This window comes from Phyllobates terribilis, unplaced genomic scaffold (assembly GCF_046119375.1).
Source record: "Phyllobates terribilis strain yellow unplaced genomic scaffold, ASM4611937v1 Scaffold_69__1_contigs__length_7402412, whole genome shotgun sequence".
Taxonomy (NCBI): domain Eukaryota; kingdom Metazoa; phylum Chordata; class Amphibia; order Anura; family Dendrobatidae; genus Phyllobates; species Phyllobates terribilis.
This window is the reverse complement of record NW_027362829.1, coordinates 5,879,704-5,951,792: the sequence shown is the minus strand read 5'-3', so window position 1 is coordinate 5,951,792 and position 72,089 is coordinate 5,879,704. Positions and strand designations below refer to the sequence as shown.

The window sequence follows — 72,089 nt, the reverse complement described above, 5'->3', positions numbered from 1 at the left end:
CGGGAGTGCCTGCTGGACCTCCGCTCTCCAGGGTGCCCTTCGGCAGGATGCGGGATGGGAGTTTTTAGGGGTTTGGGCTTTGATATGCTCGGTGCTGTCTTCAGCACCGGCGGCAGCCAGGAGACCTGAATCCCCGCTGTGCCCGCTGCCGACACAGAAGACACCCCACAATCGTAGACTAGTGCAGCGGAGCCCCGTGCCCGCTGTGAGTGCGGCGCAGGATCCACCGCTGCACCAGCCACCGCTTCCTGTTCCGTCGCGCGGCATTCTGGACTGGGGGGCGTGACCTGCGCTTCCTGTACATTAGCTCCTCCTCCCCCAGCATGCCTCTGCGGCCTAGTCGCGTGGCTCGCCCGCCTCCCTGCTCCGGCGCGCGACCGCCGAGAGGAAACCCCCCCCCAACCCTACGCCGGCGCGAACACACCGCCTCGCTCCGGACCCCCGCTCCCCCGCCCCGGCAAGAGCACGAAGAGGTTCCGCAGCCGATCGCCGGGGGGCGCCTGCCAAACCGCCCCACATGCTCGCTCTTCCGCGACGTCGTGCGAGACAGGGGGTGAGCCACGATGAGTGGCCTGCAGCTGTGCGTCTGCGGCGGCCGGGCGAGAATGGAGGACAGGACCAGACAGCGGCAGAACTGCAGCCACTCGTCCCAGAGGATCCGGATGCAGCACGCTGAGTGGTGAGTGAGTGGGCCCAAGGGGTGAGGGGATTGGGGGATGTGATGTACCCTTAAGGGGTTGAGGGCCAGGGGAAGGGTTATCCGGGGAATTAGAGCTGGGGCCAGGGGGATGAGCGCTGAGCCCCGAGATGAGGGCCTGTAACCAGCGCTCGCCCCCCTGTGCAAACCCAGCCTTTAGGGCCTCAGTAATCTGACCTGATCCTGAATTCTCCATGACGTTCCACTCTGGGACCAACAAAGAAAGGAAGTAACGTGGGATGTCCCGGTGTTTATGTATCCATGGGACGGCTTGTAGCATCCCCTTTCGCTTCATTGGATCCTTCCGGGGGCTTCAGGATCACTGGTCAGTAAGGGGCAGCGAAGGGGGGTCACCAATTGCCACGGCCCGGGGAGGGGCCACCACAGTCAGTGACTCCTTCCTTATTTAGTATGGAGTCTACCATTACACACAAACGAGTGGTAAAGAAATCAGTGAGACACCTGTGGGATAAGAATGTAAGAACGTCCATTACACCCTCAGATGACTTCCCTCGTGGGTACAGTGTCCGAAATGGGGTCACTTTAGGGGGTTGTATGTTCTTCACACCTCGTGGGCTTTGCTTTTGGCCGCTCCGTACACACCTGGCTCTGCTACACGCCGCTCATCTCCCGGCTGCATCGCCGCTGAGCTCCGTCCCGCAGATGAGCCGCTAACGGCCGCCATCTTTTTTCAGAAATCCCGCAGCGCTGATTGGCCACTGCCGGACCAATGAGCGACGCGAGATTTCCTGGACAGACGGACAGACACACAGACAGACAGACAGACGGGATAAGACAATTATATATATAGATAAGGTTTTTGTTCTGTTTCCTGTAATAGATACATACGACCCAACTATGGAGACAGGAAGGGAGGAAACGTATTGTTCTCATAGTACAGGACCCCTTTACTGGCCCCACAGTGTAATGCCCCCATTATGCCCCTTATGCAGGATGTATGATGCCCCCGCACAGTGTAATGCCCCCATTATGCCCCTTATGCAGTATGTATGATGCCCCCATTATGCCCCTTATGCAGGATGTATGATGCCCCCACACAGTGTAATGCCCCCATTATGCCCCTTATACAGTATGTATGATGCCTCCACACAGTGTAATGCCCCCATTATGCCCCTTATGCAGGATGTATGATGCCCCCACACAGTGTAATGCCCCCATTATGCCCCTTATGCAGGATGTATGATGCCCCCCACAGTGTAATGCCCCCATTATGCCCCTTATGCAGGATGTATGATGCCCCCCACACAGTTTAATGTTCCGGGACATACTAAAAAGAATGAAGATCAGGAATAAATAAAAAGAATGAACACAAAAACTTACAGGTCCAAACATATGTAGAGATATTATGGATTTCTTGTGTATCTTGCACATGGGATGAACATGAAATATATCAAGATTACAAGGGAATGAACACATTCCATATAAACAGGTGTATATTATATTCCTACACTACCACCATCCCCCCACACACAGTATAATGTTCCCTCAGTACCCCCTGAGGTCCTGTAGTTGGAATAATCCCTCTGGAGTTGGTTTTCCCTTTGCCTGCTCCCCTACATGTAGACCCTCGAGCATGTATACTTGCATGTAGGGGAGCAGGCCTTACTAGATATCGAGGCTTTGTACAGTAATATACCGCATGAGGATGGTATCAGAGGAGTAAGTTGTTTCTTGAAATCGAGATCAATAGAGTGTAGCAGACATAATGACTTCATGGAGGATCTTCTAAAATTCACTCTTACAACATATTTCTTTTTGACAGGAAGTACTTCCACCAGCTCAGGGGTACTGCGATGGGGAGCCCCTGTGCCCCCTCGTATGTTAACCTATTCCTGGGCTCATAGGAGGAAACCACAATATTCAGGGATGATCATAAGTGGTGGCATCCATATATTGGGGTTTGATATAGATATATTGACAACATTTTTATCATCTGGTCAGAGACGAGTGAGCAATTTCTTGAATTTGTCAGGGAACTCAATATCCATAGAGTGGCCCTTAGATTTATATCAGAGTTTAATTATTACCAGTTGCCTTTCCTGGATGTACCATTTTTATGAATCAATTTGTGAAGCACCTGGGGTTCCAAGTGCTCACTATGAATCTAGATAGGTGCCTTGGGGGGGTCTAGTTTCCAAAATGGGGTCACTTGTGGGGGAGCTCCAAAGTTTGGGCACACAGGGGCTCGCCAAACGCAACATGGTGTCCGCTAACAATTTGAGCCGACAATTTGTTAGCGGATATCATGTTGCATTTGGAGAGTCCCTGTGTGCCCAAACATTGGAGCTCCCCCACAAGTGACCCCATTTTGGAAACTAGACCCCCCAAGGCACCTATCTAGATTCATAGTGAGCACTTGGAACCCCAGGTGCTTCACAAATTGATTCATAAAAATGAAAAAGTGTTTTTTTTTTCACTTTTTCATTTTTACGAATCAATTTGTGAAGCACCTGGGGGTTCCAAGTGCTCACTATGCATCTAGATAGGTGCCTTGGGGGGTCTAGTTTCCAAAATGGGGTCACTTGTGGGGGAGCTCCAATGTTTGGGCACACAGGGGCTCTCCAAACGCAACATGGCATCCGCTAACAATTTGAGCCGATTTTCCATTCAATTTGTTAGCGGACACCATGTTGCGTTTGGAGAGCCCGTGATGTGCCTAAACAGTGGAGCTCCCCCACAAGTGTCCCCATTTTGGAAACTATACCCCTCAAGGATTTTATTAAGGTGTATAGTGAACATTTTAAACCCAGAGGTACGGCACAGAATTTATTTACATTAGGTCATCATATTGAATAAGTTGTCATTATTCTTGAGCGCAAGTGCTCGCTACTTGAGTTTGCATCGGGTACTCAGGTATGCACCATGTACAGCGTGTGCTCGAGTGACATGCTCGAGTCCCTGCTTCGCATGTTTCACGGTTATTAGACACCCAAAAAAAACATGCGGGGATCGCTCGTGCATGGCAGGCAATCCCCGTAAAGTTTTTTGGCCGCGAAGCATATGGGGCAGAGACTCGAGCATGTCACTCAAATACCCACGATACTCAATGCATACCAGAGCACCCGATGCAAACTCAAGTAGCGAGCACTTGCTCTCAACACTAGTCGCCATATCGTCATCTTTTTTTCTTACTTTTGAAAAAAATCCAAACCCCAGCCCTAACCCTAGCACAACCCTAACCATAGCGCAACCCTAGCCCCAGCGCAACCCTAGCCCCAGCGCAACCCTAGCCCCAGCGCAACCCTAGCCCCAGCGCAACCCTAGCCCCAGCGCAACCCTAGCCCCAGCGCAACCCTAGCCCCAGCACAACCCTAGCCCCAAACCCAGCCCTAGCCCCAAACCCAGCCCTAGCCCAATCCTAACCCAAGAGTTTATTTTTGGCGCTGTTCCTTGTGCGGTATAAGTGATTAGACGACTTTATTCTTCGGGTCGGTGTGATTACAGCAATGCCAGAATCATATGGGGTTTTTATGACTGACAGCTGTCACACACTAAAAGACACATTTTTTGTAAAATCTAGTTTTTGCATCGCCATATTTTGAGAGCTATAATTTTTCCAGATTTTGGCAGACAGTCATGTGACGGCTCGTTTTTCGCGGGATGATTTGACGTTGTTATTGGTACCATTTTCAGGCACGTGACATTTTTTGATCGCTTTCTATTCCGATTTTTGGGAGGCAGAATAAACAAAAACCAACAATTCAGGAATTGTTTTTTTTTTTTTTTTTATTCTGTTCCGCGTGTGGTAAAATTGATAAGGCAGCTTTATTCTTCGGGTCAGTACGTTTACAGCGGTACCACATTTGTATCATTTTTCTATGTTTTGGCGCTTATACACAATAAAAGCTATTTTATAGAAAAAAATATTTTTTAGCATCGCTTTATTCTGAGAGCTATAACTTTTTTATTTTTCGACTGATGGAGCTGTATGGCGGCTTGTTTTTTGCGGGACGAGATGACGTTTTCAGCGGTACCATTTTTATTTATATGCGTCTTTTTGATCGCGTGTTATTCCACTTTTTGTTTGGCGGTATGGTGATAAAGCATTGTTTTTTGCTTCGTTTTTTTTTTTTTTTTTACCGTGTTCACTGAAGGGGTTAACTAGTGGGACAGTTTTATAGGTCAGGTTGTTCCGGACGCGGCGATTCCAAATATGTGTACTTTTATTGTTTTTGTTTTGTTTTTTTTTATAATAATATTTATTGATGGGTACATTATAATTATATTTTTATTTTTGGTGGATTATTTATTTTTTATTTTTTTTTATATTTTTGCAAATGGTTTTTTTTTTTTTTTTTTCCACTTTCACACAGTTTATACACTTTATTACTTTGTCCCACTCTGGGACTTTCACTTTTTTTTTCTGATCGCCTGCATGGCACAGGAATGGAGCACCATCCCTATACCATGTAGGCTGTCAGCGGTGCACAATGTGAAGATTGCTTGGAGATGCACTGCGCATGTCCAAGCAATCTTCCTGCTCTCTGGTGACCCGGATGTTGTCATGACAACATCGGGTCGTCATGGCAACACCCGGGAAGCCTTTGCAGACTGCGCTGGAAGCCGGAAGAGGAGGTGAGTATCGCCGATCACCTCCCCTTGCCCCCGCAATGCCGCGATCGATTTCGATCGACTTCGATCGCAGCATAGCGGGGGTTAATGTGCTGGGAGCGGTGCAGGACCGCTCCCTGCACATAGTACCGGGTGTCAGCTGTGACAATCAGCTGACACCCGGCGGCGATCGCGCCCGCACAGCCTGTGTGCGCGCGCGATCGCCATGACGTACTAATACGGGTCTGGCTCTTAAGTCCCAGGGCACAGACGCGTATTAGTACGTCAGATGTTGTTAAGGGGTTAATATCCTCGGAAAACACTAGTATGTACTTGTGGTCGACCCGGACCTGAGGGTGCTGTGGGATCTACTCCCACAATAACTTTCATAAAGGGTTGGTCAATTAGGGACCGTTTAGTGCATAGTTTCTATAAAAACCTGCACCCAAGTGGTCTTGGCTAGATAGAAGAATCTGTGGTTTCTTTAGTTGTGAAGAAAGTTGTACATGTAATTGGATGAGACCATATAAATCTTTCTCAAGTTCATCTACAGGTGAAGCCTTTTTCCAGAGGGATTATTCCAACTGTAAAACCTCAGGACTTGTATATGTGGCCACATGCAACTGCCCCCTAGATTATGTATGCACGACCAAGAGGATTGTGGGGGGGCATTTGGGCAAAATACGCCATGGCCGGGACACCTCATTAGTGAGACACATGAACAGTGCACATTGAGGTGAAACTGGAGACATCTCCTCTTATATCATTGAGGTGGTTAAACCCAATGTGAGAGGAGGTGATCTCAATAGATGTATCCTCAAAATGGAAAGTGAATGGATTTCCAGACTGGATTCACAAGCTCCAAAGGAACTCAATGAGCAAATTTCCTATGCCTGTTTTGTGTGAATACAGCCCCATTCTGGATTACATTTTTGGATTTTATACTCTACCCATTGCTGCTCAGTTCCCTGTGAATGAGGTTCACATATTGTTTTACTTCATCAAGATATCTGAGCTTCTATATCAGAATTATTTCTTATCAGTTATATACCACTTATACTGTTTAGTAACTAACAAGTGTGGTGTTCCTTATGTATCTCTAATTATGCAATAGTGGTCAAATTTGACCATTTAGGAATATACTGTGCGCCATCATCCCCTATTTTTTGTAGTGATAAAGTAGATCTACATGCCTATTGCATGATGGGAGGATGTGCAATAGTTGTTTTTAGTCTCCCATGACGCTGATCTCAGAGAGAGGATTTTTCATTTGATGGAATGCAATCCAATACCATATGCGCTCTGGCATGGAACGCAGACATCTGGGCATGCGCATTCGTGACAATGATCCTAGATGCGCTCCAGTGTGGAATGATAACTACGGGCATGCGCAGTCACAGGTACGAGTGAAGCGGCGGCAATCAGTTTTTTATTATTATTATTATTAATTTATATAGTGCCATTGATTCCATGTTTATCTAGCGTTTCAGTGTAAAATACGTCACTTCCGAACATGCACACTAGGGAATGGACATTATTGGACTTCTAGCTCATGAGAAGTAGCGTAGGTGCAGTACATTATTGTAGACAGATCCCGGTTCTTCTGCAACAACTCTCGACACTGCTGTTTCTGGGCCTTCGGTTGCGTTTCCGCTATTGCGACTCCTCCAACGTCACCTTCTGGCTTGCCCAGCAAGCATGGAGCTTCCACAGCCTCTCTGTCTTGCCACGGCTTGATGAGGTTGACGCGATATATTTGGTACGGCTTACGTCGTCCCTGTTGATGATCCTTGTAGTTCACTTCACCCACTTTTTCCACCACCTCATACGGCCCTTGCCAGTTGGCCAAGAACTTACTTTCCACCGTAGGAATTAGCACGAGCACTCGGTCTCCCGGATTGAATTGGATCACTCTGGCTGACCGGTTGTAGACTCTGGCATGAGCTTCTTGTGCCTGGAGGAGATGTTCTTTCATAATGGGCATCACCTTCGCAATCCTTTCCTGCATCAGAGCGACGTGCGCGATGACGCTCCTGTGGGGCGAGACCTCCGCTTCCTAGGTTTCCTTTGCAACATCCAGGAGACCCAGCGGATGTCAGCCATACAGGAGTTCGAATGGCGATAACCCTGTAGAGACCTGTGGAACCTCTCGGATGGAGAACAAGAGATACGGTAGGAGACAATCCCAGTCTCTGCGGCCCTTTCTATGGCATTCCTCAGCATACTCTTCAGAGTCTTGTTAAACCTTTCGACAAGGCACGTGGAGGCCACACACAATACTGAGCCTCATTTTGACTTGTTTTAAGGACATTACATCAAAGTTGGATCAGCCTGTAGTGTGTTTTTCCACTTTAATTTTGGGGGTGAGTCCAAATCCAGGCCTCCATTGGTTAATAAATTTGATTTCATTGATGATTTTTGTGTGATTTTGTTGTCAGCACATTCAACTTTGTACAGAACAAAGTATTCAATGAGAATATTTCATTCATTCAGATCTAGGATGTGTTATTTGAGTGTTCCGTTTATTTTTTTGAGCAGTGTATATTGATGTTGCCCACGAGCAGATTCAATCAGGGGACCAACCAATTTCCATAACAATTCTCTTGAATGCTCTACAATAATGGGCAAAGGCACAAGGGGACTTTGAAAGTGAGAGGTGGGGGCGGTTAACTGGCGTGTAGGGCAAGACTTGCAATACTTACATCCCGGCCAATAGAACCTCTGCACAATCTGTTCCTGTGTTTTTTCCACTCCCAGATATCCCCCCCCCAAGACATGTCAATGGGCCATGTCCAACACCTTCTGTCTATAGGGGCCCGGCACTATTAACTGCTCCACTCGCTCCTCCCTCACTTTCTTGACCCGGTACAACGACTCCCCACTCATCATAAAATGGGGAAACCTTGTGTCAGCCCCCGGCTCCTGTGTAACCCCATTTATAGCAGTGACATTATTAAAGGCTTCCTTCAGAGTTAGGTCCCTGTGTTGGGCAAGCCCAAAATTCTCGCTGATCACTAGTGTTGAGCATTCCGATACTGAAATATCGGGTATCGGCCGATATTCGCGGTATCGGAATTCCGATACTTAATTCCGATACTATTGCAATATCGTATACCGGAATCGGAAGTTCCCATAATGCAATGAGACATTTTCATTTTATTCAGCCAATGAGGATCCTAAGAAGTGTGGGCACATCCTGTTAGGCATGTAGGCATCTTAACTAATGGCATGGCTGTGATTGGCTGCTGAAATGATGTCATGATGCACTATAAAAGCCACCGCCGCCATTTTGAGCTCACTCTGCTGTGAATTCAGTTAGGGATAGGACGCTGTTGTTCTGAGGGACAGTTTTAGCTACCTATTTGCTCTATACTGCTTTACCCAAGCTACTTTCTAAATCACTGTGCCTTGCAGTGCTAGTGCACAGTTCCCTGTGCTGTTCACCGCTATCTGCAAGGTCTGTGTGTGTGAGTGCAGCTCACCCTGTAGTGTGTGCTTCAGCCAAGTCTGGTTGTAGTGCACTCAGTGTGTGTCACTGCCTCATACATTGTCCTTTTTTGCCAATTCATAATTTTTCCTGATATCTCCTATTAGTGTGGTGGTTCCATCTGTATTCAGCTAAATTGGTTCCAAACACACTATATAGGAGTAGATAGAGAAATTTTTTTCCGTCTTGCAGCACTAGTGCACAGTGCTCTGCATCTGTACTGTTCACCGCTGTCTGCAAGGTCTGGTGTGTGAGTGCAGCTCACCCTGTAGTGTGTGCTTCAACCCCGTCTGGTTGTAGTGCACTCAGTGTGTGTCACTGCCTCATACATTGTCCTTTATTGCCAATTCATAATTTTTCCTGATATCTCCTATTAGTGTGGTGGTTCCATCTGTATTCAGCTAAATTGGTTCCAAACACACTATATAGGAGTAGATAGAGAATTTTTTTTCCGTCTTGCAGCACTAGTGCACAGTGCTCTGCATCTGTACTGTTCACCGCTGTCTGCAAGGTCTGGTGTGTGAGTGCAGCTCACCCTGTAGTGTGTGCTTCAACCCCGTCTGGTTGTAGTGCACTCAGTGTGTGTCACTGCCTCATACATTGTCCTTTATTGCCAATTCATAATTTTTCCTGATATCTCCTATTAGTGTGGTGGTTCCATCTGTATTCAGCTAAATTGGTTCCAAACACACTATATAGGAGTAGATAGAGAATTTTTTTTCCGTCTTGCAGCACTAGTGCACAGTGCTCTGCATCTGTACTGTTCACCGCTGTCTGCAAGGTCTGGTGTGTGAGTGCAGCTCACCCTGTAGTGTGTGCTTCAACCCCGTCTGGTTGTAGTGCACTCAGTGTGTGTCACTGCCTCATACATTGTCCTTTATTGCCAATTCATAATTTTTCCTGATATCTCCTATTAGTGTGGTGGTTCCATCCATATTCAGCTAAATTGATTCCAAACACACTATATAGGAGTAGATAGAGGAGCCTTTCTGCAGCATTGGGCCCTGCAGCCCCAGCCAGATTAGTATTAGCCTATTTTTTGCAGCCTCATCTATTGCATTGTAGGTTACCTTCCTACATTGTAATAGCTACAAAAAGTTTGTGATACTATCGTTATTACATCTTTAGGCACATCCAGTGTCTTTTTGTGACAAAAAAAACCTAAATAAAGTTCACCAAACACTCCACTTTACAGTTGTGTAGGCCACATTAGCTCATATTAAAGTCTAGTCCACACTTTATAAAATTAGTGTTTCTTATACCTGTTAGCAGCTGTTCAGGAATAAGCACACTAAGCCCTTAGTACTTTTCTGCCTATCTTTATCAGTCTACCAAGATGAAGAAGGCAGGGAGTAAGGCATGTGGTCGTGGGCGTGGGCGTGGAGTTTCTGCAGGGAGAGGACGTGAGGATTCTGTGCCTGCAGGGAGAGGACGTGGGGATTCTGTGCCTGCTGCGGGCACCAGTGACTCAGCATCCCCCAGTTTTACCAGGGAACAGTCCTTTATGCGCAGCTTTGTAGGAGCTAGCCGTACCCCACTGCTGCGCGAGGACCAAATTGAAGCCGTTGTCGGATGGATGGCAGCTAACGCATCGACTTCAATTAGTTCCAGATCCTCTCAGGTCCTGAGCACTGAAGAGCACCCATCTGTCTCTTCACCACCTGCCAAATTGCCCAGGCAGTCAGAGAGCCCTGGACAGGAGCCATCTCTACTTCTGTTCTCTGAATCTCTTGGCTTGGAAAGAGGGGGCCAGCCAAGCAGAATTCGAGAATTTGAAGAAGAGGTAGTATGCAGTGATGCGCAACCGTTTTGTCTCTCTGAATCTGAAGAGGCGGGTGGGCCAGTGCCTATGGTCAGCAGCACACCTCAGTACGCATCTGATGATGAGACTCAGGTGCCACTTTCTGGTGCGTACTGTGCTGTCGAGACTACCCAGGAGAAGCAGTTGTTTGAAGAGGGTGGTGTAGATGATGAGGTCCTTGACCCATCATGGCGTGAGGGACAGGAAGGTGGTGGGAGCAGCTCTGAGGAAGAGATTCCCCGAACGGCCCAAAAAGGAGGGAGAGGGAGGGGGCAGACTTGGTTGCCTGCAGCCTCCACTTCGGCACCCATTAGGAGCATGGCTCTTCCAAAATCCAAAGCGGGCGCTCCCAAGACTTGCAGTGCCTGGTCCTTTTTTGACACAGTTGCAGATGACATTTGCTTTGTCAAATGCAAGCTGTGTAATCAGAAGGTGAAAAGAGGGAAAAGTGTCAGCAACCTCAATACCACAAATATGTGGAAACATGTGCGGACCAAGCACGTGGTGGAGTTACACAAACACACTGAAGACCTAGGCCAACCTACAGCGCCGCCTACCACCTCTTCAGCTCGTGTTGTAGCCTCTTCCTCCAGCTCACACACAGCTGGTTCGGCTTCCTCACAGGATCGCCATGGAAGAATCTCTGGCACTGTTGTACAGAGACACAGTGTAATTCCACCCACAGCACCACTTTCCCAGTCATCCTCACACTCCCAGGCCAGTCTACAGCCATCGTTAGCACAGGCATGGGAGAAAAGGCGCCCATACTCGGCAAACCACCCCCGAGCACAGGCTCTGAATGCTGGCATTGCTAAACTACTGGCCCTTGAAATGCTATCATTCAGGCTGGTGGAGACTGACACATTCCGTAACTTTATGGCATTGGCAGTCCCACAATACAACGTGCCCAGCCGCTTTTATTTCAGCAGGCAAGCCGTCCCTGCCCTGCAACATCATGTGGAGGGAAAAATTAAACATGCGCTACAAAACGCCGTCAGTAGCAAGGTCCACCTGATCACTGATGCGTGGACCAGTAAGCATGGACAGGGACGATACCTTTCCCTCACTGCCCATTGGGTAAATGTTGTGGAGCCGGGTACAGATCTTGAGAGTGGCGCTGTACGTGTTCTGCCAACTCCAAGGATTGCAGGAATCCAGTCTGTACACATTGACTCCTCCTCATACTCCAGTTCCTCTGAATCAGCGCTGCAGGAGCCGTCACGGTCTACCTCCACATCGACCCGTGAACGGTTACCTGTTATGATGACCGATATGAGCACAGCCGTGGCCAAACGTCAACAGGCCGTATTAAAATTAATTTCTTTGGGGAATCGAAGCCACACAGCGCAGGAGCTCTGGAATGCCATCAAGCAGCAGAGTGACGTGTGGTTTGTGCCAGCGAATCTCCAGCCAGGCATGGTAGTGTGTGACAATGGCCGAAATCTGGTGGCAGCTCTGGGCCTAGGCAACCTCACTCACATCCCATGTCTGGCACATGTGCTCAACTTGGTCGTGCAGAGTTTTTTGAGGGACTATCCGGATCTTGATGCACTGCTTCACAAGGTCCGCATAGAGTGCGCTCACTTGCGGCGTTCCAGCAATGCAAGATCACGCATTGCAGCTCTGCAGCGCCGATTACGTCTTCCGGAACATCGCATCATATGTGACCTACCCACCAGGTGGAATTCAACGTTACATATGTTGGAGAGGTTGTGTGAGCAGCAGGCAGCAGTAATGGAGTACCAGCTGCAGCAGGCGCAAACAAGTCGCAGTGCGCGCCGTTCACACTTCACCACCACTGAGTGGGCCTCTATGAAGGACATTTGCCACGTTTTGCGTGCCTTCGATTATTCCACGCGGATGGCGAGTGCAGATGATGCACTAGTCAGCATGACTATCCCCCTTATCTGCCTGCTTGAAAAAACACTGCAAGCACTAAGGGACGAGGTTTTGGAAGAGGTGGAGGATGAGGAGTCACAAATGCCATCTGCTTCTCTACAGTCTGCGCAATGTGGTTCCTCACAAAGGCCTAGGCAGGGGACACTTTGTGAGGAGGATGAGGAGGAGTCAATGGATGAGGAAGACATCTGTCCAGAGGAGGGAGGTACACAATGCTCTAGTAGTCAGTATCTAGAGCGAGGGTGGGGTGATGCAGAGCAGGCAGAGATCACGCCTCAAGCAGGGGACAGCGTTTCTTGGCCAGTTGGCAGTCTGCAGCACATGGTTGATTTCATGCTGCAGTGCCTCAGAAACGACCGCCGCATCGCCCACATTCTCAACACGGCTGATTATTGGGTGTCCACCCTCCTAGATCCTCGCTACCGGGACAACTTACAAAGCCTCATAACACCATTGAACCGGGAGCGTAAAATGCGGGAGTACCAAGACGCACTGGTGCATTCCATCATGTTCTCCATTCCAACCGAGAGCAGTGCTGCTAGTGCTTTACAAAGCAGCTCAGTGCGTCGAGGCAGTGGAGGAAGCTCTGCACAAAGAGGGAGCAGAAGCAGCGCCTCAGCACAAGGCAAGACCAGTATGGCCGAAATGTGGCAAAGTTTTGTGTCCCCGCCGCCACAAATGTCTACACCATCACAGACAGCTCCAGTCAGCAGGAGGCAACGTTTCCGTCAGATGGTGACAGACTACATGTCTTGCCCTCTTAGTGTACTCCCAGACGGCTCTTCTCCCTTCAAGTTTTGGGTCTGTAAGCTGGATACATGGCCAGAGCTTAGTCAGTATGCACTGGAGGTGCTAGCTTGCCCTGCTGCTAGTGTATTATCGGAACGCGTCTTTAGTGCCGCAGGTGGTGTACTAACAGACCGTCGCATGCGACTATCCTCCGATAACGTTGACCGGCTTACTTTTCTCAAAATGAACAAGGCCTGGATCTCTCATGAATTTGCCAGTCCTCTTCCAGAATAAATAATTGGTTGGCAACAGTATCCAGGTCTCCTGTTCTGTTCATGTTTCTACCACCTGAACTGTAATCCCTGAGCTCCAACACCGCCAGATGGCGCTCGGAAGTGCCGTCTGCACAGTCAACACTTGCTGCCGTGTTATTGGGGTTCAGTAACGTCAGCTGTTCTCCTGCTGTGCGGACTGCAATTTCTCCTGATTTGTCCACATCCACTGTACTACACATTTTAAAGTTGCTCCAATTACTCCTCTGGCTCCTCTGTTTTCATTCTTATCCCTGGGCTCCAGCACCGCCAGTTGGCGCTCGGAAGTGTTGTCTGCACAGTCAACACTTGCTACCATGTTATTGGGGTTCAGTAACGTCAGCTGTTCCCCTGCTGTGCGGACGGCAATTTCTCCTGCTCTGTCCACATTCTCACTACTACAGATTTTAAAGTTGCTCCAATTACACCTCTGGCTCCTCTGTTTTCATTCTTATCCCTGGGCTCCAGCACCGCCAGTTGGCGCTCGGAAGTGCTGTCTGCACAGTCAACACTTGCTACCATGTTATTGGGGTTCAGTAACGTCAGCTGTTCCCCTGCTGTGCGGACGGCAATTTCTCCTGCTCTGTCCACATTCTCACTACTACAGATTTTAAAGTTGCTCCAATTACACCTCTGGCTCCTCTGTTTTCATTCTTATCCCTGGGCTCCAGCACCGCCAGTTGGCGCTCGGAAGTGCCGTCTGCACAGTCAACACTTGCTGCCGTGTTATTGGGGTTCAGTAACGTCAGCTGTTCTCCTGCTGTGCGGACGGCAATTTCTCCTGATTTGTCCACATCCACTGTACTACACATTTTAAAGTTGCTCCAATTACTCCTCTGGCTCCTCTGTTTTCATTCTTATCCCTGGGCTCCAGCACCGCCAGTTGGCGCTCGGAAGTGCTGTCTGCACAGTCAACACTTGCTACCATGTTATTGGGGTTCAGTAACGTCAGCTGTTCCCCTGCTGTGCGGACGGCAATTTCTCCTGCTCTGTCCACATTCTCACTACTACAGATTTTAAAGTTGCTCCAATTACACCTCTGGCTCCTCTGTTTTCAGTATTATCCCTGAGCTCCAACACCGCCAGTTGGCGCACGGAAGTGCCGTCTGCACAGTCAACACTTGCTGCCGTGTTATTGGGGTTCAGTAACGTCAGCTGTTCTCCTGCTGTGCGGACGGCAATTTCTCCTGCTTTGTCCAAATCCACTGTACTACACATTTTAAAGTTGCTCGAATTACACCTCTGGCTCCTCTGTTTTCATTCTTATCCCTGGGCTCCAGCACCGCCAGTTGGCGCTCGGAAGTGCCGTCTGCACAGTCAACACTTGCTACCATGTTATTGGGGTTCAGTAACGTCAGCTGTTCCCCTGCTGTGTTCACGGCAATTTCTCCTGCTCTGTCCATATTCACTGTGCTACTTATTTAAAACTTGCTCCAATTACACCTCTGGCTCCTCCGTTTTTAGTATTTACCCTGGGCTCCAACACCGCCAGTTGGCGCTCGGAAGTGCTGTCTGCACAGTCAACACTTGCTGCCGTGTTATTGGGGTTCAGTAACGTCAGCTGTTCCCCTGCTGTGCGGACGGCAATTTCTCCTGCTCTGTCCACATTCTCACTACTACAGATTTTAAAGTTGCTCGAATTACACCTCTGGCTCCTCTGTTTTCATTCTTATCCCTGGGCTCCAGCACCGCCAGTTGGCGCTCGGAAGTGCTGTCTGCACAGTCAACACTTGCTACCATGTTATTGGGGTTCAGTAACGTCAGCTGTTCCCCTGCTGTGCGGACGGCAATTTCTCCTGCTCTGTCCACATTCTCACTACTACAGATTTTAAAGTTGCTCCAATTACACCTCTGGCTCCTCTGTTTTCATTCTTATCCCTGGGCTCCAGCACCGCCAGTTGGCGCTCGGAAGTGCCGTCTGCACAGTCAACACTTGCTGCGGTGTTATTGGGGTTCGGTAACGTCAGCTGTTCCCCTGCTGTGTTCACGGCAATTTCTCCTGCTCTGTCCATATTCACTGTGCTACTTATTTAAAACTTGCTCCAATTACACCTCTGGCTCCTCCGTTTTTAGTATTTACCCTGGGCTCCAATACCGCTAGTTGCTGCTCAGAAGTGCCGTCTGCACAGTCAACGCTTGCTCCAGTGTTATTGGGATTCAGTAACGTCAGCTGATCCCCAGCTGTGTGTCCGGCAAATTCTCCTGCTTTGTCCACATCCACTGTAGTACGGATTTAAAACCTCCTCCAAATACACCTCTGGCTCTTCTGTTTTTAGTATTTACCCTGGGCTCCAGCACCGCCAGCTGGTTCTCGGCAGTTCCATTGGCTCTTGTACCTTCTGCTACCCATCCGGGTTCCAGTACCGTCAGCTGGTTCTCGGCAGTGTCTTTGGCACGGGTACTCCCTCCTGCCCAGCCTGGTTCCAGCACGCCAGCTGTTTCCGGGTAGTGTCAACGTCACTTTGCCTCCAATGCGTTGTCCTGTCGTGTTGCGGTCGGGTTAGCCGACTCTATGGTGCCTGCAGTTTAGGTGACTCCTATGTGGGCTGCGGGATCTGGCAATGAAGGCTGGTTCCATAGTGCCAATAGGACAAGCACCCTCTGTAGGACTGTGGGTTTTGGTAACTGCGGCCGGCTCGCGGCCTTGAACTTTTTTTTTACATGGGTACCTTCTGCTACCCATCCGGGTTCCAGTACCGTCAGCTGGTTCTCGGCAGTGCCTTTGGATTAGGTGCCTCCTTCTCGGTATCCAAGTTCCACCAACGTCTGCTGGTCCTTGGTAGTGCTTTCTGGCACAGGTACCTCCTGCTTAGTAACCGAGTTCCAGTAACATCAGCTGGTCCTCGGTAGTTCCATTGGCTCTTGTACCTTCTGCTACCCATCCGGGTTCCAGTACCGTCAGCTGGTCCTCGGTAGTTCCATTTGCTCTTGTACCTTCTGCTACCCATCCGGGTTCCAGTACCGTCAGCTGGTTCTCGGCAGTGCCTTTGGATTAGGTGCCTCCTTCTCGGTATCCAAGTTCCACCAACGTCTGCTGGTCCTTGGTAGTGCTTTCTGGCACAGGTACCTCCTGCTTAGTAACCGAGTTCCAGTAACATCAGCTGGTCCTCGGTAGTTCCATTGGCTCTTGTACCTTCTGCTACCCATCCGGGTTCCAGTAACATCAGCTGGTCCTCGGTAGTTCCATTGGCTCTTGTACCTTCTGCTACCCATCCGGGTTCCAGTACCGTCAGCTGGTTCTCGGCAGTGTCTTTGGCACGGGTACTCCCTCCTGCCCAGCCTGGTTCCAGCACGCCAGCTGTTTCCGGGTAGTGTCAACGTCACTTTGCCTCCAATGCGTTGTCCTGTCGTGTTGCGGTCGGGTTAGCCGACTCTATGGTGCCTGCAGTTTAGGTGACTCCTATGTGGGCTGCGGGATCTGGCAATGAAGGCTGGTTCCATAGTGCCAATAGGACAAGCACCCTCTGTAGGACTGTGGGTTTTGGTAACTGCGGCCGGCTCGCGGCCTTGAACTTTTTTTTTACATGGGTACCTTCTGCTACCCATCCGGGTTCCAGTACCGTCAGCTGGTTCTCGGCAGTGCCTTTGGATTAGGTGCCTCCTTCTCGGTATCCAAGTTCCACCAACGTCTGCTGGTCCTTGGTAGTGCTTTCTGGCACAGGTACCTCCTGCTTAGTAACCGAGTTCCAGTAACATCAGCTGGTCCTCGGTAGTTCCATTGGCTCTTGTACCTTCTGCTACCCATCCGGGTTCCAGTACCGTCAGCTGGTCCTCGGTAGTTCCATTTGCTCTTGTATCTTCTGCTACCCATCCGGGTTCCAGTACCGTCAGCTGGTTCTCGGCAGTGTCTTTGGCACGGGTACTCCCTCCTGCCCAGCCTGGTTCCAGCACGCCAGCTGTTTCCGGGTAGTGTCAACGTCACTTTGCCTCCAATGCGTTGTCCTGTCGTGTTGCGGTCGGGTTAGCCGACTCTATGGTGCCTGCAGTTTAGGTGACTCCTATGTGGGCTGCGGGATCTGGCAATGAAGGCTGGTTCCATAGTGCCAATAGGACAAGCACCCTCTGTAGGACTGTGGGTTTTGGTAACTGCGGCCGGCTCGCGGCCTTGAACTTTTTTTTTACATGGGTACCTTCTGCTACCCATCCGGGTTCCAGTACCGTCAGCTGGTTCTCGGCAGTGCCTTTGGATTAGGTGCCTCCTTCTCGGTATCCAAGTTCCACCAACGTCTGCTGGTCCTTGGTAGTGCTTTCTGGCACAGGTACCTCCTGCTTAGTAACCGAGTTCCAGTAACATCAGCTGGTCCTCGGTAGTTCCATTGGCTCTTGTACCTTCTGCTACCCATCCGGGTTCCAGTAACATCAGCTGGTCCTCGGTAGTTCCATTGGCTCTTGTACCTTCTGCTACCCATCCGGGTTCCAGTACCGTCAGCTGGTTCTCGGCAGTGCCTTTGGATTAGGTGCCTCCTTCTCGGTATCCAAGTTCCACCAACGTCTGCTGGTCCTTGGTAGTGCTTTCTGGCACAGGTACCTCCTGCTTAGTAACCGAGTTCCAGTAACATCAGCTGGTCCTCGGTAGTTCCATTGGCTCTTGTACCTTCTGCTACCCATCCGGGTTCCAGTAACATCAGCTGGTCCTCGGTAGTTCCATTGGCTCTTGTACCTTCTGCTATCCATCCGGGTTCCAGTACCGTCAGCTGGTCCTCGGTAGTTCCTCAGCTTTCTTGTACCTTCTGCTACATTTCCAAGTTCAAGCTTTTTGAAATGGTTCTTGGTAATCACTCTGGATCTCCCTGACGAGGACCCTGAAGACGAGGACCCTGAAGACCAACCCTAAGAAGACGAGGACCCCGAAGACAATGACCCTGAAGACGAGGACCCTGAAGACCACCCTGAAGAAGACGAGGACCCTGAAGACCACCCCGAAGAAGACGAGGACCCTGAAGACCACCCCGAAGAAGACGAGGACCCCGAAGACGAGGACCCAGAAGACCAACCCGAAGAAGACGAGGACCCCGAAGACGAGGACCCCCGAAGACGACGACCCTGAAGACCACCCCCGAAGAAGACCAAGAAGATGACCCTGAAGAAGTTGACCAAGAAGACAAAGAAGAGAAGACAAGCACCAAGATACAGAAAAACAAGAGACAGAAAACCAAGAAGCAGAAATACAAGAAGCTGCAGAACAAAAAGCGGAAGAACATTAAGCATAAGACTAAAAATCAGAGCAAAAGATAATATCTAAATTATAAGCAGAAGATGACTAAGCAGTGTATGGGGGTGAGTCCGTTCCTCCTCGTGGTGCCCCTGGAAAAGACCTGCTGCTGCAGGCCAAACTGAACGCGGACAAATCCTGTTGTAAATCTTTTGTGACGGGCAGAACGAAAGGTGTAATGTCCAACCTTTTATAGATAACAACTACAGGAATGCCTGTCACAAATAAGAATATGATGAAGAAGAAGAAGAATATGAAGAAGATGAAGTAGAATATGAAGAATGTAAAAAAAAGAATAATACGAAGAAGGTGAAGAAGAAGTGGATGAAAAAGATGCTGAGGATGATGAAGGAGAAAGTGTGGGAGAAGTAAAAAAGAAGGTGAAGAGCATGGAAGTAGTGAAACATAAATATCTGACAAAATATAAAAATACTTAACATAGTTAATATTTCCGTAACTCAGAACATAATAAAAAAATATTAATTCCTGCTATTCCATTTGACTGGGCTAAACCTCTATGCCTTTATTGTCTCCCCCACCTCCCCCAATACATTCTACATTATTCTTAGTTGTTTTCCTTCATGTAGAAATAACCTACAAGGAAAGAAAGGGTTTATTTTAATTCCGATATTTATGTCCCATTGACTTGCATTGGTTTCCGGTATCGGAATCGGCGATATCCGATACTTTTTCGGTATCGGTCCGATCCAATCCGATCCGATATTTCCCGATATCGGAAGGTATCGCTCAACACTACTGGTCACCCCTAACTCCGGAATGGCAGACCCGGGGGGCACTACCTCCTTATCCCCAACAAGGACACAAAAGAGAAACCTGTCTGACTCTGGGTGTGGTGATACCTCCTCAGGGTTAACTGGTTTCTTGTCTGAGCCAGTGAACTCGGAACTCTTCCCCCACACATCCCAAAACAAACAAAAGTCCCAGCCTATAGTAATAGGGTGCAACAAGTCCTGAACGACGCCGACCTTGTGGGACTCAGTACCGTGAGCCATTTCAATGTCTACTCTGGCCATGGGGTAGTCCTTAGCATCACCATGAATGCACCGAACGCCAACTTTTTTTCCCGGGATCATTTGAAGAGGAAGGGTGGCCATCATAAGGGTCACCAGACTCCCGGATTCTAGCAGTGCCGTTACCTCCTGTCCGTTCACCTTCACAGGACATGCTTGTGGCCCCTCGCTGGGTTGACATTTCACACTGCAGGTCGGATAAGCATAATATGAACAATGGCGTCCTATGCTGCAGTCCATCGGCTCAGCGGACAATGGGCGCCTATATGGCCTGGGCCGTGGCACCTCCAGTAAACAACATCACCTGTAGGGACCTTAGGCACCACCTCCCCCGCCCCTTTGGACCTTGGATGGCCCACCCCCTTTTGAGTCTCCGCCCCCTGTTGGGAACCCCAGTATGGAGTGGGCTGCCTTCCCAAGGAACCTTCAACCCCCTGGTATCTCTCGACCAGTCCAACCCGGTCATCCGTATTCCAGGGATCACCCTGGGCAACCCAAGTCTGTATGGGCCTTGGCAGGGAGTGCACAAACCGGTCCATCACCACCCGCTCTACCATCTGCGCAGGTGTAGGGGAATCCGGTACCAGCAACTTCTGGACCAGGTGCAAGAGGTCAAACATTTGGAAGCTAGGTTGTTTGTCCCGGTGATTACCCCAGTGGGCGAGAATCTCAGTTTTTAGCTTGCCATACCCTTTGGCGTCCTGCAAAGCTAAATCATAGTACACCTTCTGGGGCTCTCACGTCAAGTAACGCGCCAATGCATCAGCCCTCTGCTCTGGCGTAAGTTTCTCCATCTCAGCGACCCTTTCAAACTAGGAATGCCTGAACGTCATCCACCAAGGTCATTTTCTGCAATGCCCGTTGTGACATGCAGAAGTAGTGCTGTTGCAGTGTGACATGCAGAAGTAGTGCTGTTCCTTTAAAAGCATTCAGCAACTATTAGCAGTAACAAAAGCACAAGAGACAGGTAGTGTTGTGCTCCAGAAGCATCCAGCAACTAGAGGGGTTAACACGGTCACAGGAGTACAGTGTCCATTTTAGGACATGATCAGATATCAAAATCAAACATCATAATGATGTCAGTTTGAGGCTAAATACCCTGTCTGACTAGTGTTTCTGACTAGTGACTTTGATAAGTGACTTTTACAACTGTAATAATAATAAAAAAAAGTCACTGTTCGCTGATGGGATTTGAACCTAAAATTCTGTATCCAGACACCAGTGCACTAACCACTGAGCTATTAACTCAGTTGAAGAAACCTAGGAGTTCCATTTGGTTTTATAATTTTCAGTGCAAATCTGATTGAAACTCATTGGGACTTATGCACAGACTGCAAGCAAGACCAATTAAAATGATGTTTGATTTTGATGTGTGAGTCTGATGTGTGACTTTCTTCAAACATCAGAATCACAATGACTTTTAGTCACCCTGAGTAGTTTCATGGTTGAAAAGCTGCCAGTTACTATCACTTGCCTGGATAGCTCAATGGTAAGGCATCAGCCTCTGAAACTAAAGTGTCACAGTTCAAATCCCAATAGAAATATTATTTTTATTATTATTAGTTTTTTTTTAACTATCCCTATTTAGCACACAAACTACAGGGGTGTTTTACTTTTAAATATCTGACATTTTGATTGTCATCGTGACGTGTTAAGAGTTTCAGACAAGCTGTCTATTTGCATGGTAAATTACATAGCCAAAGTAAATTGGGAGGCACTAATTTACTACATATCTATTTCCAAGTGAGTGTTCATTTGCATAATTTCTTAAAGGGGTCTAACGATAACATTTCTTTATTGTCAATTTTTCTTTCCATCCACCCAAGAACAGGCTGCAAACTCCCAATTTACTTTTGCTATGTAATTATTATAATTATATATCACTACCTAAATAATCAGATAATGAACCTACAGTTTAATGGTAAGGCATCTGTGTAACATAGTTTTGGTTTGAAAGGATAATAGTAGTAATAATAATAATAATAATAATAAAAAGTTCAGTGTCCCTACAGGTTTTTCTTGGCTTATGAGATTAACCATGATAATACTTAGTAATTGTGATTCTTATTCTGATGTGTGAGAAAAGTCAGATATCAAAGCCAAGCATCAGTGAAGTTTGTGTGCTCGCCAACATCGTTTAAAAAAATAAAAGTTTATTTTTTCTGCACCAGGGATTTAAACTCAGAACTAGTGATGGGCGAGCACTAAAATGCTCGGGTGCTCGATACTCGGGTTGAGCACATTGGAATACTCGGGTGCTCAACCCGAGCAACGAGCCCAATGTAAGTCTATGGGAAACTCAAGCATTTTTCAGGCGGCTCCCTCCCCCCGGCTGTCTGTTTTTGATCAAAAATAGCATGAAAGCTATCCCACCATGGCAAGGTGAACCCATTCGGGATAGTCCTACTCTGTATAATATTAAAAAACCTTACCATGTGTCAAAGCCTCAAACTTCTGTGTGTGAATCAGACATGAGATCTAAAGTGATAGAAGATTACTGTCCAGGGAAGATGGGAAACATTCATATAGACGACCGGTGGAGATGTAGTCAGTGAAGCACTCTAGCCAAATATGTTTCTGGAGCCGTAGTAGAAGATGAAGATGTCGTCCTCATCATGAAGTAGTTATTCCTCATGTCACGTGTAATGAATATCTCCTGCAGTATTGCTAATGCCGATTCCAGTGTCGATAAATGAGCTGAGAATTAGCTTTATGGAAGATGAGTCTTTGAGAAACTAGTTCAGCTACAGACTCCAAGGAAGAAACTGCTTGTTGTCTGTGGCCTAAAATATATAGGTTTTATTACTAGGTGTAAAGAAAAAACTAAATACTGTAAAATAATATATCTCCTCATATGTTTTCCTTTATTATCTCCAGTAATTGTATTATTACACAGGATTTTTATGATGTTACATCGGCTCATCATCTTCTCATTCAGGTCCCTACAATATCAGATCCTCTCAGTGAAGATCTATTAAAGAGAATTTTCCTTATGGAATCATCAAAGGTGGATTTGGACAGGGACAAGATGATGGAGAGGATATTACACCTCACCCTAGAGATCCTCTTCCGGCTTACTGGAGAGGTGAGAGATTCTGATGATGTCACATTACATCATTCTTATCTATGGGAATAACAGATGGACAGAACTGGAGAGGTGAGGACTCTGGAAATGTCTGTAGTAAGATTTATTAATGTGTCTCTCCATAACCAGGATTACACAGTAGTGAAGAAAACCTCTAGTGAGCACCGTCAGGTCCATATGTCTGAGGGATGGGGAAGACCCCTGAGCCCATTCACAGTGCCTCCATCTCAAGCCTTGATACATGAGGTCATCAATGACCAGAAGATCCTAGAACTCACCTACAAGATGATTGAGCTGCTGACTGGAGAGGTGACACTGCTGGGAATACTGGGATATTATACAGTAACACAATGAAAGGATCGGGGGGATGACTGTATCATTGTATGTGTCAGGTTCCTATAAGGTGTCAGGATGTCACTGTCTATTTCTCCATGGAAGAGTGGGAGTATTTAGAAGGACACAAAGATTTGTACAAAGACGTCATGATGGAGGTTCCCCAGCCCCTCACATCACCAGGTAATAGACAGGACTAAATACACACGACCTATAATTATCTGTATGTAAAGAATGAATTCAGTCCCTGTATGTGTTTCCTCCAGATCTATCCAGTAAGAGGACAACACCAGACAGATGTCCCCATCCTCTTCTTCCACAGGACTGCAAACAAGAAGACCCCAGTGTTCCTCAGGATCATCAGGTAGATGGAGAGAAGGTGTCATGAGATTTCCCCTATGATGTGTAGACGGCTGTGAAGATCTTGTGCTCAGTCTTGTTTTATCCACCAGTATTATGTGTTTTCTATTTGTGTAATGAGAACGGTGGAGATGGCAGGATTAGATCTGATCATAGATGTGACTTCTCATCTGTTTGTGACTTTTACAATATTTGTTTCAGGGTGAAGATCTGACCCATATTAATACTATAGAGGCATATGTGAGGGGTGATGAGCGGTGTAAAGAGGAGATTCCTACATATGACTACCCAGGTGAGTAGTAACCACTAAAAGCAGAGAAGTCACAGATTCTTCTCAGTCACCGGCTGTGGCTGCTTTATCGGTTGTTTAGTTCAGCTGTATCATAATAGTGTGATCACCATTTTGCCTCCAGACCACAACATTCTCTTCCACCCAAAACTGTTCAAATGATTTTGGGCATTGAAACCCTTTTCCATAGAACTTACAACCTGGAGGATCCACCTACTCCCTGTGATTAGGAGACGTTACCTGCCCAGATCTGTAAACCACAAAGCCAGAAAATTACTTGAAGAAAAATATTATGATGGGCCTGTAAGAGAAAGTGGAGGGTAATGATGCTGTTGGCTTCCTAGATCTGATATCTTATTGGATGAATCTACCTTCTCTCCCTTCTGTGCTGCTGAATGTCCTCATATGGTCCCTACAAGACCAGGTCCAAACTTTCTGGCCGAACGTCACTTTTATGATCGACAGCATTAAATGTGCAGTGAGGCTGAGTGTGAATTTCTGTACAATAACACCAGAGTTTCCCTTTATCCTGACTTTTCAATTTCTTTTAAAACCGACTAACTTCATACAGGATCGCGATTAACTATGCAAAAAGCATTACACCTGTGCCATGATATACAGGTGCTTCTCAATAAATTAGAATATCATCAAAAAGTTAATTTATTTCAGTTCTTCAAAAAAGTGAAACTCCTATATTATATAGAGTCATTACACACAGTGATTTATTTCAAGTGTTTATTTCTGTTAATGTTGATGATTATGGCTTACAGACAATAAAAACACAAAAGTAATTATCTCAGTAAATTAGAATACTTTATAACACCAGCTTGAAAAATGTTTTTAAAATCCCAAATATTGGCCTACCGAAATGTATGTTCAGTAAATGCACTCAATACTTGGTCGGGGCTCCTTCTGCATCAATGCTGCGCGGCATGGAGGCGATCAGCCTGTGGCACTGCTGAGGTGTTATGGAAGCCCAGGTTGCTTTGATAACAGCCTTCAGCTCGTCTGCATTGTTGGGTCTGGTGTCTCTCGTCTTCCTTTTGACAGTACCGCATAGATTCTCTATTGGGTTAAGGTAGGTCAGGCGAGTTTCTGGCCAATCAAGCACAGTGATACCGTTGTTTTTAAACCAGGTATTGGTACTTTTGGCAGTGTGGACAGGGGCCAAGTCCTGCTGGAGAATAAAATATCCATCTCCAAAAAGCTTGTTGGCAGAGAGAAACATGAAGTGCTCTAAAATTTCATGGTAGACGGCTGCGCTGACTTTGGTCTTGATAAAACATAGTGGACCTACACCACCAGAAGACATGGCTCCCAAACCATCATGAATTGTGGAAACTTCACACTAGACCTCAAGCAGCTTGGATTTTGTGCCTCTCCACTCTTCCTCCAGACTCTGGGACCTTGATTTCCAAATGAAATGCAAAATTTACTTTCACCTGAAAACAAGACCTTGGACCACTGAGTAACAGTCCAGGTCTTTTTCTCCTTGGCCCAGGTAAGACGCTTCTGGCGTTGTATGTTGGTCATGAGTGGCTTGACACAAGGAATGCGACACTTGTAACACATATCCTGGATACTTCTGTGTGTGGTGGCTCTTGAAGCAATGACTCCAACAGCAGTCCACTTCTTATGAATCTCCCCCCAAATTTTTGAATGGCCTTTTCTTAACAATCTTTTCAAGGCCGCAGTTATCCCAGTTGGTTGTGCACCTTTTTCTACCACACTTTTTCCTTCCACTCAACAGCCAGCTTCTTTAGCAATGACCTTTTGTGGCTTACCCTCCTTGTGGAGTGTGTCAATGACTGCCTTCTAGACACCTGTCAAGTCAGCAGTTTTCCTCATGATTGTAGAGCCTACTGAAACAGACTAAGGGACCTTTTTAAACGCATAGGAAGCCTTTGCAGGTGTTTTTTGTTAATTATTCTAATTTACTAAGATAATGACTTTTGTGTTTTCATTGGCTGTAAGCCATAATCATCAACATTAACCAAAATAAACACTTGAAATAGATCTCTGTTTGTAATGACTCTATATAATATATGAGTTTCACTTTTTATATTGAAGAACTGAAATAAATTAACTTTTTGATGATATTCTAATTTATTGAGAAGCACCTGTATCTCTAAGCTGTGCGAGGCTGATAGCTGTAATATATTGTAATATTTACACCTGCATGAATGTGTCGGCATGACTCGAGCCCTGGTATGTTCATTGATTCACTTCACGTCATAAATTCCATTATGTTTTCAATCCTAAGGAATTCAGATTACTGCACAATCTCTCCTGAAATGGGGGCGCTAATACTTTCTCTACTCTTCTGATCAGGTTATTGTAGCTCCAATGGTCCATCATAAATAAGTGTAAGTTAATGTTGGAGTTCTCCCCTCATACATATGTTCTTGTTGAGGATGTAACATATTTTTTATGTCTTTATTTATAGGTTTATTCTGTATAATAGTTTGATTGTGGTGGGATCGGCCGGCCTCACTTATGTGAATCTGCAAGTCCCTGATAGTCTTTAAAAAAAATGGTCTCCATTACGTCTTCCTAATGCCCGAGGTCTAAATATAAGACACCTCAGCTCTGCACAATTATAAAAAGTTCATTTAAAATGTCTAATATTTCTTCTTGAAACTCATGTGATCTGAAAATATTGGCACTTAGCGATAATTTAGATTGCCAAGAGCCACCGAGCCCCATACTCTAATTACTACAGAGAGGTTTCACCACCATTTACTCATTTTTTTACTAAAGAAGCCTGTTCAGCTTGATTTCTTCAGTTCTTCAGTAGATGTGTTATGGTCTATAGTCACAGTTTTGCCCATCACCCTTTTAACTTCTTTAAAGGGAATCTGTCATCCCCTGTGAGATTTGAGACCCCTAATATGGGCATACAGGTTATAGAAAAGTAAATCTATACATGCCTGTGTGGCCCATAGTAGAGGTCTGCTTGCAGTGAAATGGAGTTTTATAAAGTCTGTCTTCACATGCTTGGCGTCCCCCGGACACAAAGAAATCCCCACCTATCTCTTTAGTTAGTCTATAAATTCCCGCCTATATGCTTATTTAGCATGTCCCCCCCCCCCCCTCCCCTGCACGTCACAGGGCCCTGTGACGTGCTCTCTTGTCACTCAGTTCCTGCACATGCGCGTTGCGACGCTCACATCAGGAGCGCTTTGTTTCCTCCCGGCCCGTTTGTCTCTGCACTGTTCCGCAGTGTTCTGGTGCACCGGGGAGCCTGCACACCAGAACACTGCGGAGCATTGCAGAGACAAACAGGCCGGGAGGAAACAAAGCACTCCCGATGTGAGCATCGCATTGCACATGCGTGGGAAATTAGTTAGATCAGTGCATGTCACAGGTCCCTGTGACGTGCAGGGGAGGTGGGGAACATGCTAAATAAGCAGATAGGCGGGGACTTCTTGGCGTCCGGGGGACGCCAAGCATGTGAGAGGGGATTTTATAAAACTCCATTTCACTGCAAGCAGACCTCTAGTATGGGCCATACAGGCATGTATAGATCTACTTTTCTATAACCTTGTATGCCCATATTATAGGTCTCAAATCTCCCAGGGGGTGACAGATTCTCTTTAACCCCTCTACATGGATCTGGACTTACACAGAGGCCCGTAGGCTTGGGCCACGGTGTTACCTGCTGTTCTGTGGTGTGAGATGGGAAGAAGAATAGTCCGTTAGCCGGGTCAGAACCAGGAGGGCAGAGAAAATACAAAATCAGAAGAAACGAGTAGTCAGTAAACAGGCCGAGGTCACAACAGGAAACAAATACACAAGCCGGGAGCTGAGCACAGGGGACTGAACCAGAGGAGAACAAGGCTGTATCTGGCAGCTTCCGGCAATATGCTTCCAGCTTTAGTAGGGTGCGGTGCTTTCCAGTTCTCTGAAGGAGGGAGCAGATTACTCCAGCTGGACAGCACGCACACCCATACTGCCAAACTGGATGATACTACTTGTCCCAGCAACCCTAATCTTAATGGCTGGACAGAGCCTGCACCGCCCAGAGCTTCTGGTTCCAACGTCTCCTCCATCACCAGTGATGCCTGCAGAATGAATAAGGCTCCTGCTGACAGAATTAGACGTTGCAGGAGCAGATCCCAGAAAAAATGGGACACACGATTTTAAGAAACCTTGATATGACAAAATGAAAGAAAACCAGAGCAGTAGAAATCCCCATAAAGTGACTCCATCTTGGAAATTATAACCTTCAGGTAATTAATCTATAGGAGTAGGGAATATTTTGATTCCACAGGCACTTTCCGGAAATTAGCACGCAGTGGATGTTGGAGAGTGAAAATTGCAAACATTCCATTTCATTACCCAACACACAGTGCCCAGATAAATTAAGTGGGTTCTAAATGTGGTTTGGGCACAGCCTTTTAGACTGTGAACTGTCATTGACTTGGTGAATAATTCTTTTTTTTTACGTAACTTGCCATTTTTACAGACACTAAGTAAAAATGTGAAAAAATGTAAGAATATTTTATTCAAAAACAATACTTAATTTTATTCTTGGCAGATGACTGTACCAGGAGATCAGAAGGACAACTGACATCTTTTAAATCACATGAGGTTGAGATCCCACAAGATACAATTGAAATAAATGCCATTACTCCAGATATAACATCATCCCATCACAGCAAAGATCAATCATCTAATCCTTTGAAACAGGTCCTGTCTTCTGATACATTAGCGACTACTAAGGAAAATCAAAGTTACAAAATAAGCATTAAAAAACAAACTGCTCCTAAAGCAAAGAAGACATTTTCACCTTCAGAATATAGAAATACTCTTCTTAAACAAGAAAAAAATCCCAGATCAGATCTTGTGAGGCAGAGAAATCACACAGGGGAGAAACCTTTTTCCTGTTCAGAATGTGGGAATGGTTTTAACTACAAATCAGAGCTTGTTATACATCAGAGAACCCACACAGGGGAGAAGCCTTTTTCATGTTCAGAATGTGGGAAATGTTTTGACCAAAAATCAGCTTTAGTTATGCACCAGAGAACCCACACAGGAGAGAAGCCTTTTTCATGTTCAGAATGTGGGAAATCTTTTAACTATAAATCAGTTTTGATTAATCACCAGAGAACTCACACAGGGGAGAAGCCTTTTTCCTGTTCAGAATGTGGGAAATGTTTTAATCCAAAATCAGCTTTAGTTATGCACCAGAGAACCCACACAGGGGAGAAGCCTTTTTCTTGTTCAGAATGTGGGAATGGTTTTAGCTACAAATCAGAGCTTGTTATACATCAGAGAACCCACACAGGGGAGAGGCCTTTTTCATGTTCGGAATGTGGGAAATGTTTTAACCATAAATCAGTTTTGATTACTCACCAGAGAACTCACACAGGGGAGAAGCCTTTTTCCTGTTCAGAATGTGGGAAATGTTTTAACCAAAAATCAGCTTTAGTTATGCACCAGAGAACCCACACAGGGGAGAAGCCTTTTTTCTGTTCAGAATGTGGTACTGGTTTTAACTACAAATCAGAGCTTGTTATACATCAGAGAACCCACACAGGGGAGAGGCCTTTTTCTTGTTCAGAATGTGGGAATGGTTTTAACTACAAATCAGAGCTTGTTAATCATCAGAGAACCCACACAGGGGAGAAACCTTTTTCTTGTTCAGAATGTGGAAAATGTTTTAACCTAAAATCAGTTTTGGTTAGACACCAGAGAGCTCACACAGGGGAGAAGCCATTTTCATGTCCAGAATGTGGGAAAAGTTTTAAACATAAACCGGTTTTGGTTAATCACCAGAGAACTCACACAGGGGAGAAGCCATTTTCATGTCCAGAATGTGGGAAAAGTTTTAAACATAAACCGGTTTTGGTTAATCACCAGAGAACCCACACAGGGGAGAAGCCTTTTTCCTGTTCAGAATGTGGAAAATGTTTTAAACAGGAATCGGCGCTTTATACACATCAGAGAACTCACACAGGGGAGAAGCCTTTTTCCTGTTCAGAATGTGGGAAATGTTTTAACCAAAAATCAGCTTTAGTTATGCACCAGAGAACCCACACAGGGGAGAAGCCTTTTTTCTGTTCAGAATGTGGTACTGGTTTTAACTACAAATCAGAGCTTGTTATACATCAGAGAACCCACACAGGGGAGAAGCCTTTTTCATGTTCAGAATGTGGGAAATGTTTTGACCAAAAATCAGCTTTAGTTATGCACCAGAGAACCCACACAGGAGAGAAGCCTTTTTCATGTTCAGAATGTGGGAAATCTTTTAACTATAAATCAGTTTTGATTAATCACCAGAGAACTCACACAGGGGAGAAGCCTTTTTCCTGTTCAGAATGTGGGAAATGTTTTAATCCAAAATCAGCTTTAGTTATGCACCAGAGAACCCACACAGGGGAGAAGCCTTTTTCTTGTTCAGAATGTGGGAATGGTTTTAGCTACAAATCAGAGCTTGTTATACATCAGAGAACCCACACAGGGGAGAGGCCTTTTTCATGTTCGGAATGTGGGAAATGTTTTAACCATAAATCAGTTTTGATTACTCACCAGAGAACTCACACAGGGGAGAAGCCTTTTTCCTGTTCAGAATGTGGGAAATGTTTTAACCAAAAATCAGCTTTAGTTATGCACCAGAGAACCCACACAGGGGAGAAGCCTTTTTTCTGTTCAGAATGTGGTACTGGTTTTAACTACAAATCAGAGCTTGTTATACATCAGAGAACCCACACAGGGGAGAGGCCTTTTTCTTGTTCAGAATGTGGGAATGGTTTTAACTACAAATCAGAGCTTGTTAATCATCAGAGAACCCACACAGGGGAGAAACCTTTTTCTTGTTCAGAATGTGGAAAATGTTTTAACCTAAAATCAGTTTTGGTTAGACACCAGAGAGCTCACACAGGGGAGAAGCCATTTTCATGTCCAGAATGTGGGAAAAGTTTTAAACATAAACCGGTTTTGGTTAATCACCAGAGAACTCACACAGGGGAGAAGCCATTTTCATGTCCAGAATGTGGGAAAAGTTTTAAACATAAACCGGTTTTGGTTAATCACCAGAGAACCCACACAGGGGAGAAGCCTTTTTCCTGTTCAGAATGTGGAAAATGTTTTAAACAGGAATCGGCGCTTTATACACATCAGAGAACTCACACAGGGGAGAAGCCTTTTTCCTGTTCAGAATGTGGGAAATGTTTTAACCGGAAAGCGCATCTTGATAGACATCAGAGAACTCACACAGGGGAGAAACCTTTTTCCTGTTCAGAATGTGGGAAATGTTTTGTGACGAAATCATCTCTTTTGAGTCACCAAAGAATTCACACAGGGGAGAAGCCTTTTTCATGTTCTTAATGTGGGAAATGTTTTACACGGAAATCAATTCTTAATAAACATCAGAGAAGCCACACAGGTGAAAATCCTTTTTCATGTTCAGAATTTTGGAAATGTTTTAACCGAAAATTGTATCTTCTTAAAGGGGTTACTAAGAAAAAAAAACAAAATAAGTCAGCTCACCCATTGAGGAATCCAAAGCTCAGGAAACCAGCAGGAATACGAATCGAGAGCAGAAAAAAATCCAGCTTCAATGACTAAAGACCTTACTGTCTGAAACGTGTCTGCTAGAAAATATTTCCCCCTCTAGAGGTCGTAACATCCATGCTGTTATCTCAGATTTTTTATATTTACTCAATAAAGCAATGTTTTTAGAGGATCATTGAAGCTGGATTTTCTTCTGCTCTCGATTCTTAAAGGGGTTGTCCTCTACTTGGACAATGCTTTGTCATTCCTGATGTTTGGCCTCGTTAAATGTGACGCCAGCGCTGATTGGGCTCACATGGCGAAACAGCCTGACCTGAGCCCCGGGAACACAAGTGCTGACACCGATGGAACGGCACAAGTATGGGAGGTTTGTATAATTCTTATACTAATTTTTGTAATAAGTATATTGTTTATCCATTATGTATATATTCAGTGTGTTCATTAATAGAGATTTGAATCCTTAGGTATAGAAATATAGGTTTATCAAAAGATCATAACAGGTCTACTTTTCAGTCATGCTCTTTGCGGTCAGAAGCATCTAACATTCTGAGATACAGTTGTGTAAAACAAAGTGTTTGCCCCGTCCTGATTTCTTATTCTTTTGCATATTTGTCACACCTAAATGTTTCAGATCATCAGATGTAAATATTAGACAAAGATAACACAAGTAAACACAAAAAGCCATTTTTAAATGAAGGTATTTTATTATTAAGGGAAAAAGAAATCCAAAGCTCCAGGGCCCTGTGTAAAAAAGGCCCCACTCATGCCCCACTTAAAACCTAAATTAACTGTGGTTTATAACATCTTTGGGAACCTGAGTTAAATTTCCCTAGCCACACTCAGGCCTGATTCCTGCCACACCTGTTCAAGAAAATACTTTAATAGGAATTGCTTGACAAAGTGAGGTAGACCAAAAGATGCTCAAAAGCTAGACATCATTCCGCGATCCAAATAAATTCAAGAACAAATGAGAAAAAAGTAATTGAGATCGATCAATCTGGAAAAGGTTATAAAGCCATTTCTAAAGCTTTAGGACTCCAGCGAACCACAGTGAGAGCCATTATCCACAAATGGCAAAAGCATGAAACAGTGGTCAACCTTCCCAGGAGTGGCCGGCCCACCAAAATTACTCTAAGAGCGCAGCGGCCGCTCATCCAAGAGGTCACAAAAGACCCCACAACAACATCCAAAGAATTGCAGGCCTCACTTGTCTCAGTTAAGGTCAGTGTTCAAGACTCCACCATAAGAAAGACACTGGGCAAAAATTACCTGCATGGCAGAGTTCCAAGACTAAAACCATTGCTAAGCAATAAGAACATAAATGCTCTTCTCAGTTTTGTCAGAAAACATCTTCCTGTGAATGAGGTTCACATATTGTTGTACTTCATTGAGATATCTGAGCTTCTATATCAGAATTATTTCCACTTATACTATTAAGTAACTAGCAAGTGTGGTGATCCTTGTGTATCTCTAATTATGCAAAAGGGGTCAAATATGACCATTTAGGAATTTACTGTGGGCCACCATTCCATATTTTTTGTAGTGATAAAGTAGATCTACGTGCCTATTGCATGATGGGAGGATGTGCAATACTTGTTTTTAGTCTCCCATGACGCTGATCTCAGAGAGAGGATTTTTCATTTGGTGGAATGCAATCCAATACCATATGCACTCCGGCATGGAACGTAGACATCTGGGCATGTGACAATGATCCTAGATGCGCTCCAGTGTGGAATGATAACTACGGGCATGCGCAGTCACAGGTACGAGTGGCGCGGCGGCAATCAGTTTATCTGCCGTTTCAGTGTAAAGCACGTCACTTCCGGACATGCACACTAGGGGATGGACATTATCGAACCTCTAGCTCATGAGAAGTAGCGCAGGTGCAGTACATTATTGTAGACAGACTCTATTCTGTATATCCTGTGACAATTCACCTCTAGGAATGGGAATGGGCCTCCTAGTCTGGGAGGGGTTTTGGATGAATTGGGATATTTATACATGGGCACCTGGCTATTAGGCACACTATGCTGAACATCATGAATTAACATCCCTGAATTAAGTCTCCTGATGAACCTGTTGGGGAAATGCTTTGAGGCGGATTATTGAAACATTCTCTGAGTATCATACCCTTTCCTTTATAGATATTGTAGGGGTTTACTCACTTGGATGCGACGGGAGGATAACATGAGGCATATTTCTTGAAAAGTATCATGTGGGTTTATTGCTTCATAAACCCAGAAGCCAAACAGAAAAGCAAATAGCCTTTAGATCAGGCAAACAAAGTAAATGTCCTTAGCAGGTCTCTGCTCAGCCAGGCCTGTGTGGCACACAAGCTGGGGTAGCGTCCAGTGTCCTGGTTTGGTCTGAAGACAAACATACACAGGAGGCCTTCTCCCTCCAAACACACAGACCATGTGCCAAACAACAGCCTTCATTTTATAGGCTGTTAACCACACCCAGAGGTGAGGTATGTGGGTAGCTGGACCTGCCCATTCTCTCCTAGCTACCCATAACCCGGCTCCCAGGTGCACCAAACGATCCTCTTAGTGCTTATGTGCCCTAGAGAAACAATCCGGGTTACATCACAGAGACCAGCCATCTCTGTGACACATACCTCCCATCGACTACGCAACCATTAGCCCCCTTACAATGCCTTGATACATATCTGGTTTTATGATTACCCCACGGCTGATTAAAGGGAATCTATCGCCCCCTGGGACTTATCTGACCTCTAATATTGGCATGCAAGTGATATAAATGTGAATCTATACATACCTTTATGCCTCATATTAGAGGTCTGTTTGCTGTGAAATGGCTTTTTATTATTCAGTGAAGATTCCAATGCTTGCTGGCTGGGGGAAGGGAAGAAATCCCCACCTACTGTGTTAATTAAAATATTTCCCACCTCCCCTGCACGTCACAGTGCCCTGTGACGTGCAGTCACCATGTCCAGATCCCGCGACTGCGTGCTTTTTACGGTAGTGATGAACTTGTACTGTGTACTATGCAGTTATAGTACTGAAGGGATCTTGAGCCCAGGCGCCGGGAAGTTGCCGTGATTCGCCAGTGCACAAGATCCCTGCATATGACTGCATAATACACAGTACAACTGCGCCTTCCGTAAAAAGTGAAGTGCGCGGGACCTGGACATGGTGACTGCACGTCACAGGGCATTTCTTCCTGTCCACCGGCCCGCAAGCATCGGAATCTTCACTGAATAAAAAGCCTTTTCACAGCAAACAGACCTCTAATATGAGGCATACAGGTAAGCATAGATTCACATTTCTATCACCTGTATGCCCATATTAGAGGTTAGATAAGTCCCAGCGAGTGACAGATTCCCTTTAATCAGCTATGGGGTAGTCGGTGGAGTGGATTCCCTTTAATAAATACTCACTTAGCCCCATTCTTGGTGCAGATACTAATGAATCCAGGACCTACGAGATTTTTACCATATGATAGTTGGATAGTTAGGGGTGTATCATCCATAGCAGCAGCCCACAGGGCCACTATGGTGCCCGTGAAAAAACACAGATTTTAAGCTTGGTTTAAGTTGGTATCCATGCAGCACATAGGCGCATGTTTACTATGGCCATAAATCAGAAAAAAATTATAAAGAAAAATGATCATAAACCATGCTGTAAATAAATAAATAAAAAGCCAAAGTACATTTAAATAAAATAGGGTTCTTAGCAACACTGTTTTGGATCAAAAATAGCATGAAAGCTATCCCACCATGGCAAGGTGAACTCCTTCGGGATAGTCCTACTCTGTATAATATTAAAAACCTTACCATGTGTGAAAGCCTCAAACTTCTGTGTGTGAATCAGACATGAGATCTAACGTGATAGAAGATTACAGTCCGGGGAAGACGGGAAACATTCATATAGACGACCGGTGGAGATGTAGTCAGTGAAGCACTCTAGCCAAATATGTTTCTAGAGCCGTAGTAGAAGATGAAGATGTCGTCCTATTCATGAAGTAGTTATTTCTCATGTCACATGAAAATATCTCCTGCAGTATTGCTAATGCCGATTCCAGTGTCAGTAAATGAGACGAGAATTAGCTTTATGGAAGATGAGTCTTTGAGAAACGTGTTCAGCTGCAGACTCCAAGGAAGAAACTTCTTGTTGTCTGTGGCCTAAAATATATAGGTTTTATTAGTAGATGTAAAGAAGAAAACTAAATACTGTAATATATCTCCTCATATGTTTCCCCTTATTATATCCAGTAATTGTATTATTACACAGGATTTTTATGTTACATAGGCTCATCATCTTCTCATTCAGGTCCCTACAATATCGGATCCTCTCAGTGAAGATCTTCTATTTAAGAGAATTTTCCTTATGGACCCATCAAAGATGGATATGGACAGAGACAAGATGGCAGAGAAGATATTACGCCTCACCCTAGAGATCCTCTTCCGGCTTACTGGAGAGGTGAGAGATTCTGATGGCGTCACATTACATCATTCTTATCTATGGGAATAACAGATGGACAGAACTGGAGAGGTGAGGACTCTGGAAATATCTGTAGTGATATTTATTAATGTGTCTCTCCATAACCAGGATTACACAGTAGTGAAGAAAACCTCTAGTGAGCGCTGTCAGGACCCTGTTTCTGAGGGATGGGAAAGACCCCAGAGCCCAATCACCGGGCCTCCATCTCACCCCCTGATACAAGAGAAGATCAATGACCAGAAGATCCTAGAACTCACCTACAAGATGATTGAGCTGCTGACTGGAGAGGTGACACTGCTGGGAATACTGGGACATTATACAGTAACACTATGAAAGAATCGGGGAGATGACCTTATCATTGTATGTGTCAGGTTCCTATAAGATGTCAAGATGTCGCTGTCTATTTCTCAATGGAGGAATGGGAGTATTTAGAAGGACACAAAGATTTGTACAAAGACATCATGATGGAGGTTCCCCAGCCCCTCACATCACCAAGTAATAGACAGGACTAAATACACACGGCCTATAATTATCTGTATGTAAAGAATGAATTCAGTCCCTGTATGTGTTTCCTCCAGATCTATCCAGTAAGAGGGCAACACCAGACAGATGTTCCCATCCTCTTCTTCAACATCACTGTAAACAAGAAGATCCCAATGCTCCTCAGGATCATCAGGTAGATGGAGAGGTATCATGAGATCTCCCCTATGATGTGTAGATGGCTGTGAAGGTCTTGTGTTCAGTCTTGTTTTATCCACCAGTATTCTATGTTTTATACTTGTGTAATGAGAACGGTGGAGATGGCAGGATTAGAGCTGCTCATAGATGTGATTTCTCATCTGTTTGTGACTTTTACAATATTTGTTTCAGGGTGAAGATCTGACCCATATTAATACTACAGAGGCTTATCTGAGGGGTGATGAGTGGTGTAAAGAGGAGATTCCTACTTTTGACTACCCAGGTGAGTAGTAACCACTAGTGATGAGCGAGGGTATTCGTTACTATATGCTATTCGCACGGATAGTACGGTATTTGGGTTACTTGTTATATTGCGAGTATTTGTGTACTCGCCTCGCTATATTCGGATGTCCCGCCCTGCAGTTTTGGCGCCTTCTTTGCAGCCACTTAACATTCTGGGCTTCTTAACTAATCACAGTAATACCGCAGACATCTTGGTTGTCGCATTACTGTGATTGGCTGGCCGCCCAGCATCATAGGGTCTATTTAAGCCCTGCCGCCGCCATTTTGTGCACATTGCATCTGGAGCCTGCGTTTTAATAGCCTACGGAGAGATCGCTGGGCTGCTAGGGAGAGTGTTTAGGCCTCTTGATAAAACACACGCCCTTTAAGGGCTACCTGCCGTGTATACTATAGTTCTGTGTTTAAAGGAGCCGCTCACTAGCTCCATAATACCACCAAAAATAGCTAGTAGGGAGGGAATTAGGTAGTGTTCTTTCAGTATCCATCTTAAAACAGCTCTTTTCAGAGGCAAAGCAATATTTTTCCAGCACACACAGAAGTAGCATTTTGTGCTGCCTTTTTTTTTTAGCACCAGTCTATTTTCCCTGCTGTTTTAGGGGTCAGAGTCTGGCTTCTGCTGTCCACATTAGTCCTCTTAAAAAGGCGTTTGGTGCCCTACGCAAAGCAGTAGTCCAAACATTTCCTACAACCTGCTACAAAAGCACGCACCAGCCCATTTTAACCGCTATTTTGGGGTGTCAGCCTGCCTTCTGTCTATATTAGTCCACTTAAAAAATCTTTGAGTGCCCTACACAAAGCAGTAGTCCATACATTTCCTACTGCCTCCTACAATGCACGCACCAGGCCATTTTAACCACTATTTTGGAAGTCACCATCCCAAGGGCCACCAATCACAAATAGTAGTTAGGCTGGAGTAGGAATACTGTCCTGGTTTGTCCACTGCACAATTTGCATAGGTTTTGTAAAAATTAGCCCTATGGGCTGAGTCATGGTTGACTCACTATTTTGGCTGTGCCTGTGACAGCTACTTTAGCTTGTGCCATCAACATCTGAAAATCTGTCAACAAAACCAAAAATGCCAAAAAAAAACTGTTTTTAAGGGACGTGGACGTGGTCTGTGTCAGGTCAGAAGAAGCTTTATGCATCCACTATGTTCCTGGAAAAAGTTCCCAGTCTGGAACGTAAACGTGTGTGGAAGCCAGAAGAGCGAGAGCAGATTCTGTCTTGGATAGCAGGCAAGGCCTCTACGCATTTGTCAAGCAGCACCAAAACTTCCACGACCACACAGTCTACTGTGGATACACAGAAGGCTGGCCCTTCCAATCCTGAAGCTGGTTCTCCTTCCTCCCACCATTATCAGTCACAGGAGACATATGACCCCAAGCTTGGCCACTCCGAGGACCTGTTTGGTACTTATCCTTTGGTTGGCTCTGGCCTATTACCGTGCAGCATTGAAGAGGGACAAGAGGAGGTGGCGTGCGTTGATGCTCAAGTATTTGAGGACCTACGACCAGAAGAAAGCCACTTGGGGGAACGTCATTTTTTGTCTCCAGAGGTGGAGGCTGATGATGATGAGACACAGTTGCCATAAGGTCAGCCTACAATATCAACTGGGAAGGAGGATGAAATAGAAGATGAGGTGGTCGATGATGAGTCCACTGATCCGACCAGGACCGTTGGCACGCATAGCCATGACAGCAACTGTAGGCTGACCTGAGGGTCGTAGTCCACACTCACTGCTACCTTCTAGTACTCCATGTCTCTTGGCCATTTTCTTTGTAGTCTCTGCACTTAAATTAGTTAAATAATAGTGAGGGCCCTACAATATGAATAAGTGAGGGCACTCTCAAATGTACACAAGAGGAACCTCCAAAATTTCTAGAGGAGGGCACTTCAAAATGTATGTTACAGGGCCACACGAGGGCTCTCACAAAACTCCGCTTTCCTGCTTACTGCAGACCCTCTGAACATTTGAATTAAGGGCCGCAGTATCACATGGTGGTGGTGGAGGAGGAGGAGGTCAAGCCCAACGCTACAATGGGCACATTGTAAACTGCTATTGAATGTCTATTCCACTATCTGAGTGTAAGTGATGGAGGGACCGCCCAAATGTCTAAGTAACAGCTGTCCCTCCAAAACGCATGTTACAGACCCACCTGAGGCCTCTCAGGTCAAAGATCAACATACCTACTGGTACTTTCTAACTGTGCTTGTAAAGTGCTGGGGAATAGCGAACTAAAAATGATGTATGACGGAGGGACCTACAAAATGTATAAGTCAGGACCCTCCCAATTGTAAAAAGCGAAAAAAAGCCACAACATTATGTGTGAAAAAAGGCTAAAAGGGGTATTTTTTGGTTTCTTTGGTTTATTTAACCTTATATACAAGTGATTGTGCAGGAAAAACTGTTTCTTAACCTTTTTGACCTGTTAAATGCAATTTAGGTTAGGTTTGGTAGTTGTTCTTGTGTGTCTGTAAAAGTGGCGTAATACTGCGACAAACTTTTTCCCAGAAACCATATGTGAGTCAGAAATGCATGCAGGCACATTCTCCAGGCTCTTCCCATTCTGTTTCATCACTTTCCCATCCATTTCAGCCTTTTCCTCAGGCCCCTCAGGCACTATCTTTATGTGGGTTTGTTGCACCCTGGTAGTGCATTTAGTTATGAAGATCTGGGCAGGTAAACACTGCTGCCCTATTTTGCTGTGTTTTAGCTTCCGGCAATATGCTTCCAGCTTTAGTAGGGTGCGATGCTTTCCAGTTGGCTGAAGCAGGGAGCAGATTACTCCAGCTGGACAGCACACACACTCATACTGCCAGACTGGATGGTACTACAGGTCCCAGGCACCCTAATCTTAGTGGCTGGACAGAGCCTGCGCCACCCAGAGCTTCTGGTTCTGACATCTCCTCCATCACCAGCGCCGCCTGCAGGATGAATAAGGCGGCTCCTGGTGAGAGAAGCAGACGTCACAGGAGCAGATCTCAGGAGATGGGACCCACCATTTGCAGAAGCCCTAATGTGACCAAATTGCAGAAAACCAGAACAGTAGAAATCCCCATAAAGTGACTCCATTTTGGAAATTATAACCCTCAGTGAAATAATCTATAGGTGTAGTGACTATTTTGACTCCACAGTGTTTTTCTGGAAATTAGCACACAGTGGATGTTGGAGAGTGAAAATTACTAATATATAATTTCATTACCCAACACACAGTGTCCAGATTGTGCTCCAGGAGACACACACCATCAATTAAGTGGGTTCTTCTCACTATAGTAATGTCAAATACATGGATGATAAATGTGGTTTGGGCGCACTGCAAGGCTCAGAAGTGAGGGGGAGATCTGACTTTGGGAGAGTGGATATTGCTGGATTGGTTTATGGAAGCCATGTTGCTTTTCAAGAGTCTTTGAGCCACTAATAATGTGGAAACCTCTGTTTTTCCACTGACAGATGATGGACCTGAGTGGGGACTTGTTTTTTGTGAGATGAGTAGAAGTTTTTATTGGTATTTTATTCACCTACGTAACATTGTTTTGTGGCTTTTTATTCCATATTTGGGAGGCAGAATGAACAATCAGTTGAACACCACGCTCTACTGGTTCATCCTATGAGGTTTTCTATTAGACAGTGAACTGTTATTGTCTTGGTGAATAATGACGGCTAACATAGGGCAAAATAAAAAAAAATCACAGAAAAAGATACAGCCTTACTAACAAAAATCATATAACAAATGCACTAGCAGGATGCCACAGACCCCCATGATAAAGGTGGGGGCTGCACAGGTGCAAAATACTGGTGGAGCAACCACTCACATTCGTACCAATTCATGGAGGGGGTGATTGCCTAGTATTAAAGATGCACACAGATGAAGCTTGCATAGGACGCCAGTCACACAGGCAGGTTTGATGCACAGTGTCTGGCTTAGCCTATATGCAAATTGCCTCTTCAGAGAAAAAGAGGACTTGAACTCTATAGCGCCACCTATTGGAAGCAGCAATCCTTCAAGTCACAATCAATCCTTTAACAAGTCATGCAATATGACTTAGGATAAAATCCAAATCAGAATCTCAATTTGCAGACACGGTGTTTCAGGCTGTTGGCCCTCGTCAGTGCAAAGTATGAGAACTGATTTGGATGGATGAGAGGCTCTGGACTGAGGTCTAAGGGGTAATGTTTCTCCTTGTGGAGAGTGACTTACCAGCTCTGGCTCGTCAAGGTAAGGAGGCTTATTCGCCATGCAATGCTCTTCTGGGAAATTTAATATGCAAATTGCCTCTTCAGAGAAAAAGAGGACTTGAACTCTATAGCGCCACCTACTGGTAGCACCAATCCTACAAGTCACAATCAACCTTTTAACGAGTCGTGCAATATGAATATCAATTTGCAGACCTGGTGTTTCGGGCTGTTGGCCCTCGTCAGTGCAAAGTATGAGAACTGATTTGGCTGGTGAGAGGCTCTGGACTGAGGTCTAAGGGGTAACGTTTGTCCTTGTGGAGAGTGACTAGTGATGTTGCCCATACTATTAGATCAGGAGGGCTGCCTAGCACTATATAAGTGCACCCCAGATAAACAGACACCCCAGTACACCCAAGCAACACTAAAATGCTAATGCATTTGTTATCTGATTTGGTGTTAGTAAGGTTGATTGTTTCTTGGTTTTATTCTTGGCAGATGACTGTACCAGGAGATCAGAGGAACAGCTGACATCTTCAATTTTTAAATCAGATGATCTTGAGATCCCACAGGATTCAATTGAAATGAATGACATTTCTCCAGATTTATCATCATCCCTTCACAGCAAAGATCTGTCATCTGATCCTATGAAACAGGTCCTGTCTTCTGATTCATTACCGACTACTAAGGAAAATAAAAGTCACAAAATAATCATTAAAAAACAAATTGCTCCTAAAGCAAAGAAGCCATTTTCATGTTCAGAATATGGAAATAGTTTTTCCCTTGAAAAGTCTTTTGTTAAACATCAAAACATTCGCACAGCAGAGAATAGATTTTTTTGTTTCAAATTTGGGAAATGTTTTAACCAGAAATCAAATCTTGTTAATCACCAGAGAAGTCACACACAGAAGAAGCCATTTTCTTGTTCAGAATGTGGAAAATGTTTCACAGATAATTCAAGTTTAATCAGACATCAGAGAACTCACATAGGGGAGAAGCCTTTTTCTTGCTCAGATTGTGGGAAATGTTTTAAACAGAAAGTGCATCTTGATATCCACCAGACAACCCACACAGGAGAGAAGCCATTTTTCTGTTCAGAATGTGGAAAATGTTTTACAGATAATTCAAGTTTTATCAGACATCAGATGACTCACACAGGGGAGAAGCATTTTTCCTGTTCAGAATGTGGAAAATCTTTTATCCAGAAATCAGCTTTGGTTAATCATCAGAGAACTCACACAGGAGAGAAGCCTTTTTCTTGTTCAGAATGTGTAAAATGTTTTAGCCATAAATCAGATTTGGTCAATCACCAGAGAACTCACACAGGGGAGAAGCCTTTTTCCTGTTCAGAATGTGGGAAATGTTTTAAACAGAAATCATATTTGGTTAATCACCAGAGAACTCACACAGGGGAGAAGCCTTTTTCCTGTTCAGAATGTGGGAAATGTTTTAACCAGAAAACAAATCTTGTTAATCACCAGAGAAGTCACACAGGGGAGAAGCCTTTTTCTTGTTCAGAATGTGGGAAATGTTTTAAACAGAAATCAGATTTGGTTAATCACCAGAGAACTCACACAGGGGAGAAGCCTTTTTCCTGTTCAGAATGTGGGAAATGTTTTAACCTGAAAATAAATCTTGTTAATCACCAGAGAAGTCATACAGGGGAGAAGCCTTTTTCTTGTTCAGAATGTGGGAAATGTTTTACAAATAAATCAAGTTTAATCAGACATCAGAGAACTCACACAGAGGAGAAGCTTTTTTCCTGTTCAGAATGTGGGAAATGTTTTAAACAGAAATCAGATTTGGTTAATCACCAGAGAAGTCACACAGGGGAGAAGCCTTTTTCCTGTTCAGAATGTGGGAAATGTTTTAACCTGAAAATAAATCTTGTTAATCACCAGAGAAGTCACACAGGGGAGAAGCCTTTTTCTTGTTCAGAATGTGGGAAATGTTTTACAAATAAATCAAGTTTAATCAGACATCAGAGAACTCACACAGGGGAGAAGCCTTTTTCCTGTTCAGAATGTGGGAAATGTTTTAAACAGAAATCAGATTTGCTTAACCACCAGAGAACTCACACAGGGGAGAAGCCTTTTTCCTGTTCAGAATGTGGGAAATGTTTTAACCTGAAAATAAATCTTGTTAATCACCAGAGAAGTCACACAGGGGAGAAGCCTTTTTATTGTTCAGAATGTGGGAAATGTTTTACAAATAAATCAAGTTTAATCAGACATCCGAGAACTCACACAGGGGAGAAGCCTTTTTCTTGCTCAGAATGTGTGAAATGTTTTAAACAGAAAGTGCATCTTGATAACCACCAGAGAACCCACACAGGAGAGAAGCCATTTTCTTGTTCAGAATGTTTGAAATGTTTTAAACAGAAAACAGATTTGGTTAACCACCAGAGAACTCACACAGGGGAGAAGCCTTTTTCCTGTTCAGAATGTGGGAAATGTTTTAAACAGAAATCAGATTTGGTTAACCACCAGAGATCTCACACAGGGGAGAAGCCCTTTTCCTGTTCGGAATGTGGGAAATGTTTTACAAATAAATCAAGTTTAATCAGACATCAGAGAACTCACACAGGGGAGAAGCCTTTTTCTTGCTCAGAATGTGGGAAATGTTTTAAACAGAAAGTGCACCTTGATAACCACCAAACAACCCACACAGGAGAGAAGCCATTTTCTTGTTCAGAATGTGGGAAATGTTTTAACCGGAAATCAGATGTTGTTATACACCAGAGAACTCACACAGGGGAGAAGCCTTTTTCCTGTTCAGAATGTGGAAAATATTTTGGCCAGAAATCAGATTTGGTTAAGCACCAGAGAACTCACAATCACACAATCCTGCTCCCAATCAACGCCGCCTTTGGACGTATTGAACATCAACAGGAAGGCCATAGCCTGGAAATAGCATAGAGAGAACGCACACACTGAGAGCACTCTCTTCAGACTGTGTTCCTGGGTAATTCTAAGCAATTTACAGCCTCAAGCATGATGTCCGATATGCCAAAGAAAGAAGAGATCAGAGGTTAATCTGAGGTCCTCCACCTCTGTCAGCATGTCTGGTATGCAGTGTTTCTTATGGAAGGTCTTATCTTCCTGCTCCCGAGCTATTACTGCCTCACCTCAGTGTGGAAAAAGAAACAGTCTTAACCCTCATGATGACAGACAGCTCAGGTCTGTAAGTCCTGCACCAACTTCTCTCTTAATGTAGGCCTCAAGAAAACAGCTCCACAAATCTCCCTGTACTCTCACCAAAGTCCACATACTGAGCAGTGCTTTCTTCACCGGGACATTTACCCCCCAGCCACAGGTTATTCTGATATGGGGAACAACATAGCTTATTTGTATATCAGATTGCGTCTATCCCTACTAAAGAAGATATGGAGCAATATATTCAGAGGCTGGAGACCACATACAATACTGAAATACGTCCCCTCACTTCTATCCTGTCACAGCTTACTGACAAGGTACAGAGATTATTAGCTGATGTCGTACAAGTCGTGGGCCATCAAAATGCTCATAAACAAGAACTGGATCTTCACAGCCAGCAAATAAACAAGTTGTTTAATTTGATTTATGACCAAGAAAATCACAATAATATCTGGATAATGGGTATACCTGAAAGCATCAATGCACAAGCGATCATGCCAACACTATGGACATTATTTAATAATATCCTTGGTGACTCTATTGATAAGGAGCTGGAGATCGCCAGAGCGCACCGTACATTAGGTAATCATGGTCCAGATCCTGAGCGTCCAAGGGACAGTTTCTGTCACATACATTTTTTTCAATGTAAAAGAGGCCGTTGTGAGGAAAGCAGAGGAGTTGGGTCCTGGTGATTTCAATGAAAAACGCATACAATTGCTCATAGATCTATCCTGAATGACACTTGCTAAAAGAAGTGTATTGAAAGCACTACTTGATGCTCTATGGAAAAATGGCCTGCTGTACTCCTGTGGTACCCTTTCCAGCTGCAAGTCCGAAAAAATGGAACATTGTATACTTTGAAAGACTGTGATGTCCTGGACATTCCCAGAATCCATATATCTGATTGGCCACCTGCTCCACCATTGCCACAGAGAGTTCCAGCACGTCACAGAAGGCGTTCAATGGATCAGGAACTTGATGCAGCCAGATGGGAAAGGAACCTGCCAATCAAAAGAGCTCCTGAAATGAATCTTGCCTTCCCTGATGAGAGACAGTTTGCAGATGCTTACTTATTTCTTTAAGCATATAATTAGATATATCTAAATAGAGTTTTAGGTGCCACTCTTCCACTATATAGAATGTCTCTGTTCATATCTTAGAATGACATTTAAGTTGACTTCACATTATATTACTGTAATAGTATTACTTTGCTCGCTATATATTCCATGGTTCCACCTAATAGGAATCCTAGAACTGAAAGTTTGACTTACGCCTGTAAAGACAACCCCCAGTTAGGGACTTGCATTGGGATCTGCTTGTTTCACAATTTCCTACTGTTTTGATATATTCATAATCTATACTTCTTAGACACTGAGAGGTAGACGTTACTATCTACCGTCTATACTTCCTCTTTGCTCTTAAATTTTTCTCTCCTCCCCTCCCCCTATTTTTCATATAATAAGGCACTGCTTAAAACTGGTTCATTGAATGTCAGAGGACTTGGGTTGTCCTCTACTTTGACATTGAATCCCTATCCATAGGATAGGGCATAAATGTATGATCGGCCGGGGTCCCGCACGCGGCACCCCCGCCGATCAGCAGTCATCTGTGTATGCAGCGGCTTCCGCCGGCCGGAAGTCCTTGCCTACGGTGCTTGGCTGTCAAGCTATAGTGGGCGCCGCTTGTAACTGCACATCCGTCTCCCGTTCAATTAAATGGAAGGCAGATGTGCAGTACCCTGTGGCGGACACTACAGATGAACGGCCAAGCAGCACAGGTAAGGACTTCCGGCGGGCGGCAGCCGCCACCGGCACCGATGACAGATGATCGGCGGGGGTGTTACATGCGGGACCCCGGCCGATCATACATTGATACCCTATCCTATGGATAGGGCATCATTGTCAAAGTAGTGTACAACTTCTTTAATGTTCCAGAGAAAAGAGTTCAAGTGTTTTATCATATGCATGAACAACACATACATTTTATCTTTCTTCGGGAGAACCACTTTAGAGGCGATCATATTCCTCAGATTACTAACAGATATTATTCATCTTGGCATCACAGTACAAATGCAGTTTTGAAGTCTAAGGTGCTGAGTATAGGCCGCCACAGATTACTGCTGCATACTATTGTAGACACACTGTCTGACACGGAGAGGAGGTATGTGTTTGTTAAGATCTCGATCTATTCCAAAATATTGACTTTGGCAAACTGCTATCTCCCTAATTGTGAGACATGCCGTCAATACTTAAACAAATGAAAACATTTTGCGGAGGACCTTATCATCATTGGAGGAGACTTTAATATTGTCTTGGATCCTTCTTTAGACGCGTCCCTGGGCTGGAGTCACAAATCAAAACCATCCAAAAGCTTTGCTAAATGTGCTCTGGTCTTTGCAGGTGGTCGATGTATGGAGGATACTACATCCATACGTAAAGGATTATTAATATTATTATCGTATTATTCTCCTTTACGCAATACATACAGTACAGACCAAAAGTTTGGACACACCCACTCATTTAAAGATTTTTCTGTATTTCCTGACTTTGAAAATTGTACATTCACACTGAAGGCATCAAAACTATCAATTAACACATGTGGAATCATATACTTAACAAAAAAGTGTGAAACAACTGAAAATATGTCTTATATTCTAGGTTCTTCAAAGTAGCCACCTTTTGATGACTGCTTTGCACACTCCTGGCATTCTCTTCTGTTCTAAAAATCAAAGTAGATGTTTAGGATTTAGGTTCTTATTTATCGAATTTATGGCAAGTATATTTACCTGAATTGGTGGTAGAAGGATAGTTTTTGGTCCAGTTTAGTGTTGGAGTTCCCCTGGAGCTGTGGATAGTTGGATTAGCTTTTTTAGGGTCTCTGGTTAAATGATGAATTAGGAATATACCAGACTTGGAGGATAGGTGATATACCTCTGTGGTTATGGTCCTCCTCAGGGTGCAGGGAGATATAGAGAGGAGGGCGTGCCTGGTAAAGGACACGTACCAGTTGAATAGAGGTAATTGACTGAAGACAATCTCTACAGAGTTTTATACAGTAATTATTGCGGTAAAATAAAAAATGAGGGGGGGGGGGGGAGTTTAGATTTTGGGGTAACGGTACCTGTATTGTGGTAGCTGGTAAATATATGACGCTTGAGATATACCAAAGTAGTTACCTGGGGAGATGTCCCTTCAGGCTAGGATTTTGTGAGCTGAATAGGGGTAATACCTGTTGTATGGATGGTACCTATTTTTTAATTTTTTTAAAAGATGGTACTTGTTGTGGTTAGCGGTAATCAACCATTGTAAAATAGAGCTCCTTGGAAAGAACAGATGATAAAAGGTAAATGTTAGTATGTGCCTGAAGGGCATTCAGGGGTTAATCCTACAGATAATAGTATAGGAGTTCGCCCCCCCAAAAAATATATATATATATTTATATATAATGAGAAAACCAATGTTAGTATGTGCCTAGAGGGCATCGCAGGGTTAATCCTATAAAAATGGTATAGGGGTTCGCCCAAGGTTAAAAAACCGTTTATCTCTGGGTAAGGTATAAGGTATGCTGAGTAGAAAAGCTCATTGGTGCATACAAAAGCACAGCTGTGCTTAGTCCAGGATATGCACTTCACCAATGTGGTGGTCAGGCGGTCAAGGTCTGCAGATCGTCGTGGTCTGGAGAGAGGAGAGATTACTCCTGTGGCAGAGGTAAGTTCTTGGTGGGGAGAAGGGAGGAGCAGGGTCCCAGTCAGAAACCGCTGCTCCGTGCCGCTTTTCCAGGCGCCTGTGTTCTGTGGTGCGCAAGGACCTGCGCTGTACACATGGCAGATGTTAAGGACCTTTGTGACGTCACGTGTCTGGTACCAGTACGGGAGCCCAGGAGGGTCAGGAACTGACGCATTTCGGAATTCTACGGATTCCTTCCTCAGAGTTGGTTCCAAGGCTGTATAGGGTCCTTTTTTATATGGTTTTGCCTTTTTTTTTTCTTCTTTCTCTTTATCCTTGACAGGTGCTCAATCAGGGGTAATCAGTCATTGTTAAATAGTGTTGAGCATTCCGATACTGAAATATCGGGTATCGACCGATATTCGCGGTATCGGAGTTCCGATACTGAGTTCCGATTCTTTTAGAATATCGAATACCGGAATCAGAAGTTCCTATAATGCCTGCGCTCTGCAGTGTCTCTGAAGGATGACAAGCTGGATGGTAGCGCTCAGCTTACTGTACTTGTCATTTAGTGTTAAAGGATTTATTTAAAAAAATAATAGTGTTTTCATGCACCGTCTCTTAAAAAAAGCTGGCCGGCAATTCAGCAGCGGTACCCGACAATTTAGAATAGAAAGAATAGAGAATCACACATAGATTAGATAGATAGAAACATGTCAGCCACATATATATGAAGTACAGTGACAGTGTTGCTTACTGTACTTGTCAGTGTAAAGGATTTATTAAAAAAATAATAGTGTTTTCATGCACCTGTCTCTTTAAAAAAGCCGGCCGGCAATTCAGCACCGGTACCCGACAATTTACAACAGAAAGAATAGAGCATCACACATAGATTAGATAGATAGAAATATGTCAGTCACATATATAAGAAGTACAGTGACAGTGTTGGTTACTGTACTTGTCATTTAGTGTTAAAATAAAGGATTTATTTAATAAAAAATTGGCAATGGGTTCCCCGTAATTTTAGGCTCTAGCGGAGGTTAAGCAGACGGCTGGGGCAGATGTTTGAAGCCTGAGCAGGGGGTAATACCCACGGAGCTTCCCAGGATACTAATATCAGCCCCCAGCTGAATACCTAGCCTTTACTAGCTATTAAAATGGGGGATCCCTCCAAAAAATGACGTGGGGTCCCCCTATTTTAATAGCTAGCAAAGGCTAGGCAGACAGCTGGGGGCTGATATTAATAGCCCAGGAAGGGTGCCATGAATATTGGCCCCCTCCCAGGCTAGAAACACCAGCCGTCAGCCGTCCCAGAAATGGCGCATCCATAGGATGTGCCAATTCTGGCACTTAGCCTCGCTCTTCCCACTGCCCTGTAGTGGCAGTGGGGTAATAGGGCTGGGGTTGATGTCAGCTTATAATGCCAGCTGACATCAAGCCCAGGTTAGTAATGGAGAGGTGTCTATAAGACACCCCCATTACTAACCCCATAGGCAAAGTTTAAAAAAAACACAAACACCCAGAATAAAGTCCTTTAATTGAAATAAACACACAATTCTTTAATATTCTAAATTAAACCATATTTACCATCACGCCCATTCCAGCTGAAGCCAACGATCTCCTGCAATAAAAGTAAAATAATAAAGCAACCTCATCCTTACCTTTCCATGGTTCCCATGACAGCTTCAGCTCTGCTACATTGACATGACAGGCTGAATCGCAGCCGAAAGCTGCCATCCAGCTTGCCATGCCGCAGACACTGAGAAGCGCAGGCATGCTTGCGCTCCTCAGTGTCTGGCTGTGACGGCATCCAGATGAGCCGAGTTCATGTCCAATGAACTCAGCTCACCTCATGCACGTCACTGACAGCGTGGGAAAATTCTCCTGCACTCAGCGCTTCAGCACGAGAATTCTCCCACACTGTCAGTGACGTGCATGAGGTGAGCTGAGTTCATTGGACATGAACTCACCTCATGCACGTCACTGACAGCGTGGGAAAATTCTCACGCTGAAGCGCTGAGTGCAGGAGAATTTTCCCACGCTGTCAGTGACGTGCATGAGGTAAGCTGAGTTCATTGGACATGACCTCGGCTCATCTTTATGCCGTCACAGCCAGACACTGAGGAGCGCAAGCATGCCTGCGCTTCTCAGTGTGTGCGGCATGGCAAGCTGGATGGCAGCGTTCTGCTGCGATCCAGCCTGTCATGTGAATGTAGCAGAGCTGGAGCCGTCGTGGGAACCATGGAAAGGTAAGGATGATGTTGCTTTATTATTTTACTTTTATTGCAGGAGATCGTTGGCTTCAGGTGGAATGGGCGTGATGGTAAGTATGGTTTAATTTAGAACATTAAAGAATTGTGTCTTTATTTCAATTAAAGGACTTTATTCTGGGTGTTTGTGTTTTTTTTTAACTTTGACTATGGGGTTAGTAATGGGGGTGTCTTATAGACGCCACTCCATTACTAACCTGGGCTTGATGTCAGCTGGCATTATAAGCTGACATCAACCTCAGCCCTATTACCCCACTGCCACCGCTACAGGGCAGTGGGAAGAGCGAGGCTAAGTGCCAGAATTGGCGCATCCTATGGATGCGCCATTTCTGGGGCGGCTGACGGCTGGTGTTTCTAGCCTGGGAGGGGGCCAATATTCATGGCACCCTTCCTGGGCTATTAATATCAGCCCCCAGCTGTCTGCCTAGCCTTTGCTAGCTATTAAAATAGGGGGGACCCCATGTCATTTTTTGGGGGGTCCCCCATTTTAATAGCTAGTAAAGGCTAGGTATTCAGCTGGGGGCTGATATTAGTAGCCTGGGAAGCTCTGTGGGTATTACCCCCTTCCCAGGCTTCAAACATCTGCCCCAGCTGTCTGCTTAACCTCCACTAGAGCCTAAAATTACGGGGAACCCCACTCCAATTTTTTTTTTAATAAATCCTTTATTTTAACACTAAATGACAAGTATAGTAATCAACACTATCACTGTACTTCATATATATGTGACTGACATGTTTCTATCTATCTAATCTATGTGTGATTCTCTATTCTTTCTATTCTAAATTGTCGGGTACCGCTGCTGAATTGCCGGCTGGCTTTTTTAAAGAGACGGTGCATGAAAACACTATTAATCTTTTAAATAAATCCTTTACACTAAATGACAAGTACAGTAAGGAACACTGTCACTGTACTTCATGTATATGTGACTGATATGTTTCTATCTATCTAATCTATGTGTGATGTTCTATTCTTTCTGTTCTAAATTGTCGGGTACCGGTGTATGCCGCTGCTGAATTTCCGGCTTTTCGCGTAATACATTCTACATCATTCTTAGTTGTTTTCCTTCATGTAGAATTAACCTACAAGGAAAGAAAGGGTTTATTTTTATTCCGATATTTGTGTCCCATTGACTTGCATTGGTTTCCGGTATCGCAATCAGCGATATCCGATACTTTTTGGGTATCGGTCCGATCCAATCCGATCCGATATTTCCCGATATCGGAAGGTATGTCTCAACACTATTGTTAAAGGCATATTGCTCTATTTCGGAATTTAAACCCTTAGGTTTAAGGGTGTCAAAAATAAAAATCCATTTACTTTCCACTCTCGACATTTGCTTCAGATAGTCGCCCTTTCACCATTGTTTAGGTACTTTTTGAATACCTGTAATCTGGATGTCCAGTATAGAACCCCCATGTTTTCAGCGACGTGTTTTGATAAGGGTTGTTCATCAAATTTATTAGAAATGTTACGTAGATGTTCGTTGATTCGAGTGTGCATGGGGCGTTTTGTTCTGCCTATGTACATCTTGTTGCAGGGGCAGGCAATACAATAAATTATCACCTTAGTTGTGCATGTAATAAAATCCGATATTTTATGTATGATGTCTTCTCTTTTTATGGTTTTTTGTTTTTCATACATGTTTTCTTACATACATTGCACTTTCCACACGGGTAAAAAACAGAAATATCTTTCATATAGGAAAGGGTGCCGCTTTTTTGGGGGGCAAGGTTCTGGACTGTTGGAGCAATCAAGTTGCCCAAATTACAGGCTTTCTTATATATAAAGCGGGGGTTATCTGGAAGTTTTTCACCGATGATCTTGTCACCTTCCAGAAAACTCCAGTGTTTCTTAATAATTTTCCTAAATAGATTAGTATTGGCATTATATGGTGTAATAACTGGTATGCTGATCTCACTTTGAGATGTTTGGGTACCTGTGTTGAAATTTTTTTGAAGTATTTTCGTGTGTCATTGTTTTCACATGGTCCCTAGTTTTTGTGAGAAATTGGTGGTCATAGCCTTTGTTTAAAAATTTTTTGGTTAAGATGTCTGCTCCCTGAGTCAAGTTCAGGGATCCAAGATGGCCGCTTACCTAGGAGGCTACATGAAACACAGCTCCTGGTGAAAGCAGCAGCATCCAAGCCATCCACACTTGGAGCACCAACAATCTGCTATAGATCCTCCACCAACAACTGTGCACAGCGCCAGAGAACCAGTAGACTCCAACAAGAAAGCCCACTGCACCCTCATTGGCACTCTGCAGGTGGGTTCTTCACGCGCCCCCAGCCTCTGCCATTTTGGGCCTGATATGCCGCCTGCCTGTCCTTCTGCTGCGGACTCTCTCCTGTTGTGACCGACACCCGCCTCCCTGCCACGGTCGCCGCTCACCGGGATCCTGCTTAATCCCGTCGGCGGCCACACTGAGGCCCTGCTATAGCTGCGGTAATGTGTTCGCCATAGTGACGGGCGGAGCGGGAGGCCGGCTTGCGCCTCCGCTCTTAGCGAGACCCGTACCCTGTTTTGCATTGGAGATCTATCCCGACGGAAGCTGGCGCAAGCGAGACCCGAAAGTCCACCCGCCGAGTAGCGAGGACTACCGGAGCACGGGATAGTAGGAGAAGAGCGCTTACTTCCAGTACCCGCCGCCATTTAAGCCAGAAGAGCCGGGCCTCCTCACTGACGTCCCGACCCTAATAACAGCGATGTCTGACAGAATAGGAGCCACAAGGCAGCGATACAGTGCTGGTCGCTGGGGCAGGACATTCAGAACCCCAAATTGAGTTCTGTAAAGTGCATACTGGTGCTTGCATAAGCGGGTGGCAATTGACATAAATGGACTATAACCCGCAGGGAGTCTCTGCACTTGATAACCAGGGACACATTGACTGTACTACCATCAGCCCTCAGAGCTACCTGTATTAGAGACAGGTTACAATTAACTCCATTTAGCCTGGTGCACAACATCTAAAGTATCAGTAGGATCTCCTCCTCCTTTTCTCAGATTAACCCCTTCACCCTCTTTCCTATTCATGGCATGCTAAACTACCGCATTGCCAGCAGGGGGAGCGACTAAGTCGTATATCATAGATTCATTTGTCAGGAGTCCACATATAACATGGGAAAAGCAACTAATAAGGCCCCAAAAAGTGCCCCCAAAACCTCTGTCTGTTACCCAGGCCGATGTAGACCAATTCCTAAGGAAGAAATGTGATCCATCAGAGACCCCAAAATCTACCAAACAAACTGGCCTACCATACATAGAGGACTCAGACTCAGATATGGAGAGCGAATCCGACACTGGCGCCACGGCAATAGATTCTACTGTTACCAGGTCCTTTATTAAACATATCCTTGCTAAAGCCCTCGATCCCATAGGGAGAGAACTGGCTGAAATCAAGCAAGATCTTAACCTCCAGGGACACAGGATCGAATCATTAGAAAATACTCAGACGCCAATGATGCAACAATCTAACTCTCTATTAGACTGCCTAAACTCCCATGAGCAATAGCTCCATATGATCCACGCCACCCTCGAAGACCACAAGAACAGAGAGCGCCGCAATAACATCCGAATTAAGGGCCTCCCTGAAACAGTGGCATTTGAAGCTTTAGGCAAGGCGGCACTGGAGATATTTGCAGCTCTACTAAGAGAAGACGACCCTCATGATATTGAGTTTGTTCGAGTGCACAGGACACTTTACCCTAAACCAGCGCAAGGAGAGTCCCCCCATGATGTGCTGTGCCGTTTCCTTGACTACCGAATGAAGGACTTGAGCCTACGCAAAGCCAGGGAGCAGCAGGAAATCATATATGAGGGCACGAAAATATTGCTCTTCCAAGACCTCTCAGCTATAACTTTGAGAAAAAGACGGTTGCTGAAACCTTTTACAGATGCAGTCCTTAAAAAGGGACATAAATTCCGCTGGCTTTATCCCTTTGGCATACATATCACCACTAGGGCTAAAAAAAATCGTAGCCAGGACCTCTGCAGATATTAAAGTGGCCTGCACCTCCCTTGACATTGTTTTGGACTCATACCCGGACCTTGAAACTTTTCACTCAGCAACGCTACTGCATTCGCTTCCGAGTCCACCGCCATGGCAGCAAGCACTGACACCGAGATCACAGCGCTTCAAACAGAAGGCAGCCAAATCCCCTTCTTCCAAAGGACAAGACGACACCACCTGAACTTACTTTACATGAGTCATTTTTGCTTGCTCACCATTAATCCCCCAATCTTATATGGATTCCCTTTGTTTACAGAAGCTCCATAACCCCAAGCTGGCATCTACTGCCAAATACCAGTACCGATGCAATCTCTTACATCCGGAAATGTTAATTAATAAGGTACTCATGATATCTTCATTAAATGCACATGGCCTTAATTCACCTCGCACCAGACACCCAACACTGCATGCTCTTAAAAAACGAGGGGCAGACATCCTCTTCATATAGGAGACTCATTTTAAATCAAATAAAATCCCCAATTTTGACAGATCGATCTATGACAAGTGGTATCACTCCACTACCACCCAAACGGGCTCAAGAGGTGTATCAATTGCTATCAGGAGAAATATTCAATTTCAGCCCCATGAGACCCTTGTAGACCCACTGGATAGATATATACTGATCAAGGGCTTACTTAATGGCTCCTTGATGACACTTGGTAGCCTCTACGCTCCAAACAAAAAACTACTGAAGTGGCTGACTGCTACTGAAAAAAATAGAGAGGTTTGGAGAGGGTCTAGTCCTGATAGAGGGTGATCTTAATCTAGCAATGGAGTCTGTTCTGGACACCACCAAACAAAAAAGTTGCTGTCTCACATAGAGATCTGTCGAGGATCCAAACCTGTGTGAGATCCATGCAGCTTGTTGAATCTTGGAGGTTCATGAATCCCTCCATGCGGGACTATACCTACTATTCCATTCCGCACAAATCTTATAATCGATTAGACTATGTGTTCGTGTCAAGGAGAGCGTTCCCGACTTGATAGCATCTACCATAATACCTAACATATACTCGGACCACTCAATAGTTCTAACGACGATCTCCACTTCCAGACAGCGCCCACTCTGCCAATCTTGGCAAATAAATTAATCTATCTTGGCCCTCCCTGACGTTAAAAAGCGACTCCTTGAGAAGTTACAACAATATTTTTCCCAAAACCAAACAGAGGGAATGTCCATATAATCTCTGTGGGAAGTTCACAAGTCTGTGATCAGGGGGGAACTGATTTCTGTCTCGTCCTTTCATAATAGAAGGAGACATACAGAAACCCAAACACTATATGATGAGATAGCGAAATTGGAGCTTCAATACAAAAAAACACTAGACCAAGCAACCTTTGATTCCCTTACAATTAAAAGACAACAGCTCAAAGATCTCCTAAATTCAAACTCTGCAAAACACTACACAACGTGGAAACACAAAATATATCCACATGTGGATAAGGCCTCTAAATTTCTACTCGCTTTCTTACGCAAACGACAAACTCGTACCCAAATCTATTCGATTAAAAATAACAATGGAGTGACTTCAAAAACCCATCACATATCGAAAAAGTGTTTCTTGAATATTACTCACAACTCTACAACTTACTCTCAGAAGATACAGAGCGTGATATCCTCCAGAGACGGTCGGAAGTAAGGTTTTTTTTTACAAGGGCTCCGGCTCCCGACCCTCTCGAAGAAGTGCCAACAAAACCTACTCAAACCTTTTACGCTCCAGGAGCTTCAGTCCACCCTGTCAAGATGTCCTAAGGGTAAGGCCCCCGGTCCTGACGGGTTCATGGCCCTTTATTATAAGACCTTCTCCTCTCTGCTACTACCACACCTTTTGACACTATGCAATGCCATTCTTGGTGGCCAGCCACTACCTCATCAGATGCTTGAGGCCAGAATTTCTTTGATACATAAGGAAGGCAAGGACCCGACTCTGTGCAGCAACTACAGGCCTATCTCTCTATTGAAAGTAGACTTGAAATTGCTGCCTAGTATGATTGCTCGGAGATTAGCGTAATTTCTGCCGAACTTGATATCAATTAATCAAACAGGCTTCGTGGGGGGTAGAGAGGGAAGGGATAATGCACATAAAGTACTGCATCTTATTCAATACGCCAAATCCCGCAAAATCCCTCTTGTTCTTTTGGGAACGGACGCGGAAAAAGCGTTTGACAGGGTGAACTAGACCTATTTAGAAGAGACGCTTTATAGAACTCAACTACCTCCCACAATCGTTTCCTTCATAATGGCAATGTATTGTGAACCCACGGCACATATTAAAATAAACGACTCATTAACTGACACATTCTCCATTAAAAATGGAACTAGACAGGGCTGCCCGCTTTCCCCATTGTTGTTCATAATGGCAATGGAGCCTCTCTTAATGGCAATCCAGCATAATCGAGACATAGAGGGCATTGAAATAAATAAGTCCCACTTTAACACAGCAGCCTTTGCGGATGACCTCTTAGTACTCATGACGAACCCGTTGAGGGGACTACCTGCTCTCATGAACCTCATGGGTAAGTATAGCACCCTATCCAACTTTAAAATCAATATTTCCAAATCAGAAGCCCTGGAGATCCAAATCCCTCCCTCTGGAAATTAAAAAACTTATACCCCTTCGCTTTGCCCAAACATCACATTACTTACTTAGGACTGAAACTGGGCAGAAGCTATGCTGACTTATTTAAACTTAATGTCCACCCCCTACTTGCGTCCACATCAGCTCTTATAAAGACTTGGAAAGATAAATACCTCTCGTGGATGGGGAGGAAGAATATACTGAAAAGCCTAATTTTGCCCAAGTTCAACTATCTGTTCCAAATGTTACCCATATCAATACCCTCTACCTTCCTCTCTAATGTAAACTCTCTATTCTCAACATATATATGGAATCGCAAAAAAACACGTATATCCTACTGCACTCTGACTCTTCCTAAAAATCTGGGAGGAATGGGGGCGCCAGACATTAAGATATACTACAGAGCAGCATTACTTACTAGAATAGTGGACGTAATTAGACGATCAGCAGACAAGCAATGGATAGAGGTGGAGGAAGCCCTTGCATCGCAAAATATCAGATCTATATTCCTAGTACCCTCTCATTCAGAACATAAACAACCCCACTCAATCCCCTATACCAAAGCCACTTTAAAAATTTGGCAGGAATCGTCACAAATATTGTCGCCAACCCTCTCCCCGCTGCTTAAATTATCAGACCTCTTAGCACATTTGATAACAACACCTGATACTGGACTAAACATGAATAACAGCCTCTCTAACTACTCTATTGACCAACTTCTCCATGAGAGAGCTCTCCTCTCTTTGAAGGAAATTCAAAAATTACTTGGCCTCTCAACACTGAATTTCCTACAGCAAAATTCCATTAGGAGCTTACTACGCCAACTCCTAAAACCCTCAGACCTCTCTAGAAACCTAACCGTATTCGAGACTCTTTGTGCAGCAACCACGAGACCTAAGAAAGTATTTTCTATTGTGTATCAAGCCCTGCTAACTGCAGATATCTGTCTCAAAAGGGCACACATCTCGCTCTGGGAAAAAGACCTGGGATACTGTTTTACAAAAACTCACATGGCCCAACCCAATGTGTGAAAGCGCAAGAAAACTCACACAAAATCATAACGAGAGGGTACATCTTGCCCATCCGCGTTAATGCGTGGAACATCAGCCACTCCACAGCTTGCTGGAGATGCGGAGCACCCACTGGGAATTATTTCCGTATGTGGTGGCTTTGTTCTACTCTAACTCTATACTGGAGACAGGTGGAGTCTCTCATCCAGAAAGTCTTGCGAAGAGACCTTACATTGAGTCCAGAAATGGCCTTACTACACTTCCCGACCTGGCCGAGTCATAGGTTGGCCTCAATACTAGCACAACACTTCCTAAGTGCAGTGAAATTACTAATCCCAACACATTGGAAATCTTCCATTCTACCCACGCAAACACAACTATGGGAGAAAATCCACTCATTATATCATGTAGCCGAAATAGTAGCTTCTGTGAACTACACTAGACCGACCTTCATCAATATCTGGCGCCCCTGGATAGTCTATCTCTACTACATAGACAGTACATCTCTAAAGAAAAAACACCAATCCATCGACAAACTTCAGTTCCAAGTGCCCCCCACCACCCACTACTCTCGCCATCCCTTTTATTGTCCTCTCTCCCTTCTCTCCCCCCTTTTTTTTTTTTCTCTACTTTCTGTTATTACTGGTTTTAAAACAATGTGAATACCACCAAGCTGGACTATGCTACCACAGCATACTGTGGATGGACTTATCTGTTTGGTCGCACTAATAAGGAGCCCCATGCCCAGTGTGAAGTTCCCTCCTTATGTTAGTTATAAATATCGAATGGACTGTATCTATTCTTTTTTTTTCAGTTAAGGCTAACCTAATGAGAACAGCTAAGTAGACAATCCATGATTCTTCTGACCTCATCCCTACGACAGGCTACACCGTTGTCTTATCTGCTTTATCTGTCTGTATTACAGTTTACGTTATATTGGTATTCATATTATCTGAATCTTTACATTTTGAAAAGAAAAGATGTCTGCTTCCTCCTCAAAATAATCAATTTGTGAGCAGTTCCTATGTAGACGCATATATTGGCTTTTCGGTATGTTAAGAAGCCAGCTTGGGAGGTGGCAGCTATCTAGGGAAATGTAGCTGTTGGAATCTGTAGGTTTAGTGTAGGTACGGGTGTGGATTTGGTTGTTGGATATGTGTATATTGAGATCCAAGAAATTCATTTGTTCTGTGCTGGTGGTGGAGGTAAATTGGATAAAATTGATTTTGTAAAGGAACATGTCTAGTGATGTTTGGTTACCGGACCAGATAAAGACAATGTCATCAATAAAGTGATACCAGAGGACCAGGATCACACGCAGAGACCCATTGGGGTAGATGGTGGACTCTTCCCATCTACCCACGTACGGGTTTGCATAGCTGGGCGCGAACCTGGTCCCCATTGCTGTGCCCCACTACTGGGCGTAGCAGTGCTCCTCATATTTGAAATAGTTATGTGAGAGAATAAATTTTAAGCATTCATTTATGAAGGAGATTTGTTCATCTGGGAGTTTTTTCTGTTTTTGTAGAAAGTGAATGGCTGCTTGGCCCCCTTTATCATGTGGAATTACCATATACAGGGATGTGATGTCAATGGTACCCAGAATATAATTATGCTGCCATGTGATTTGTTTGAGTATTTGCAGGATATGTTGGCTATCTTTAATGTAGGCTGGCAGCAGTGGGACCAGGTCATGTAGATGAGTATCCATGTATTTTGATAGGTTGGAGGTGAGGCATTGGATGCCAGAGATTATGGGTCTCCCCGGAGGATTTGTCAGGGATTTGTGTATTTTGGGAAGGTAGTAAAAAACCGCTAGTCTTGGCGAGGTGATATTGATATGGTCAAATTCAGATTTGCTGATATATCCTGCTTCAAGTCCCCTTTTAGTAAACAATCTCATTTGGTTTGAGTAATTGGTGGTAGGATCATTGGCTAGGAGCTTATATGTATGTTTATCACTGAGGAGTCTGGAGGCTTCTGCTTGGTGCTGTTCATTGTCAAAAATGATGATTCCCCCTCCTGTATCAGCAGGGCGTATAATTATTCTTTGGTTCCTCTGGAGGGATTTCCGTTCAGCAAGGTTGAGGTTGTTTTTAAAATTAGCAAATTTTTTATCACTGATTTTGTGTAAGTCATTGATTACGTTTTGTTTGAAGCTGTCGAATGCTGCTGAGTATTCATTTAGGAGATGGAAACTGGATTTGTTTTTAAGATTAGTGTGAACATATTTGGTGGGTTTGAGGGGTTTAGTGTTAATTGTTGGGTCTCTTTTTTCTGATAGTATTTTTTGAAGGCCAGTTTCCTCATGAATTGTTTAACACTAATTAAATCTTGGAATTTATTGAGACCCGTTGATGGGGCATATTTTAGACCCTTATTCAGTAGGTGGATTTCATTTGGTTTTAGGTCGTATTTGCTCAGGTTAAATATAGAGTCATCCTTCCTACTCATTTCTTTTGGTTGCTTTTTCTTTTTGGCGAATTGCTCTCCCCTACAGCCTCTCTGGCATTTTTTTATTTTTTGAACCACCTGAAAAAAATTAGTTACTAGCCCTCTTCCGTATCTGTGGGTGCTGAGATTGGGATCTCGTTCTGACGTCTGTGGTTTGGGATGTGTGTGGATGTTCACTGGTATCAAAGGGTGATTCAGTGATGGTGTCAAGTGGGTCAAATTTGTTCTGGATGGTGACTGGGGTTGAGTCGGGGATGAATTGACTGCTGGTGGGGCTCGTGCCGGGGGATGTGGGCTGGTGGTGTTAGTCCTGTACTCATTCTGCTGAGTTGAGCAGTTTCTGTCTGGGGTAGGGTACATGGAGATACCTTCTTCGGACAAAAGAGTGTCTGACGGTTGGGGGCTGGGTGAGATTTCATCAATGATGTCATAGGCATATCCTACTCATGTGCAGTACTGTGTTTCAATATGAGGGATAGCGTCACGTCCAAATTTGCATTGTTTTTTTGTCTATAATCTCCTCTTTTTGATTAATCCTATTTCTGATACTATTAGAGAGGCTAGTGATTTCTGAATGTTTTTGTATGGTTTAATGTCATTAAAGAGTTCCATAATTTTTACTTTATTTTCCATCATATGCTGTTTCCTTTTGTTGATGATGAAGGAGACCGCTTGTTTTGAAAATGATTTAAAGAGGTTATCCCATTCTAGTAGGGTATCCGGGTCACCTATATCCCCTGACAGTGGTTTAGATGCCAGTAATCCAGCTGGAATGCTGTCAAGAGCTAGATAGCGTTCTAGGGTGGCGATTTCCCACAGATCAAGAGAATGCCAAGAGTGTGCAAAGCAGTCATCAAAGCAAAAGGTGGCTCCTTTGAAGAACCTAGAATATAAGACATATTTTCAGTTGTTTCACACTTTTTTGTTAAGTATATAATTCCACATGTGTTAATTCATAGTTTTGATGCCTTCAGTGTGAATGTACAATTTTCATAGTCAAGAAAATACAGAAAAATCTTTAAATGAGAAGGTGTGTCCAAACTTTTGGTCTGTACTGTATATAAGTAATGTAGCAGTCCTGTGTATCGTCAAACTCAATTTGACAGGTGCCACGCCCCTCCTCCCCCTCCCTATCAGGCCCTGTGTTGTATCTTGTTCAGAATTTTATGAGTTTGTTGTTGTTATCAGATTATTTACTCTTATTAGATAGTGTAATTCTCATTTTATATGAATTTTATAATTCCAGCAGATTATTTACTCTAATTTGATAGTGTGATTCTTAGATCATATATTTTATACGTTTGTAAAAACCAACACTGCTAATCACCAAGCACTGATCACATTTCACTGATGAAGATTCTCATTTTATATGAGTTTATAGCCCCAAGAGTTTATTCTTATTTGATAGGCTGATTATTATTGCTTGGGCATATTATGTATATGGCCAAGTTACAATTATCATTTTATATGAGTTTTATATCCCCATACTGTTTATTTGATAGTGTGGATCTTATTGCTTGGGCATATTATCTATATGGCCAAGTTACAACTACCCCCAAGTATATAAAGTGTGTGTTTTATACGGATGTAAAAAGCAAAGACACAGTAAAAGTATTAAAAGATTTTATTGTTCTAAAAATAAATACATCTCAAAGACATTTCAATAATATAAAAATCCTTACAGAATATTATAAAAATTTCTGCTTAACAATAATAATATACATCATTACATTTCTTGCAGATTAATATAGAGTGTTACAATTCAGTCAGATCATTTATCCAATACATCACTTACATCGCGAGCCACATGGATTGTAGTAATGGTAGAGACCTTTTTTTAGGCAGCGAAGTTCCTTGTGTGATACCCAATGATGGAGAGTGTAAAGATTGAATAGCGCGGGTCGGTGTGGATGGCGTCCGGGGTGTAGATACATCGCTACCTTCACTGATGGAGATTTTTAATCCATCTAAAAGCTGTCTAGTAGCGGGATTGCCCACAACTGTAGATGGAATATTTAGCTCGGCCATTGCCTGCATAAATGAATCCCAACCCCGAGGCAGATTCCTGCTGGTCAGGGCATGGCTCTGTGTTGTACTACGTACCAAATCCAGCAAGTTAGATCCTGGTATTACAGTTCCTTTGAAAATAAATTCACTTTTATCATTCCAGGATGTAACATTTTTATTTTGCAGCAGCCTGTTCAGTAAAAATTCAGCATTCTTTTTCTATCGTTGGTTTACATGGCTTACAATTTCAGTGACCTCTTGATTTTTATCAGGGCCTGTATTTGGCAATTGTTGCTGATCAGATTCAGGAGTGCTAACGAGATATAAAGTTGTTACTTCTTTTGAGCTGTGCCTCGCATGTACCAAGTATCGTTGTTGCACGGAACTATACATTTTAATTTTCACATCATCGGGTATGTCACAACGTTGTAAAACCGCGATTAATTTCATCATCAAGGCGACAAATAACACTCTCTCGTATGTTATCTGTATTAGGGGGTCTTAGTTTGACTAGATCCTGTTTGAGAACGAGATACATTTTCTCTGTATGCCCCATTATTTGTATGTGAGCAGACTTGTTATTATCGGTATTGCAAAACCTAAACCCGCCGGTCTGCTTGAGTAGGTGTTTCTTTTTCTTTATGGGCTGCGATCTATCACTCAGGGTTCTTATAGCTTTACGCCACTTCTTTAGTATATTTTTTTGTTGCTCTTTCAGGGGTATTCGGCCTTTTAAAATGTTTAAAGCAATTTCACCTATGGCTGTAATTAAATCTCTGCTTGCATTGCGCAAAATAGATTTTCTGACAGCGGGTGTTGCCTTCACCAGCATTTTAGAAGAGCCCAGTTACGACGGAGTCTCTCAGACATCTTTACAACACTATGGCCGTAGTGTAGAATGCCTGATTCCATGTAAAATTCACTTTTTAGAACTATTTTTCTTCTGCACATAGACAGCGGGCAATGCTGGTGGAAACGACCCCGTCCTTAAGTGAAGATCCTCAGGGGTATTAGCTCTCAAGTCTAACAGCAAATACTCATAAGGTTCCCACGTGGCATCCTCAAAAGCTTCTAAGAAAAAACGTGTTTTTCCAGGATACATCTGACGGGCTAGAGTTAAAATTTGTAATTTATCTCGTGGATTTTTAATAAGCACCATATACTTTGTGTTTAAAGTTATTGTGCGGTTTTTCTTACCCTGACAAAATATGTTTTGTACCAGGTAGAAAATGCTGAGATTTCTGTGGTGAACGTACTTGGTAAATGCTTTGTCTATCTCGCAGTTTTCGCTAGCGCTCTCCATGAGATCATCAACAATAGTCAAATTTACCTTGTCAGGCGGGAATAAACCATCATCTACGAATGTATGCGGCAGACCCTCCACAAATCTGATGTGGGGAAAAGAGAGGGAGATTTCATCATATAGTTTTTGCCAGCACGAATAAAACCAAACAATATTATTGGGTTTGTGAGAAAAATGAGTTTCAATATTATGTAACAGCTGTTTTACAAAATGGCTCTTTCCAGAATTAGACGGGCCGGCTAGAATACAGGAGAATGGGTGTTGTAGCCGCGGATCCATCACAATCCTCAACTAATAGCCAAATGGCAGGGTGGTGAGATCGTCTAATAGGTGCCGCTTTGTGTAAAGGCACTTTTGTGTTTTGCGCAGCGGTCTTGTTTCAATGTCCCAGAACTTTTTATTTCTCACAATGCCCGGCTGTTGTACGACAATACGCTTCTGTGTTTCTGTGTCAGAATTACGCGGTGTAATGCAGCAGGTTGCTAGCATTACTGTAAATGGTCCAGGATGTGCTTACCGGACCATGTACCTTCCCCTTTATCTGACTGGTCACATGACTGTGACATCACCCAGGTCCTGCATGCACAGTAAAGCTCTGTATACATGACTGGGACAGCACACAGGACCTATACACACAGCTGACTGATCACATGACTGTGACATCAGCAAGGTCCTGTCGGTATGTGGCTGTCTGTGCACAGCATATATAAACCTGCTTAATTTGAGACAGGTGTGTTCGGTGTGAGAGGCGTGAGGCCTGTTCCCCATGTGTGTGGGATACCGTGATACCGTGAAGCCTGGCAGCCTGAAGGCAAAGACTAGATCCTGTGCGGATGCTAGTGGCCTTGGAAGGCAGCGGCTTTGAAGTGAAGCCTGGTACCTGAAAGGTCGAGCCTGGATCCTGTGCGGATGTCAGTGGCCTTTGAGGGAGAGCCGGCTTGAGTATCATAGAATCATAGAATCATAGAATGGTAGAGTTGGAAGGGACCTCCTGGGTCATCTGGTCCAACCCCCTGCTCAAAGCAGGATTCACTAGATCATCTCAGACAGATGTCTGTCCAGCGTCTGTTTGAAGACGTCCATTGAAGGGGAACTCACCACCTCTCGTGGCAGCCTGTTCCACTCATTAATCACCCTAACTGTCAAAAAGTTTTTTCTAATATCTAATCTGTGTCTCCTCCCATTTAGTTTCATCCCATTGCTTCTAGTCTTTCCTTGTGCAAATGAGAATAAAGATGATCCTTCTACAATGTGACAGCCCTTGACATATTTGTAGACAGCTATTAAGTCTCCTCTCAGTCTTCTTTTTTGCAAGCTAAACATTCCCAAATCCTGGAACCGTTCCTCATAGGACATGGTTTGCAGACCAGTCACCATTCTGGTCGCTCTTCTCTGAACTTGCTCCAGTTTGTCTATGTCTTTTTTAAAATGTGGTGCCCAAAACTGTACACAGTATTCCAGATGAGGTCTGACCAAAGAGGAGTAAAGACCGATAATGACTTCACGTGATCTAGACTGTATGCTTCTGTTAATACATCCCAGAATTGTATTTGCCTTTTTTGCTGCTGCATCACACTGTTGACTCATGTTCAGTCTATGATCTATTAGTATACCTAAGTCTTTTTCACATGTACTGTTGCTTAGCTCTATTCCTCCCATTCTGTATATACTTTTTTCATTTTTATTGCCCAGATGTAGTACTTTGCATTTTTCCCTGTTAAAAACCATTCTGTTGGTTGCTGCCCACTGCTCCAGTTTATTTAGGTCTTTTTGAATCCTCTCTCTCTCTTCTCTAGTATTAGCTATCCCTCCTAGCTTTGTGTCATCAGCAAATTTAATCAGTTTACCCTCAATTCCTTCATCTAAATCATTGATAAAGATGTTGAACAATACAGGTCCCAGGACGGAGCCCTGTGGTACCCCACTTGAGACATTCATCCAGCTGGATGTGAAGCCATTTACAACCACCCTTTGAGTCCGATCACTAAGCCAGTTATGAATCCACCTAACAGTTGCCTGGTCCATTGCATACTTGGTCATTTTTTCAATAAGGATGGTGTGAGATACTTTGTCAAATGCTTTGCTGAAGTCAAGATATACTATATCAACAGCATTTCCCTGATCCACCCAGTCAGTGATTCTGTCATAGAAGAAAATTAAGTTAGTCTGACATGACTTGTTAGTTACAAACCCATGCTGACTCTGGTTAATCACTTCATTCTTATCCAGGTACTTACATACATGTTGTTTAATAATTTGTTCAAAGATCTTTCCTGGTATAGAAGTCAGACTCACCGGCCTATAGTTCCCTGGGTCCACCTTCTTCCCCTTTTTGAAGATAGGAACAACATTTGCTCTTCTCCAGTCTTCTGGGACTTCTCCTGTTCTCCAAGAATTTTCAAAGATTATGGAGAGTGGTTCTAAAATTTCTTCTACGATCTCCTTCAGTACTCTGGGGTGTAATTCATCTGGACCTGGAGACTTGAACTCATTTATGTTAGCTAAATATTCCCTCACAATCTTTCTGTTTACAGATAACTTGGATTCCTCTATTCCTTTAAAAGGACAGTGAAGATCAGTTGATGTTACATTTTCTTTCTGAGAGAAAACAGATGCAAAATAGGAATTAAAAAGTTCGGCCTTCTCAACATCCTCTCTTACCATTTCTCCATTTTCATCCTGTAAAAATCCTATAGCATCTTTGACTTTTCTTTTACTTTTGACATACCTCCAAAATCCTTTTTTATTGCTTTTGACATCTCTTGCAAGCCTTAATTCATTGTCAGCTTTAGCTAACCTGATACGTGCCCTGCAGGATCTGCAGACTGCATTATAATCTTCTTTAGATATGCCTCCCTCTTTCCATTTAATAAACATTTCTTTCTTTCTTTTTAGCATGTGTTTAAGTTCTGTGTTCATCCATCCTGGTTTCCTTAAATGCTTCCCATTCTTCCTACTTTTCGGGATTGTTAACGATTGTGCTTTGAGAATCTCATTTTTAAAAATTTCCCATCCTTCCTGGACATTTTTGTCCTTAAGGACATCCAGCCATTGGATCCCTCCTATTCTCTTTCTGAGTCTCTTAAAATCTGCCTTTCTAAAATCTAACCTTGAAGTTTGAGTCTTCACATGTCTTCCTCCTCTAGTTATCCAAAATTCTATAATAGCATGATCGCTGCCTCCTAGGGTCCCAGCCACCTTTACCTCCTCAACCATTTCCTCCCTGTTTATAAGGATTAGATCCAAAGTAGCAGATCCCCTTGTTTTCTCCCCTACCTTTTGGAAGATAAAGTTGTCAGCAAGAGAGGATAAGAATTTGCTTGACCTGTTAGTTTTACTTGAGAGAGATTCCCAACAAATGTCTGGATAGTTGAAATCTCCCATGACCACTACGTCATATTTTTTTGAGAACTTGGTCATTTGATACATAAAGAGTTCATCCATATCTTCAGCTTGCCCAGGTGGCCTGTAGTAAATGCCTACAATGGTGTCCTTTCCGTTGTTCTCTCCTTGTATTCTTACCCAAACAGTTTCCACAGAACTCCCAGTCTCTGAAGCTTCCATCTCTGTGCAGATATACGCTTTTCTAACATACAATGCAACACCTCCTCCTCGTTTATCAAGTCTGTTTCTTGCAAATAAGTTGTATCCTTTTAGCCTTTTATTCCAATCATGTGTATCGTCCCACCAAGTTTCAGTGATTCCAATGACATCATATTCCTTTTCCTGCATTAGTAGTTCCAATTCTCCTTGTTTGTTGCCCATGCTTTGTGCATTTGTATAAAAACATTTTAGTTTGTGATTGGTTTCTCTTCCTCCCATATTTTTATTATTTAAATTGTTTTGTCTTTGTTCTTCTTTTCCACTTCCAGTAGCAGAGATCTCAATAGTATTTGTCAGCTGTATGGCTTTTTCTGGCCTTTTGCTTCCCTTCCCACATTGTTCTAGTTTAAAGCTCTCCTGATGAGTGTAGCAAGGCGACTTCCAAATACATGTTTTCCAGTCTTCGTAAGGTGCACCCCATCTCTAGCAAGTAGTCCATCGTATAGGTAAGAGTCCTGGAAGGCAGCGCCTGGATCCTGTGTGGATGTCAGTGGCCTTTGAGGGAACGACGGCTGGAGACCCCTACCTGGGAAGCCGCAGAGCCACAGTGGTGGCAGAGTAACGGACTGAGACAGCTATACCCGGCAAAGGTAATACCCGGTGCTATATGGACATTGTGATATGAACATTGCTACTTTATTACCTTGCCGTAAGCTGTACCCTGGAGCAAGTGGGCCGGTGTGCCACTTGGCTCATGAATTGTTTATGTGTGTAAACCTGCCGGTGGCGGACTAAGATGAACTGTGTGTGAACAGCGGTTTATGAAGTGCCATAATAAACTGCAACACTGTGTGAAAAACGTAAAGACATTGCACGTGTGCATTGATTGACGCAGCGAAGCGAGTTACCCCCAGTATGATGATGAGCGCTGCCTTACAGCGGGTAGTCCAGAACTAAATCTTTCAGACTGCTAAAATTAATAGATTGAGTGTTACCGACATTTAGTGTTATGCCCTTAACTTTTAAGACAGTTTTACCAGTGTTGAGTTTGTATCCGTAAGTTTTGGGACCCGCAGATACAAACTCTGTGATGTGAGTGTCATCGGGTATCTCACTGGTCAGCTCGCCCAGGTAATGGCCTAAAGTCGGCTGCCACTCACCTTCCCTCTGCACAAAAATAACCGAATCTGTGTCGTGATAAAGACACCTCTCCTGCAGCCGGTCCAGCAGAGAATAGAGCTCTAGCCGGGCATACGCGGTTGTAAAACACGTTATAAAAATGTTTGTGTTTTTGTTGACGGTATGATGGCCTTTTGCATATTTCCAGTTAATGGTCGCAGTTTCATCATCAATGAAATGTAACATTGAAATGTCATAGTAAGGTAGAAACACATGCTGAAAAAGCTCATCGGGGTTGCTAACAATGCTGGTACCATGGTAAGTATGATTGATTCAAAGCCAATAGCTTGGTCTATTCTTGACAAAGAATGATGGGAGGCGAAGTAACAGGAATATTGTCTGACATCAGAGTGCCGTATTCTCCATAGGTCCACTATGCCTACCTCCTCTAGCAGATAATGTAGAGATGTATATTGTGCATTTTGAAAAATATTTCCAGTATGGAATTTATCCCAGAAAGGGTGGAGGTAGGTGGTAAAATCCCCTCCCCCTGCGAGGTTGGGATTTAGGAGGATGTTAGTTTTAGATCAGTTGCAGAATGGAGGGCATGGGAGGGGTGATAGACAGAAATGAGGGATGAGATATAGGGTGGTGCAGAACTTTGGAGGGCTTTATCGGTGAGAGAGATGAGTTTGTATTGTATTCTGTGGTGAATGGGTAACCAGTGCAATGACTGGCACTGGTTAGAGGCGTTGGTGAAGCGGCCTGATAGAAATACGACCCTGGCTGCTGCATTCAGAATGGATTGGAGAGGAGAGAGTTTGTTTAGAGGGAGACCGATTAGAAGAGAGTTGCAGTAGTCCAGACGAGAGTGAATAAGAGCGACAGTAAGAGTTTTTGCAGTATCAAAGGTGAGAAAATGTGGGGTTCTGGAGATGTTTTTAAGGTGCAGGTGACATGAGTGAGTGAGTGATTGTAGCCCAGTCAAGAGAGCTTGTAAAAGAACTTCTACATGATGTTTCAAGGATGGAAAGAGACTGCCATCTACTGGCCAGACGCAGTCAAGCGGAACCAAGATATGCAAGGGAAGTTGCAGGGAGAGCAAGTTCAGATGCTGGACTTGATCAGGTGACTTTCAGGAAGGAGTTCCGGAAAATAAGAGGCCAGCGCGCCAAACCTGAGGGGTCTTTGGCGCCAAGCAGCAGAAAGGAGCAGATGTGTTCCCTGCGTCCTGAGAAACCCCGCGTGACAGGCCTAAGCCAGAGGCCTGTGAGGTGCCACAGCCGGGCACCGGTAAAAGAGCTCCGGATATCTCGCGGATGTTACCTGAGTGCTGTGCCTGCTGAGGAGACTAGGAACCTAATTGCGGTGCTGAGTGAGTTTGCGGAACCCGACGTCGCCCACCGACAGACGAGGCCTGGACCCCCCTATCCAAGGCTCGAGAGACTGCCTCCAACAGCCAAGCAGAGAGGAGTTGAGAGACGGTTGCCCCAGGAAAGTCACGCCAGCGGAAGCAGAGGAGCTGCATACGTGAACAGGGCCGTCACTTCCACTGTTCACCCATAGTACCGGGGACAATTGGGTTTAGATACTCAGGTTGGGAGGGAAGCGGTTGGGACTAAAGGAGCACAACGTGATCTAATTGAATTTATGCGGAAGAGACTCACGGCCTAGTGTGAACAACCGATGACCCCCGCTAGGGCCAAATGTACAGTTAAAGAACTTACGTGGTGTCTCCCATGACTGAGGGCATCACCCTACTTAAGAGACTTCGCCTTACTTAAGAGACTTCACCTTACTTAAGAGACTTCACCCTACTAAAGAGACTGCACCTTACTTAAGAGACTTCACCTTACTTTGAGAGGCTTCACCTTACTTTGAGAGACTGCGTCTTATTTTGAGAGATTTTGCCTTTTGCTGATATATTGAATTACTGTTCATTACCCTTATTACTAATCCCTTGTTCAGAATACCTGTTGCATAAAATTGTTTATTTTCATCTCAGACTGTTCTCGTCTTGTGTCTCTGTGCATTGCATTCCCGCACCTGCATTACATTTGGCGTAGTCGGCAGGAGGCAACATTCAGATGCAGAGATGGGGGATCAGTCTGTGGCTGGGTCCGGTCGTACCCATATACCCCTGGGGGCTATGCTCAGCCATCTTCCCAAGTTTTCAGAGGATGGCATGTCACTGTGGGACTGGGTAGAAAGACTGAGAAGTATGCTAAGGATGTACCCCCTTGATCCCCTAGCCCAGGCGGAGCTGGCTCTTCTAACCCTTGATGGAGAGGCCCGACAGACTGTGATGTACCGCCCACCTGGGGACCGTGACACCGTGGATAAAGTGATAAAAATTTTAGAGGACATGCACGGTGACACTACAGATTTGGGACACTTGCGCTTACGGTTGTTCCAGCGGGTCCAAAGGGAAAATGAGACAGTAAATCAGTATGTTAATGCGTTGCAGGAAGTGACGGCCCATATCACTAAGAAGGCTCGAGATGGGAACCGAGGACTGGGACCATTGGATGAGGTGTTGCGTGACCAACTGATTGCCGGCTTGAAAGACCCTTCCCTGAGGCAGATCCTGAAGGAGCGGCTGCGATTGAGCCCTGATATGGGCTTCCTGGAGGTAGAGGCTGAAGCTATAGTCCTGGAGAGAGAAGTTCCTGTTCTCAAAGCCACAGTTAGAAGTCAAGAGGCAATTGCTCCTGGATTCACGAACCAAGAGCCTGATTGGGTACGGGAAATACGTCAGGAAATTCGAGACATTCGGGGTGAGCTGAATGCTATTAGAAAGCCCCCTACTGCCCCCTTGCCGACGGACCGTACTGCTCAACGCGGACAGAGACCAGAACTAGAGAGACGTTCCTACCCGGCCCCAGCACGGCATGTACCCGACCTATCGGCAGAAAGAGGACCGGAGTGCTGGATTTGCGAAGGTAGGGGGCATATCTCCAAAGACTGTCCCAACCGAGAAAGGAGGAGGAGGAGACAGCCATTAAACTAAAATGCCCCACGGTTGTGGAACATACCGTGGGGTCTCGTGCTTCAGAGAGTAGAAGAGGGAGCTCTGAAGACATTGTCTCCGAGAGGCCCGTCATCTGGGCTGAATTCAATGGGCAGCGGATCCGCTGTTTGATGGACACCGGGTCTCAAGTGACCACTATGCCTGAGACGTATTTCCAAAGTCACTTTCCTGAAGTCACTCGTTCCTGCCGGGAACCCGCTGTCAAATTGGTGGCGGCCAATCAACTACCTATCCCAGTAGCGGGAGTAGTATGAATGTCCATGCGGGCATGTGGAAAGGACCTCGGTCGAAAAGGGATCGTACTAACCACAGGGCCCGGAGGCGATGGGCCCATTGTAACCCTGGGCATGAATGTGCTGAAAGAAGTCGGACAGTTCCTGGCTGAGGGCTGTAGCAAAAACAACTGGACCCGCACCACTCAAGACCCAGCTAGCAAGAGAGTGTTCCAACACCTCGTGCGGGTCAGCCAGATTCAAAAATTGCCTGCTACCTCTCAGTACCTTGGCAAGGTATTGATACCGCCCGAAGCCACAATGACACTGCCGGTGGGACAGACTGTACTCACGTTGCCGGTGCTGGCACATGTGTCCTTAGAGGGCGTGGACATTCAAACTGAACCGATGGAAGGAGAAGAAGCGCCCTCTGGACTCCTGATTGCTCGAACCCTGGCCACCGTGCGGCACGGCCGAGTACCCGTGCGCTGCATCAATTTAGGTGGCACCAGTTTACAGTTGTTGCCCCGACAAGAGGTGGCGCGAGTGTACATAATGCCAGAGGCCCGTATTAGAGCGGACGCTATAGGGCTGGCACCTGTGGAAGGAAAACCATGTACCCTGGAGGTGTCCCTCAACAGCCAGGAGAATGGAAGAGAACCGTTGGCTGGACGCCACCTTCTGGAAGAAATGGAGGCTAATCTGACTGAGTTTTCTGCTGGACAAGTAAGGCAGATCGAACAACTTCTACAGCGATATCAGGGAGTGTTTGCACAGCATGAAGATGAT

At 44.6% G+C, this 72,089-nt stretch overlaps 2 protein-coding genes across 2 annotated transcripts; both read left to right on the top strand.

The window, feature by feature from the left end:
- Window positions 1-22,681: 22,681 nt before the first annotated feature.
- LOC141194340 (uncharacterized) lies at window positions 22,682-31,446 on the top strand. Its single transcript, XM_073662240.1, has 6 exons — window positions 22,682-22,824; window positions 22,954-23,133; window positions 23,217-23,340; window positions 23,424-23,521; window positions 23,719-23,809; window positions 28,347-31,446. The coding sequence occupies exons 1-6, from the start codon at window positions 22,732-22,734 to the stop codon at window positions 31,136-31,138; spliced, it is 3,378 nt and encodes a 1,125-aa protein (XP_073518341.1). The 5' UTR covers window positions 22,682-22,731; the 3' UTR covers window positions 31,139-31,446.
- Window positions 31,447-41,589: 10,143 nt separating this feature from the next.
- LOC141194344 (uncharacterized) lies at window positions 41,590-45,072 on the top strand. The gene has a single exon (XM_073662243.1). The coding sequence runs from the start codon at window positions 41,590-41,592 to the stop codon at window positions 43,858-43,860; it is 2,271 nt and encodes a 756-aa protein (XP_073518344.1). The 3' UTR covers window positions 43,861-45,072.
- Window positions 45,073-72,089: the final 27,017 nt, after the last annotated feature.

Coding starts and splice junctions, on each gene's coding strand:
- LOC141194340 (XM_073662240.1), top strand. CDS start 22,732: ATGGAATCATCAAAGGTGGATTTGGACAGGGACAAGATGATGGAGAGG. Junction 23,522..23,718: donor GTGTTCCTCAGGATCATCAG/GTAGATGGAGAG, acceptor TATTTGTTTCAG/GGTGAAGATCTGACCCATAT. Junction 23,810..28,346: donor TCCTACATATGACTACCCAG/GTGAGTAGTAAC, acceptor TATTCTTGGCAG/ATGACTGTACCAGGAGATCA.
- LOC141194344 (XM_073662243.1), top strand. CDS start 41,590: ATGAAACAGGTCCTGTCTTCTGATTCATTACCGACTACTAAGGAAAAT.